This window comes from Antechinus flavipes, chromosome 3, assembly GCF_016432865.1.
Source record: "Antechinus flavipes isolate AdamAnt ecotype Samford, QLD, Australia chromosome 3, AdamAnt_v2, whole genome shotgun sequence".
Lineage (NCBI taxonomy): Eukaryota > Metazoa > Chordata > Mammalia > Dasyuromorphia > Dasyuridae > Antechinus > Antechinus flavipes.
This window is the reverse complement of record NC_067400.1, coordinates 339,707,462-339,769,067: the sequence shown is the minus strand read 5'-3', so window position 1 is coordinate 339,769,067 and position 61,606 is coordinate 339,707,462. Positions and strand designations below refer to the sequence as shown.

The following is a 61,606-nucleotide window of genomic DNA, read 5'->3' as shown; positions in this document are numbered from 1 at the left end:
TCTGGATTCTTACTCTACCAATGTCAGGCAATTAATAGGCACTTATGGAACATTTACTATTTGTCAGAAACTAGGCTAAGTGAAAGAGAAATAAAAAAAAAAAAGATGGTTCCTGCTCTCAAAGAGCTTACAATCTAATGGGAAACAACATTCAAACAACTATGTACAAAAATCATACATATAGGACAAAATGGAGATATTAAGGAAGATCAGAAAAAGCTTCTCATATAAGTTGGAATTTTAGCACAATTTTGGTGAGACTTGAAAGGCAGAGATGAGGGAAGAAAAAAGCATTCTAGGTATGGGGGCTGAGCAGTGAAAACAAACTTTTTATATTGATTCTGTATATACTTATATTGGTCCTTACTGCCATCTCCTTAGAACAAACCTTCTTTTTACTAGGGATTGTTTCATTTATTGTATCTGTATCCTCAGAAACTAATATGGTGCTCGGTAGGTAGGGGCTTAAAAATGCTTGTTGCTTTATGTAGTTGTACACTGTTAGGTTTTTTTTTTTTTTTTTTAAGTTGCCAGGAATTAGAAAAGGCCAGGGAAAAACCAACATATATTCTATTTATAAAAATTTCATTGAACTAAACATTAATGGACTTTTTGGAGACAAGTTTGATAGTACATGATAAAAGCTACAAAGGTAATCATACTCTTTCATTCAAAGATCTTATTAAGACTATGCCCCAGAGAATGTTATCAAAAAATTTAAAAACAGATATTTTGTTCAAATATATTTAGTCACCTTATTTGTAATTGCAAAAACCTAGAAACCAAAATGTCCAATAAATGAGCGCTAGCTTGGTAAATTGAAGTATACTAAAGTAACAACACTATATAGTGCAATTTCAAAAAGATTTTTATGAAAAGAATATGAAGCAAGAAAGCAAAACAAGAAAAAAGTATACAGTGTAACTATTTTTAAAATGTAATTAAGGTGAAGGAGGATTGTAGTAATTGGCAAGTTGTTTTGGATAGTTTATATGATGAAATTCATCTGTTCAAATGTAAATAATGGAAAAGCAAATTGGTGGATGTTTCAAGTTTTTACAAAACACTCTCTCCGCCCCCCTCATCCTACCAAAAAAAAAAGGCTTCAGATGATTTTTGTAGCAATATTATTTCCCTACCACCATGTTTTGAGATTACAATAAATTTAAGCAGGATACTTTCCAGATCACCCTTGGGAGGAAAAGAAAATGTAACTATAGAATTTCAGAATTTCTCTGTTGAAATCACTTAGATTTTTTTCCCTGACTTGGTTTGTCTTTATGTCCTTTTGAGCAATCTATATTCTAACTCCATTAGAATAAGGGGTATGTGGGAGGCAGGGGCAAAACATGGATATAAATACTAGTAATCTAAGAAGGAGAGAACTTTAAAATCAGAGATGTTAGTGATTAAGAAAAACTTTTGAGTATGAGTTGTGACCTGAGTTGAGACCTTACTAAGGACCATGCAAGGAATCGAATGGAAGGAATGTGCGCCAGGCCCAGGAGGCAGCTTGTCTGTAGACACATGAGGTAGAAGCCTCATGCTTGGGTCTAGTTCAGTTTAGCTGGAAAATAAAGTGTGAAGAAATGGTAGGTGGAGATGACCTCCAATGCAGGGGAGAAGCTTGGCTTGAGAGTCAGCCTGGATTCATTATCCCTGCCCTGTTTACTGTCTGACCTAGGCAAGGCATTTTGGAGCCTTAAACTTTCTCATTGGTATAAAAAAGACAGGCACTTTGTGACCTCTCGAGGGGCCTTTCAACTTCCTATCTACAACAGAATGAAAAGAACTTCAATGTCTTCTTGTTTACACAAGAGGAGCAGAACTGTTTTTTTTTTTTTTTAAAACAGCATAACTCCCTCAAAATAACAAGAACATTCCTTTGCTCTGTCCCCATTCTTCTCTTGGGAACCAGACATTTACTATATGTAGGTGCTTCTCTATCTCCTAGGGAAGCTTCTAAAAATGTCCATAGTTTTATCTGCTTGGCTTACTGGCTCAGGTTGAAAGTAAAATGACTCCACAATGACTATGAACTTTTTTGGGGGGTGGAATTAGGAGCTAAAATTTCCCCCAATCTAAACCATACCCCTTCCATTTATACTCACAAATAAAACCAGTCCTGACACATCTTCAACAATCATCTACAACATTATCCACAATTCATTGTATGGTATTACTACATTCTGTTTCTCCAGACCCATTACAATAAACGAACAAATAGAAGTCTTTCCTCTTGCTTGACCCTCCATCAAATAAATTCACTCAGCTATCTCCTGGGGACTTGAAAACCCAATTCTCTTGTTCTGACCTATTAACATGAGTCATTAAAGTTGTAGTTTCTAGAATAGTAGTACTCCTTAAAAATGCTGTGCAAATTAGGATTTTATACATCAGATCCTATTTTAAATGCCCTACACTACAAGCTTGGTATTAAAAGGGATCCCATGGTGACTTTTTACAAAACCTATTATGTTGAAAGTGAAACAAACCAAAGGAATAATTTTTGAATGAGTGTAATATCCCTATCTCTTTTCAGCATTGACTACTTTAAGAATCTTAGTGTCAAACAAGTCTTGCAATGGATACATGTGTTACAGACTATGGTGTATGTTTGTATCTCAAGAAAGGACAAGATCGGTCTAAGAGATTTCGATCTCGAGTCAGTTTTTTTGAACCCACATTTCTATTGTAATAATTTTTGCCTATCATCCCATCACGAAGGATTTGTGCCAACTATCCCTCAGGACTTCCTATATCTCACTTTTCACATAGCAAAATATCTCTAGTCTACTTTGGCTCTCACCTACCCTTCTGATCAGCCTCCTTGACTCGTATTCAATCAGTTGTCAAAATTGATCTTCCCAAAGTACATCTAATTTTGCTGCTTCTATCCAATAAATTCCAGTGTTATCTTGGGAATCAAATATAATGTCCTTTTTGGTTTTTAAAGCTCTTCATCAGCTGGATATTACTTTTCCATGTATTTTGTGACCCAATGACTCTGGTTTCCTTGCTGTTCCTTGTGCACAGCACTCCACCTGGCCATATGCATTTTCACTGGCTATCTTCTGTACCTAGGTTCTTCCCTACCTAGGTTCTTCCCTCTTCATTTCACCTCTGCCTCCTGGAATTCTACAAGTCCAACCAAGATTCCACTTACTGCAAGAGGACTTTCCTAGTGCTCTTTAATGCTAGTTGTCCTCTCTCAAAGTATCTCTATTTAGCAAAATGCCTAGTAAGCCTTAACACTTGCTACTAGCCACTGTCCTCACAGTACTAGTTTGGGGCATGCCCTACTGTTACCTGGCTATGCACAACAAAGGTATTCAGGAGAGCCTGCTGCATCTCAGGATAATGAGAGGATTAAGAAATGGCAACATGTTTAGGATGACACTTTTTGCCGTTTTGGAAGAGAGCAGGAAGGAAGGAATGACTAATGTAAACCAGGAAACAGTGGGTGCCCTTCTCCTACAAACATGGAAGGTTAAGTTTCCTTTAAAACTTTCCTCGATCCCTCAGGAACAGAAATGCTAAGAAATACAAACCTGGCCCATATTCCTTAGATCTCTTATTCAAAGATTAGTGATGGTTGAACATGGTCAAAGTTAATCTTTATTATTTTCTGAGAGGTACCCTGAACATATCTGATACCGTCAAGGAATATTTCATTGTTTATCAATTTTCTAAGGAGATTCATATAACCATTTTTGATGGAAGTATATTCCTTCTTTCTTGAAATGGAATTTTTTTTCCTTACTGATTTGAGGTTATCTTAAGGGGCATCAATTCTTGTCTTGTATTATATACTGCACTGATGAAATTCAAAGGTCAATGGGTTTTTAGTGTCTTTTTGTCCCAATGCTAAAATTTGTTTTTTTGTCTTCTTGTGAGTTAATTTTAAGGCCATACTGGTATCCATACAGTGTTTGAAAATACAACACAACAACAACCCTAAAGGAAAACGTCAGGCACAATCCTTTGTAGAGAATTTATGGGAGGACAAAGACAAGAATTGTTCACAAAATGAGAAGCTAGAATGGATTTCAAATTGTACTGTTATGGTCCAGTGAAATATCAAAGAAGTCTTCCTTAGTTTCTTAGCATGCCTGTCTCAGCGGTATTCCTTGCCCACTTTACTGTGTCATTTGCTATATCCTATGAAACCAAATAAATAAATTTGTCATTGTGTCTAGAATAAAGAATAATGCCTTGTATGTGTTACAGTTCAGGAGACTTTCCTATGAGAAAAATATAGCTCTTTTGTTCTTATATAGTTGGTCTTTGAGGAACAGGGAGAAGATAGTTCCTATGTAGGTCTCTTGGATGTGCTCTGGGATAATGAAGACTATTGCCTTTCTAGTTAATTATTATAGTTCTATTGCCATAAATTGGAGAATGAATTGCTGCTGAACAGGTTCATCTTTCTGGGACTTAGAACTCTAGGTTACAGCAAAAAATATCCCTAGACATATAATCTTACATAAAATCAAATAGGGGAGGTAACCTAGCTCCCTAAAGAGTATGGAAGAAATACAAGAATTTAAAAAGTCTTCCAAAATAACTAAATTCTTACCCACAAACCACTTCTCTAATTGATAAAACATGCAATATGGTTTTCTATTATATACACATTTCTTCTGAAACAATGAAGAGACAGCTTCCCAAAACCAGATGGGCATTTATTGTCTAAAGTCTGAAGCAGTACAACGAGTATTCATCTGTACAAAGTACACAACAGAACGGTTTAAATACAATTGGGAGAAATGCCCTTAGAGTCTCAGTCCAAGGACATGATACAGAAGTTGAACCAACAATTTACAGATACACTAAAAAAAAGTTAAAATGTCATCCTTTCCCAAAAGTCCAATGGTGCATTTCTCACAGTAGAGCTGAGGGAAGATCAGCAAGGTCACAACGGCATTTTATTGCCTTCAATGCTGATTTTCACTGCATGAGCAGACCTGCTCTTTTTCCGTATATCTGTGAATTTCCGCATCTGTTTATCCAATCGACTGATTCCTTTCTTAGAAGTTCCCTGAAACTAAGAGATTAAAAAAAAAAAGTTAAGAAAAGAGATCAGAAATGAAACACACCCAGTTCTGTCTTCTGGCAATGGAAATACAGCAATCAAATTAATTAGATCTATAATATCAACAAGAGGCTTTGGTGGGCTAAGGACTAGGACAACAAATATGCACAGCAAGTGATAATAACAATTCACGTACATATGCTATTGCATTAGAGTTAAAGGAATGTTTAGTACTGATGCCTAATTATTGTTACTTAGTATAGGAAAAATTTTCTAAGATAAAAAATCATGTAAAAAGAGGGGAAAAAAAAGAGTAATCCTGTCCTATTCTTTTTGAATAAAATTAAGCTACATACTAAAACCACTTCAAACTTATAATTCCACAGGAAATTGAGCATGAAAGGATCTTACAAGATAATGGGGGCATATTATACCTAAGGGGGTAGAAAATAGCAACAAGCTGACAGAATCTGAAAAAGAAATGAATAATAATTATTCTAACTTGCTTTAGATGCAAGAATATTTTCAAAGAAAAAGGAAAAAAGAAACTTCTTAATTGAAGGGACTTAAGACTCCTGAAGTAGTCTGACATAATGGACAAATCCAGATTTACCACTACAAATTATGAAATTTTAACTTTTATTATCAATCTTTAATTGTCCTTTATCCAAAGAGATATTGTGTGCCTGCTCAAATATCTTTTGGCCTACAGCACTAACTTGCACATGACTTTTAGCAAGTCTCATAACCTTTCTGAACTCATCTATAAATTTAGGAACATAGATTAGTTAGAGGTTCTTATTGTGAATTGGCTTTTAAAATTTTTTTTATGACTACTTCAAATCAACAGAACTGATTTTCCTTCATAATTTTATATATTTATAGAATGTGACCTATGAAAGGGTCATAGTTTTCACCAGCATAACAAAGGAGGTCCATAACACAAAAAAGTTAACCCCCAGACTAAGATTATCCAAGGTCCAACTCTAAAGTTCTATGATCCTTCCTATACAGTAAATTTTTTAAAGGCACAGACTATATAGCAATTCATCTTAATCTAATGAAATTGAAACATTAAATGCATCTTGACCAACAAAAGAAGATAAACTTCATGTAGGCTGAATGAATAAAATGGATTTCTTCCTCTTCAGGCATATTATAGTTCTCAAATTTGACACTAGATGGCAGCAACCGAGAGAGCTAATAACAGTAGAACAAAAATTCAGAAGTAGAAGATTTTGGATTTTAAGAGCGGGGAAAAAATGGGATGAGGGAGACAGAAAGAAATCAGAGGAAGGTAGAAAGAAACAAGGATAAGGGAGTTAGGAAAAGGCTGCAGGGAAGGAGAAATGAAAAGATGCAGAGAAAGGGAGATGAAGTAAAGAGGGGGAGGGAAGAAGAGTTTTAGGTCCTATTAGGTATGCTTTTATGTTTATAGAAAAAGACTGGGTGACATCTCAATAAGACATAACAGAAGTTTTTTAAAAGTAGTTTCTGAGCTTATGATTTTGAATGAGTTACTTCTCTTGTTACCACTCAAGAGACTCAAAAAGCATGATTTGAACAAAATCATTCTGAATGGCACTTGCAATCTATAGTCTAAGATGACAAATTCAAAGATATTTGAATTTCATAAAATATATGTTAAGATCATAATCACAAATGACAAAGTTTGGCATTCCTGGTTAAGATGTGAATGCGATCTTCACTCCATAAATGCTATTAGCTAAAGCACATGCAGAGATTCACACTTCCTCAAAGATACCTCTTTGATTACAAGGGCATCCTGTTGCCTTCAATGCTGAACTTGACAGCTCGATGCATTTTGCTGAGTCGTTTCTGCTCTGCAAATCGCCTCTTGTGTTTTTCCAAGCGGCTTAGACCTTTTCTAAGAATACCAGGCTAGAAACAGTATTTCAATTACTGTATAAAACCAAAATTACTAAAGAAATAAAGGACCACTTGGCTAATTTTGTCTTAACATTTTACTTTTATCTTAAAGACTCAGATCACACAATTTCAACCCTTTATTTCCCCTAACAGATTTAATGAAAATAGTGAAGATCATGTGAAAGCAGTTTCATTCAGATATAGTGATAATTTCTCAGATATCCTAGGATACTAAGTTTATATAAGGTGAGGTTTACAATAAAAGATTTCTCTCTTAGAGAGAGACTAAAAGAGAGACTTGTTCTTAGAGAGCAAGACTGTAGTTGAAAATGCAACCATACACATCTTCATAAAAGGTCGTGTTCATATTCTTGACAATCTTTGTATTGCTTCTGAATACTTGGTTTGGCTGGAGAAGAAAACACTAAGCCTCTCTCAACACACATACAGATGACAGGGAGGGGAGATGAGGCAATAAGAGAGATCTTTTTTCCCTTTCCATTGTCACTTACCCTTGATGATTCTACTTCTACATTCCACTTAGGTCTGACAACATAGTCCTTGTTGGAGGGCATTGGTACCCTGGCACGAGCACAGAAGCCAGGGTCTCCAGGTCTAAGAGCTCTGGGATAGCAAAAAGGAAAGTGTTTCTTTTTAAAAGGCTGTCTTAGAAAAGTAAACTTTAAGAGTCAGTTTTATTTATTTTGTTACAATACAAAGTGCTAAAATCCAAAACAATCTTTCCAATAAAATTAGGCCTTTAAAAGTTTTCTTCTTAACCAAAAGAATGAACATTCCAAAGAAAAGAAGCAAAGGAATAGATCTAAAACACTTTGCTACTTTAAGGTACAATATTGAAGAAAGACAAACTGAGTTTCTAATTTAAAAAAAGAAAAATATCAGGGCAGTAAAGCAATAGTATGTATCCATTCATTTATACAAAAACTTATTGATATAGATCTAGAAAAATGTTAGTTAAGGAATAATATGAGAAAAAGAAATTTAAAAATTAAGTATAAGCAAAGCAGCAGCAAAATTGTCTTTACTTGCATATGACAGATATGGTTTAGAGAAAAGCCTAGAAATTCATTGGAAAAAAAAATTGAAATTAGTATATTTAGTAAAGTAATAGGATATGAAATGGACTCACAAAAGTATAAGCCCTTTTGTCTATCTTTAAAACCCAGCAAGAGAAAGAAAAAAATTCCATTCAAAATAACTACAAAATGCATAAAATACTTGAGCATTTTATAAAGGCACACTCTAGATTTATATGAGTATGACTAAAAAATATCCTTTACAGAAATAAAGGAAGAATTAATAATTTGAGAAATACTCATTGTGTATGGTTAGGCTTTGCCAATAAAAATGGCTGTAGTAACTAAATTAATATACAGATTTACCAAAGAATCACTTCAGAGAGTCAGACAAAATAATAACAAAAATTCATTTAGAAAAATGATAAATATTTAAGGGCCAACATTTGTGGGAAAAACTGTATATTGATGCACTACTGGTAGAACTGTAAACTGGTTTAGCAATTTAGCAATAAATTAGCAAATTTATTAGGTGGCCAAAGGAGTCTTTAACACAAAGTCTGTGTCAAAATCCAATAGCATAATCCTGGGAGCAGCATAATGACTTAGAAAACCACAAATTAACTTACTGATGATGTTTTGAATTGTTATTTATATTGTTAAACAATGGCCAGGAGCTGTGAGTTTGAAACCTCTGATGCAGAGAAATAACCTAAAAAGATAGCTTTGTAATCAATGGAAGATTAGGTAAGCAAGATCCAAATAAAATCTGGAACATGAATAATATTCAATAAACTCAAGGAGACTAACTATTGGGGCAATAAAGTCCTTTTGACCCCAACTCCCCCTCTCCCCCCAAAAAAAAGAGTGAGAGAAAGAAAAAAAAAAAAAGCTGGGAATATTAGAAATCAGTTTGAAAGAATTAAGTTTAGATGTCAAAAATACAGATGAAATACATAATCTAGATAACCTAAATATAAAAGGCTATATTATTTTAAAATATTACAGGTGATTAGAAGGAAGAATGCTTTTTTGTCTACTACAACTATCCTAAATAAGAGATAGAAATCATTCTAAAAAATAAAAGATTATTTTGATCAGATTAAATTAAAAAGCTTTGTTAAAACAAAAGGACTGATGCCAGAATTAGAAGAAAATCTCAATAAGTTTTTTTTCCTAATATCCAAGAATTGATACAAATATATAAAAACAAAAGACATTCTTCTGTATTTAAGGAGTGAAATGGCATGAACAAACATCTTTTGAAAGAAATAAAAACTGTTAATACATAAGACAGAATGTCTCAAAACATTACTGGCAGAAGAAATGCACATTAAGACTGAGGAATTAACAAGGGGAAAAAAAAAGAAGATAGCTAGAATCTAAGGTGCTTATCAAGTGGGGAATAGCTGAACAAACTGTGGCAGTCAATGTGTTGGGACATAATTACATAATGAGGAACAATAAAAGATAATTTAGGGAAATGTGCATAGTCCTCAACTGATGCAAAGTAAAGTGAGCATAGCCAGAATACTTTATATAAGAACACTGTAAAGAAAAAGAACCCTGAAAGAATTAAAACTCTGTTAAAAGCAATGATCAATCATGTCTCCAGATGACCAATTCCTGACAGACTTAAAGGAACAAAAAGAAACATATACTTTGTATTTAGCTCCTGTATGGATTTATTTTGCTTGACTATTAGTTGTAATATATATATATATACATACATACACACACACACACACACACACACATATATATATATGTATGTATGTATGTATTTTTAAAATAAGTGATATGAAATAAGATTTATGATTTTATATGGAATTTCTGTTCTGCTATGTATGTGAAAATATTCTTTTTAGGTTTTTAAGTTTGGGATAAAATAAATTTTAAATGGGCAAAAAATTAGGGTTTCACTTTACTACCATAATATCGGTCAGGATGATATAATATGAAAATGATAAACATTAAAGGGGCTGAAGGAATCCATCAACATATTCTTGGTGGAGTTGTGAATTAGTCCGATCATCCTTGTCAATAATTTGGAATCATACTAATGAAAAGTGCCTAAACTACATGTAGCTTTGGTCCACTGATACCACAACCAGAAATATCACCAAAGGAGGTTAAAGAGAGAAGAAAAGGTTCCATTCACAATTTTGGTGCCTTCTCTGAGATTACTTGTTAAGTTAGCCTGAGATTATGTTCTTTGTACATAGTTATTTACATATTGTATGCCACATTAGCTTGTAAATTCTCTGAGAGTGAAGACTGTTTTTGTCTTTGTATTTTCCAATAGGACCACAGGGCCAGGCAGAAGTTAGATGCTTAATAAATACCCAGTAACTTATTGACAGCACTTTCTATAGAATGGTGAAGAATTTTTTTGTTTTTTTTTGGGGGGGTGGTGGTGATGGTAGTGAGGAATTGGGAAGTGACAGAAACAAACAAAAATCAGTTAAACATCTAAAAATAAAGAAGAGGAACCCTAGCAAAATTTTTAAACACTAAATGGCGTTATTCTAACTTTTTTGGTATCTTCCCATCAAACACAGAAGGCAGAAAAATTAAGTTATACTGAATCTATTGTAGACAAAAGAAAAAGCTTACTTTTCTTCTCCTGTCAACACCTTTTCCAGATCTCTTCGTGGTGTCTGACCACCAGAACTATACAGAAAAAAAAAAAAAATCAAAGCGTTAATACTTTCTTTTATTTTTAATTATGAAGAAAATCAAATTGAAATGCTAAGCTTTTCCAACCTATCAATGTAGATAACATCCTTTATTTATACTATAGTATCAAGAAATGCTTTCAGAGCTGAATCTTGAGGGAAAAAAAATCTTTATGACTACATTTCACAACAGTATTAAGTTCTACTGCCTAAGTAGGTAAATGGAGAGGACAATCATGTTGGGGTAAACTTTCAGACTTTATAATGTATGAATAATCACTAACAAGGCAATGGAGAGAGAAACCCAAAGGTGGCAATGTATGCAATCAGAGCTTGATGACCTTCTCTCTCACCTGTTCATTCGTCTACGCTGAGGCATTTGTTCCAGATCTCTCTGTTCCCTCTCCTCTCTGGTCATCCCTTTGTAATTAGAGGTGAGGCCAAAGATGGGTCGAGACCACTCATCTACAATTTGAACAAAAGGGCCAACTGTTATGGACATGTCTGCTTACAATCATAAAAATACTCTCCCCCATTTTCAAACTGATTATTCTCAAAGCCCTTACAACACCCTACCTTTGAAAGTTAAATACTTTTAGCATCTTTTCACAATTGAGCATGACTGATAATTTCTGAATTAGAAGATGCAAAAAGTTGTGGCTACATTAATTCACAACCTGCCCCAACCCACAATTTCCTGTCACTTCAGTGATACACAATCAGGCTAAAAATAACTCAACTCATAAACCATTGTAAGGTTTGCAAACTGTTTTCTACACAACAAATATATTAAATAAGTAAAACACGTTTTACAAATTTTTGGAGATGAAATGAGGCTCAAATTAACTAAGCAATTTGGTCATGGTCAAGAAGCAAACAAAGTGACAAAAAATAAATTCAAACCATGCTACCTGATTCTATAGAGGCTCTAAGATCTTATTGAACTATGGTTGTCTTTGTAAATACACACAAATAATAGTTAACTCAATGTTCTCCTTTCAATTAGTTGTACAAGTATTATATAAACACAGCTTAAGGAAACAATGAGTTGAGAAAGAAGCCTTTATATACAAGTAAAAGGAATTTTTTATTTTTCTTGCCCCACTTACAAAAGTATTCATTATCATGTTGCTAAAAAAAATTTGAATATGACTGAAATAATGAGTAAAATAAATTCCACATTTTTAGATGAGGAACTATTAAGCATAAGAGAGTTATTCCTCAGGTGACTAAGTTAGGTGGAGAGAAAGTTTTTATGTATTTGCTGTTCAGTTATCATTGTGCTTCTCTTTTTGCAACATGAGGAGACTAATAGTTAACATATTACAGAAATTAATCATGAATCTATGGAGATAGAAACAAAAATTCTGCACATGAAACACAATAAGGATTTTCCCCTCATTTTTTTTAGATAGATGGCTATATATTAGACAGAAGCTAATATAGAAAAAAAGGTGCTACTATGAAAAGATTTACATACTGATCAATTTCCCTGCCATGTCTTTGTTGGGTCTGGATTCCTTGGGATGCTTATAAAGATACATCACTGCCCGTCCAATACCACTGTGCTTCAGGGTCTCCTGGCTCACACTAGGTAGCTGGAAATCAGACATGAACATTCATTAATATTAGAGAAACAAAAAGCTTGTTGACCAAATTTGGTGGAACTAAAAGGTGTACTTCAAGTCTCTAGGTACACAATTCCACCTCTAGAGTTAGGATACTCCAGGCCAAAGTTCTTAAACTGTGGGTCACTAACCCACGTGGGACTGTATAATTGAACTGTCAGGATCGTGAAAAATTTGGCAACAGTAAAAAGTTTCTAAATGCTCTACATTCTACGTATAAAATTTAAGATTTAATTCTTTATGTAAAAATAAGCAAGCATATATATATATCTCATTAGTATGCAAATTTGCTTTCACCTTTAATAAAGGGTAAAATTATATCTATCAAAGAGTTTTTTAAAAATAATTTTCTTTGTGATTTATTATCAGTAAATGTTTAATTTATATCCTTATTTTATATATCAATGTTCCTGGAGTCACATAAAAATTTCTCAGATGAAAAGGGGTTGAGAGCAGAAAAAGTTTAAAACTTGTTCTAGATAAGAGGGAAGATAAAAAACTTGTTCTAGATAAGAAGGGTTGCTGAGGGGTGGGGAGAAAAAAAAGAGCATTAACTGTGAAAAATTATTCAACTCTGAATCCAGGTGTATAACAACATTCAAAACATATACTACATTTACAGGTAATATGTATTTTCTGGATGTCAAAGAAGGGACAGATACAAAAAAATGTGCATTTCTCTAGAATAAAGGGAAAATTAAGAATGGCAAAGTAAAGTTTATCGGGTACTTAAAATTTCAACTTTTCAATTCAGTTGTACAAATTAACCCAGGTCTATTAGCATATTTTTAAAAATAAAAATACAAAATATGTCTTTTTAGGCTTCAATGTTCTCATATAGTGATGTGATCAACAGCCTCATCATCCTATATTCACTACTACTACTTAGAAGAAATATACCACTATGTCATTTCTGCTAAAAATAAAAAATAAAAAGATTTGGGCTTATGTCTTTATGCTTATGGCCATAAAAAAATCTGAAAGTTCTCAGTCTACTATTCAAACTCAAGAAAATAAATACAAATTCCCTAATAACCATTTTTAATATTTTTATTTACTTAATTTACTTAAATAATTGTAAAAAGAATATAGACAATATCTAGGGATCAAGTCATTAGAAATAATGCTCCAACCTCTTGTAGGATCTTTAACAGTTCCTCCCGAATCTTCAGCGCTGGCAAACTCCTATCTGGTAGAGGTGAAAGCCACTCTTTGATGGCAGACATTACACCACTATCAATAAAAGTTTCTTTAAGGTCCTGCCTGCAAAGGAAAATTCAAAGAGAAATGATTGTGAATTTTAACAATTTTTAAAAATAGATATACATGAAACACTTAAAAAAAAAAACAATTCAAGATTTTATATAATCATATCCAGATGAATAGTAGACAGTTAAGTTTTGTAGGAATTAAATTTCAGAGCACTTAAAGAAATTTTGATATTCATCCCAAGATTTATGATTTTGTCCCTGCATTGACATAGATTGTATTGTTATGACTAAGCAGGTTGATCTGAAAGCTACTTAGTCAAAAAATTCATCACTTTGTAGCCAATCTAGTAATAAGCCATTCAAAACTTAGCCAGGATGGTCCTAGGAGAGATACATGGTTCTTCACTGTACCCGCAATCTTCATAAAGCAGAAAAACAATCAAGTTGTATGATATGATCCTAATACTATGAAAAATATTTTTATTTGTAAGACAATAAAAATAACAAGATACTTACTTTTTAAGATGCATAACAACAGTAGGTAGCAAAGTTAGCTTCTTCAGTGCTGGCTTTTTTTGATTGTTCAACTGCCTATCTTCCTATAAAAGTGAGGCAGACAGAATATATATGTTGTAAATAGGTACTAGGTAATTAAAAAAATTAAAACAACTTCTAGTTCTAAGTTTCACAATAAAAGACACAAAATTGTCCCTTTTGATGTATTTACTGCTCTTTGTGCAGATCAGAATGGCAAAAAAAAAAGAACTATTTTTATTGAAGCCCAAATTATGAGATTCATAGCTTTCTGAATGTGGGTCAAAAACACACAACTATTACTATGTAATAAAAATAGCCATCATAAGGTGAGAGCCAAAGAAAGAATAAATTATTTTAACTAAAATATTAATTGCTTTCATTAACTTTTCAGACAATTCATACAAGAATACAAGCTTTAACAGAAAAAGCTAGAGAGATCTCTTTTAAATGTTAGGAAGAATTTTGTAACCCTAAGAATTGGATGATACTGAAATGAGTGGGACAAATAAGAATTGCGGGTTCTACTTAGAAGGTCCAAAGGGAGTGGATAGAGTACCAGCCCTGAAGTCAGGAGGACCTGAGTTCAAATCTGGCCTCACCCCCTCAACACTTCCCAGCTGTATGACCCTGGGCAAATCACTTAACCCCAATTGCCTTAGCCAAAATAAAAACAAAAAACAAACAGCTCCAAAGGAAAATAAGGCAGCTGTATTCACATCAACAGATTAGTATTCCACTGATGTAGGGAAGTAAACTAGCTTCCATGCTTGTAGCTATAAAAATGATTCTTATATAAAAATATCTGGAAGTTTTCAGTATACTATTCAAACCCAAGAAAGTAAATACAAATTCCCTAATAACCATTTTGATATTTTTATTTACTTAGTGAAAAAGTTCCCATAATTTTATCAAGACAAATAAAGAAAAATATTTGCATTCTCAAAATTTAGGCCAAAATGACAGATTTATCTGAATAGCTGTTAAATGGAAGATTCAAAAGCTTTTTTTAACACAGAGTTCAAAAATGCCACCAATTCAGTTAGAAGTATGAGGGAAAAAAAGATTTATGCTAGAATATGACCAATCTCACCTCAGCTGCTTCGTTCATCTTAACAATCATGGCACTAACTACATCATCTGCATCACTAATAAAAGTTCCACCATCACGATTTCGCCTGCGCTTTCCACTCATGCTCTTCTTACGCTGCAGCATCATCTCAAAATCTGACATGAAGTCCATACTAGAGTCCAAGGAAGACAAAATTAGGTATAGGGAAAATGTTAAGAAAGGCTTTCTCCCTACCACCATTTTTAAAAATCTACAAACTTACATAAGCATTTTAAATTTTAATTCTGGAATATGCTGCTGGACTTGCAGGTACTTAAAAAAAAAAAAAATCCACAACCCTTTAATGATACTTTCATCTCTAATAATTTACCACCTGAAAACAAAGATATTTCTTAAACTGATACCCACTGTTGAGTATATAGTAATTCCTGAATTATGAGATTATCTGTATGTTTTAAACTAGTCACAAAAACAATAAAAAACATGTTAGGGTTTTTTGGGGATAATTAATATTTCACAGTAGATGCTTTTAGAAATGCTTGCTATATTGAACTGATATTAAGTGCTTTAAGAGTACAGAAATAAACCAGATAAGGTCACGCTGTACTCAAGAAACTTATAGTATAGCACAGTGGTTTTAAATGAAGTATAACCAAATATTGGATGTTACAATATGCAGATAAATGAAAATTTATAATAATGTTTTTTAAGATGAATTTACTTACTTAGCATATATAGTATGCTAAGTACAGTATTTGTAAGTTAAACAACTTGCTTATTACATGTGGGCACTAATCTCAAAGCAGAACAGGCCTTGAACTCACAAAAAAATCCCAAAGAGTTGCTCTTAATGAAGGAAAATTGTACATTTGTGAATCTCCAGACTCTTCTATAATGGCTTAAAGTTTCTGGTAAGCATTTATTATCTCTTTCTCCTGCTACCTGCCTCCCTCAACACTGAATAATAAAAGAAACAAAAACCCCATAACATGTATTACATAGACAGAAAAAACAAATCGCTACATCTAAAAACCTGGGTCTCATTCTGCATTTTAAGTCTCATTACTTTTCCGGCAGGCGAACAAAATGTTTCATCTTCAGACTTTTAGACTTATGCATTATCATTGCAATGACTGATATTCTAAAGTCTTACCAAAAATTTTAAGCCATTACAGAAAAGCCTAGATATTCACAAATGTACAATTTCCCTTCTAGCTCTATGCTAAAATATGACAAATCTCACCTCAGCTGCTTCATTCAACTCTTTTTAAATTTTTTGCAAGTTCAAGGTCTGTCCTGTCTTGAAGCTAGCATCCACATGTAATAAACAAGCTGTTTATCTTACAAATACTATATTTTCATCAAATGCATTTGTAATAGGCCTTATTACAAAATAAAGAGAAAATAATTCTGCAAGAGAGGCAGTATAAATATTAAGATTTTACACACGAAAGAATAAAGGAGGTCCAGGCTTTAAAACCCAATAGTTAGTAAGTTTCCAAACTTTAGACTCCAACTCCAGTCCTTCTACTACACCAAGCTGCTCAAGAGCACTGCACTATGGACTCTGTAGTCTTGAAATTAAGTCTCACTTTTTCTACTAACTTGTGGCCAATATGGTCTTAGACAAATCAATTAATTATTAGGTGCCTTAGCTTCTATTAGCATAATAGGGTGATACTATTTGCTTCCCCCATCTCCTTCACAGGGTTCTTGGGAAAATGGAATGAGATCACAGATGGTGAAAGTGCTTTGCAAAATCAAGTGTGATTCAAATATAAAGTAATAATATTTTGCAAACTAATTTAAAATGAGACGAGATGACATTACAAAGCCAACCAAGAATATGTACATATTTAGAGGCAGCTAAGTGGCTCATTGGATAGAGTGCTGAGCCCAGAGTCAGGAAGACTCAAGTTCAAATCTAGTCCCAAATACTTACTAGCTGTATGATCCTGGGCAAGTCCTTAACCTCTCTTTACCTTAGGTTTCCTCATCTATAAAATGAAGATAATAATAGCACCCACCCTACAGGATTGCTGTGAAGATCAAAAAAAAATTATAAAAAGTGCTTAGCATAATGCCTGGCACACAAAATGCTATCTGTTATTATTATTATGAGTTCAAATCTGTTTCAGTTAAAAAAGTAATATAAAGAAAACGGTCTGGGATCATATTAATCCATATTAAAAAACCTTGTTAGTAAGACTAATACTTTTCCCTTTGGCTTCATGAGTAAGCTTAGGGTAGAATAAATTGGGATCAAAAAAAGATTTTTTTTTTTTTAAATGTGGCACTGATTTATCCTTTGTATTGCAGTTAGGAATCTAGATTTTAAATTCCAGATATATGAACAATGTAAAGACTATGTTGACCAAAGCAACTATGGTCAAATAAAATTACAATCATTATCTCAAACAGATAACAAACTGGATAAACATTTGTCCTCAATTATAAATTCTTTAAAAAAAACACATTTTGCCCACATATGGACTCACTGTTTTCCTCTTTTTATGTTATCATCAGAATCTGAATCATCTGCTGCCTCTTTAACTTGTGTTTCATTTTTTTCTTCTTCCAAATCTTCTTGGTTAAAACCCTAAATTAGAGGCAGTACAGATTAGTTAATAGCAATCCTATTTTTTCTTGCTTGGTATTCTGTACATTCTTCCCTCCCCCCAATCCTTTTAACCCTCAATGTAAGAGAATTTTAACAAAGTGAAAATCACATGTCCATCCTAACTGATGAGGCCTGATGTTAGATTTATTGCTCTTTATCCCAATTTGGATGATGCCAATTGGTCCATAAGCACTGATTACATACCTATTACGTGCTAAGCACTAGGGATCTGAAGATAGGAAAAAATGGGTCCTTGCCTTCAAGAATTTCACAGATAACATCTAACTCTATCTATATAGACAGGATAAATTGGAGATAGTCAATAGAGAAAAGACACTAATATTAAGGGGAATAAAGAATGGCTTTCTCATAGAATACGAGATTTTGGTTGGAACTTGAAGGAAGCCAGGAGACAGAGATAAGGAGGGAGAATATTCTAAGTGTGAAGGACAGTCAAAGAGAATAGAATGTCTGCAGTCTGGAGATAGAGTCTTGTGGGTGGAAAGGCTAAGTCATCACTGACACTACATTATGACTGATCTAGTGGCTTAGAAAGGATGTTAGGTGCAAAAAGCCTGGAAAGGTAGGAGAGGCCAAATTATGACGTGATTTAAAATTCAAACAAGGGATTTCGTATTTTATTCTAGAGATGACAACCACCAGAGTTTAGTGAATATGAGAGTAACATAGTCAAAACTTTTCCTTTAGGAAAATTATGATGACAGTTTAATGGAGGATGGATTTTAGTGGGAAGAGATTTGAGGCAGAAAAACCAATCTTTCTGCTGTGAACTAGTGAGGGCCTACACCAGCATGGTGGCAGGAAGTGTCAGCGGAAAAAAGTCACGTACAAGAGATGCTGTAAAAGTAAAAAATAAAAAAGCCGTAGCAATAGCTTAAATGTGGAGTGAGGAGTCAACACTGACAATGAGGTTGTGCACTTGGATGACTGAAGAGAGAGTGGTACCTTAGACAATGATAGGAAAATTCAGAAGAGGGGAGGGTCTGGGGGAAAAGATACTGAGTTTAATTTTAGAAATGTTGAGTTTAAGGTATCAACAAAACTTCCAGTGTGAGATGTCTAATTAGTAGCAGGACATGTGAATTTAGAGGTTAAGAGAGAGATTAGGGCTAGATAAACTGATCTGAGAATTTAAAAAAAAAAAAAATATATATATATATATATATATGTGTGTGTGTGTGTGTGTGTGTGTGTGTGTATATAATCTGATGTGTTTTAAAAGTAAATGCTTCATATATTTACAGTAAATTCTTCTTCCTCTTCATCACCAGATTCTCCAAATATATCTGCTATCAAGTTCCTGTAACAGATATAGAGGAAGAGTTATTTTTGTTTCCTCATTTTCCTTCCTTCCTTTTTTTTTTTTTGGCTGGGACATTGGGATGAGAATTGTGTCTCCTTTTCCTGCCCAAACTCTTCACAGGCCTAATCTCATTATTGATGAGTACCAGAGATTTGACTTGGTTTATTTCCGTTCCTCCATAGATAACTTGGTATCTTCTACCTACTTTAGGGAGGCTTTTACCAAATTGATGTTGGACTCAAAGGAGACACCTGATCAACTTGTCCCACTATAATTCAGAACTTTCAAGCTCAGATGATCCACCAACCTCAGATTCTCTGCTAACAGGAGTTACAGGTGTGTACCACCATATTGGGCTGCTTCCTCATTTCCAAAGTATCCAAAAAATCCAGATCCCAAATAGATCATTAAAAAGTCAGGAGACTGTCATAACATTATGAGCTTAATAGGCAATCTGAATGTATATGAAACATACAAAGTTTTCCTAAACCTTATTTGTAAGAATCCTCTGAAAATTCAAACACATTTAAATTGTCACTTACTCCTCTTCATTTCCTGAATCACTGTCACTCCCAAACAGATCTTTCTCTTCACTTTTCTTGCCAATCTCTTCCTTCCCTGCTTCTTCTTCTTCACTCTCTGATGCTACAGCCTTTTTCTGTCTTTTAGCAGATTTTTCTGATGCAGCATCACTGTCAGAGTCTTCTGCATCAGAGACAATGCGCCCTTTCTTTGCAGCTGTTAACAAGCAAAGTAATGTTAATAATAAATCTCTACAGTTACTTTATATTGTCAAGTTTTCATATGCTTCATCAGTTCAGTGTCACAAAAATTTATTAAGCACCAACTGTGTACAGCAATATATTAGTCTATGGGGCTTATTATTGTTCCTGTCATCATGGAATTATATAGTAAGGAAATATGACACAAAAATTATTTCATATCTGTTTTAAAAAACACATTAGATAGATATTATGTAAAAGCCCATTGTAAGTATAAACATTATCAACTCCAGAAATCAAATAAAAGTTTATGGAAAATGGCAATTCAAATGGGCCTTAAAAGACTGGCTGGAATTCAACTATAAAGAGTAAAGAGAAAAGGGGAAGCATTCTAGGAACAGAGGATAGTGTAAACAAAACCAAGAGGGTATGTTCAGGATACCCAATAGTTCAATACAGAATATTTCTTTTCTTCTTTTTTTTAAAATTATAGCTTTTTATTTACAAACCATATGCATGGATAATTTTTCAACACTGACTCTTGCAAAACTTTGTGTTCCAACTTTTCCCCTCCTTTCCCCCACCCTCTCCCTTAGATGGCAGGTAGTCCAATACATGTTAAATATTATACAGAATATTTCAAGGGATGAGGTAAGTCTGAAAAGGTAAAGTAGTACTACATGGTGGATGGTTCCCTGAATGCCTAGCAAAGAATAATTACTTGCTACATAAAAAAAGTAATAATTACTTGCTATATAAGATTTCTGAGCACAAGTATGATATGATCAGCTTATTATTCCTGCTGTCATGAAATTTACAATCTACAGTAAGGGAATATAAAGACTAGATAGACTGGAGAGCAGAGAATGCAAGTAGCATAACTTGCTATGTGCTATTGTAATTGTCTAGATAGATGCTCATGAGTGAAATTTCTACTAAATGAGAGGAAGTGGAGATGAGGAGAAAGATTTTTCAGAGCTAAGAATAAGGGTGTAAAAAGAACCACCAAAAGAGAGCATGTAAGCCAAGGACAGACCCTCAGGAAACTCATCTTATGGATGAGGAAGTAGTGAAGGAGGCAGAAACAGAATAACAGAGAAGTAGGAAGTGAACCAAAAGAACTTGGCATCTGAGTATTGAGAGAATACTCAGTGTAATATGCTGAAATCGATCTCTATAATTGTATCATAGTAACTAAGTATAACCAACCTTCTGAAATATAGTCAGTAAGAATGGGAGAAGGGGGATGAGGTAAGGGAAGAATTCTAGAATGTTTAAAATAAATGTTCTCTAAGATTTAAAAGAAACAGATCCTGAAAGTGCACCAGCATAGCCGTCAGACTGATTTACTTTATAAGTGTTTTTTTTTCATGCTGGTATTCTGCTTTATAGCTAGCAAATAACTATTCTTTTCCTGTAATCCCATTCAAAATTACTACTTGATTTAGTAGAAATTTTTTCCTTCAATTATCTCCCAGTCTCTAGCCTATTCTACTTGTACTTGTACTTGCACAGTTCCCCAAACTCCTAAATTCCTATTACAACATTAACAAATCTCTTTGTTGTCTTAGACTTTCAATTTTTTATTAAATGCCCTTAACATACCTAATTTCTTCAGAATAAACTATATCCCTTGCTTCCCTCTGGAATAGTGGGAGAATACTTTTTGCATGTTCTCATGCACTCAGGGTCAGGAAAAAGAGGACACTACCTTTTTCTTTTTTTTTTTAGTTAAAAAAAATTTTTTTAAACATTTTGTTTTTACCTTTTTATTTCCAAAATATATGCACAGATAATTTTCAACATTCATCCTTGCAAAACCCTGTGTTCCAAATTTTTTCTCCCTTCCTTCCCTTCACCCCTTTCCCTCTTCCTTAGCAAGAAATCCAATATATGTTAAACACATACAATTCTTCTATACATATTTCCACATTTATCATGCTGCATAAAAAAAATTACATCAAAAAGGAAAGAAAAATGAGGGCACTCCTGGTCATTCCCACTCCCCTCTAGGGAGAGAAGCCTGAAGCTTAAGAAAAATTCAGATTAGTTTGTATCAAGATGCCTTACAAACGCTTTTAAATCCCAAAATGTCCTCACTTTTTTTCCTTTTGTAACTCAGTTGACTGAAATACAGCAGACAAACACCCTCCCTCCCCCCAACACAAACTACTTTTAAATTCCTTTTCTTTCCATCTAGTACAGAGTTGTTTCTTCCTTACTACCTGGAAAACCTCTTCTCTTCCAGAATCCCACTTCTTTCTTTACTAATTTCTCTTTCCCAATTCTAGATTTCCTGACATCCCCTCTCTTCCAAGATTATATGAGAGGAAGGTCCCAGCAGTTCCTACTCCCTGGAGCCATTAAATTCCCCATGCCTGGCTGCTGCAGAGCCTACTCTGGCTCCCTTCTTACATTCACCGGTGGCCTCACTTACCAATGTCTGGGATCTTGGACAGTCTATAAGGGGGAGATGCTAGAACCAAACCACGAGGCCAGTGAAATCAACAGGACTCATCTTTTTGTGCTTCAACAGGCATCGCCCTGAACTCATAATGTCTGGATCCCAGACCATTTGTAAGAAACAAAGTATCTTTATCCAAATGGTAAACCTCACCATAATTACTTCATCTCTCAGGTTCAGAACTCTGAAGTTCTCAACACTCAAAACTCTTCTGTTTTTCTACTTCTCTCCTGCTTCACTTTTTCTTAAAGTGCTTTCTGGCTTCATGCCATCTAGTATTTCAAGACCTTCCTGTCTGCCCAGTTATGATTTTATTTCCCTCACTTTAGTCAAGCCTTTATAGTCAGTCACTTCAACAAGGTATCCTCTACTCTTGAATCCCTTTCCTTGTTCTTCCACTTCCCATCCTGCTCATCTCCAATACTGGCTTTCATTATCTGATTTTTTTCAATACTACTGCCAGAGCCACATGGCACAGCAGGAAATCAATAAAAAAAATCTAGGTTAACTACACATTGATGCAATACAACATCAACTGAGTTTTCACTGACCTATGACAATTCTTTTATTCATCTGATAGATACTTTTTAAATATTCTTCCTTGCAACTGCTCCAAAGCTCTCCCCTCAATCATACCTCCTTCTCCAGTTTTTAATAAAAAATTGAGTAAAGCTCTTTTGAGTTCCTTCATATGTCCTCTCTCCCCCGCAAAATTCAAAAGCTCTACCATCATTCACTTTACCCTCCTTTGTTTCAGTTCCTTCTGAAGATGAGGTAACCTTTCTCCAAGCCAAAGCTTGTGCCCTTGATGCCAACCTCTTTGTTCTTTAAGGCCTTCTATTACCAATCAGACTTCTGTTATGGGTCAGAACTCTGAACTTGAAACAAAGGATTCTTACGAGGTGCTAAGTTAGTGGAATTGATAGAGACAATAGTTATCTAATTTAGCATGGTTCAGTATGACTGATTTAATCCTACAAGGAGCTGTTATGGGCCAGAATTTAAAACAAGGTACTAAGTGGAACTGAGGAGACAGTGGTTAAATCTAGCTTAGCATTGATTTAATCCTACAACAAATTTCTTAGTGATATAATGATTGGTTTGTACTCAGTGTGGAGCTTATAAGCAAGAAGCTCTCAGCTAGGGAGATTCAGAGATAAGTAGACAGAAGGCTGGAGGCTGAAGGCTGGAGCACAAGCCCAAGCCCCTGGACTCAGACAGATTCATCCCATCTCACACCGCCTTGTGGCAGGCTCTTCTCCTTCACTTCTTCACTGAAACCAAGAATCTGAAAGGCCTCCAGAAAACTAGCTGAGACCCAAGTGAAGGAGACTTTGAAGGAGACAATAAAGGATTTGTCTTTTAAACATCTGGCTGCACTTGTGGTGATTACTGAACTGAAACAAAGGTTGCTTCCAGAGACCCCCAAGAAAACCTCAACAGAGAACATTATTTTAGAGAGAATATTACAGACTTCCATCTCACAGGCTACTTCTTTGATGCTACAAATAGATTGCTATTCTCCATTCCCAATTAAGAAAATAAAACTTCCCCTGACATACAAGTTTTCTTCATCCCCGCTTCTACAAACCTCTGAGAAGCGTCTACTTGTTACTTCCACACATCCTTAGCACTCATTGAACTACTCAATTCACTGAAATTTGTCTCCTGTTTCCATCAAGAGACTGAAACTTCTTCTGAAACTGTTCTCTCACAGGTCACACTCCTTAATCTCTCTGCAGCATCTGACCCTGCTGAAACACTCTTGTCTAGATTTCCCTTGACTTCTACATTTCTTTCTTGATTTGCTTTTTGAATCCCTTTTGTCTTTCCACTAATACCATTGCTGATTCATCCTCTTCCTGCCACCTAGGAATGAATTTCTCTCTCTTATTTATTTTCAATCTCTCTGTGTACTATCTACTTCTCTACTGTCTACAAACAGTCTCTTGCATCCTCAAAAATCCCCATTTGTTCTTTCTATCCCTGACAGCAATCTTGACAATGTATCTCTTATCTCGTTCATTGTTAAACTCCTTGAAAAGGTCATCTACAACTGGCACCTCCACTTCCTTCCCTCTCATTCTCTTATTAATCCTCTGCAGTCAAGCTTCTAACCTCATCATTTACTTGAAATGGCTCTCTTCAAAATTACCAATGATTTCTTAATTACCATCTTACCTCTTTGTGGCCTGGCAATGATGATCTCTCTCTTCTTGATACCCATTTGCTTTCTATGACACACTATTCTCTCCTAGTTCAGCTACCTCAGTTCTACATCCCTTCTCTGGTTCCTTTGATGGAGCTTCATCCAGGTTAAATCTGTTAATGGGAGTATTCCCCAAAGCGCTGTCCTGAACTTTCTTCTTTCTCTAAATTATTTTACTGGTGATCTTAGCAGCACTCATGGATTCCATTATCACCACCAAGCTAATGATTCTCAGATCCCTTTCTCCAACCCTAATTTTACTTTTCTCACATTTCCAACTGCTTTTTGACATCTCCAATTGGATGTCCTGTAGACACCAACACATCTAAACTTGTGACATGTCTCAAACTGAATTTACTTTCTTCGCAAACCCTCTTCTCTTCCTAACTTCCTTTAAAAATTACTGTGGGGGTTTTACCATCTTCTCAATCACCCAGGCTTTGCAATCTATGAGTCATTCTTGACTCTTCTTCATCTCATACCCTCTTCATGTTCAATCAATTGCTTAGTGCTGCCAATTTTACCTTTATAACATTTTCTCTGCTCTGATACTTCCATCATAATGGTGCAGGCTCTGGTCCCCTCACATCAGTTGTCCTTCCCCTAGAAGGCACCGTTTAACTAACTATTTATGGAGAATATATACTTCTGTTCTGATGTCCAAAGAAAGTCAACTTCTTTTGGAGAAGTTCTAAAATCAGAATTGACAACTGTGCTAACAAGGTAGCTGTAAAAAAGTTAAGTTGTTTACAATTTTTACCAAGGTGAGAGACATAAATAGTGGCAAATAGCTTAGCTGTCATTTGGTTCTGTCTCCATTGTTTCAAACTCAAATTATTATTGAAGTACCACTCAATTTTTTGAGTATGATAATTATCCTACATATATTTATCTCAGTGAACCCTCTTTAAAAACAATACAAGCCAATTACATTCCTATTACTCATAGACATCTTTTAACTTTTCCTTTAGCTATAATTTTTAATTCATAGTAGGCTAAATTCAAAGATAAGCTTTTATAAATTTCATTGAGACACTTTAAACAGTGGATACAAACTAGAAAAATAAAGAGAAATTGTAATAGGGTCTATTGACAGATATGATAGTAAACAAAAGTAACAAAAAAGGATCTTACGTGCTTTCTCTTCATCTTCACTATCAGAAAGGATAGCAGCTTTCCTCTTTACTACTTTCTCTTCCTCCTTCTCTTCATCCTCATCGCTATCCATTTTCTGTCTTTTAGGTGCTTCATCTTCACTGTCGGAACTGTGAAATATTTTTTCCTCTGGATGGTTACCTGAATGAAAAGAGTCATTCTGTAATTTCCCTTTATCCCGTCTGTTCTCTCTGTCACTATCATCTGATTCAATCTTCTGTTTTTGTTTAGAGGAATTTTCATTTTCAGAATCACTGGCATGGGCTTTCTGAAGCCCCTCACTTTCAGAGTCACTTGGCTGGCGCTTTGGGACCTCCTCATTTTCAGAGTCACTAGCAACTTTAGGAGCCTCCTCAGCTTCTGAGTCACTGGCACGACCCTTTTGGGGCTCATCAGCTTCCGAATCACTGGCAGGGCCTTTTTGGGGCTCTTCAGCTTCTGAGTCGCTAGCAGGATCTTTCCTGGGCTCATCAACTTCCGAGTCACTGGCTGGACCTTTCCTGGGCTCATCAGCATCGGAATCACTGATGGGACCTTTCCTGGGTTCATCAACTTCTGAGTCACTAGCAAGAACTTTCCTGGGCTCATCAGCTTCAGAGTCACTGGCACCACCTTTTCGGGATTCATCAGCTTCAGAGTCACTGGCAAGACCTTTCCTGGGTTCATCAGCTTCAGAGTCACTGGCACCACCTTTTCGGGATTCATCAGCTTCAGAGTCACTGGCAAGACCTTTCCTGGGTTCATCAGCTTCAGAGTCGCTAGGAGGACCTTTCCTGGGCTCATCAACTTCTGAGTCGCTGGCAGGACCTTTCCGGGATTCATCAGCTTCTGAGTCACTGGCAGGACCTTTCTGGGACTCATCAGCCTCCGAGTCACTAGCAGGATCTTTATGGGGCTCTTCAACATCTGAATCGCTATCAATGCCTTTCTGAAATTCCTCGTTCTCAGAGTCACTAGCAGGAATCTTAGGGGCATACTCATTCTCTGAGTCACTTGCATGCCCATTGAGAGGTTCTTCATTTTCAGAGTCACTAGCAGGCAGCTTCTGGGGCTCGTCATTTTCAGAGTCACTTGAGGGATGATTCAGGTCCTCATTTTCAGAGTCACTTACTGGAGGATCTGGCTGGTCTTCGGTGTCAGAGTCACTATACTTATTTCTATGAAGCTCCTCATTTTCAGAGTCACTAACATTGTGATTTGTAAGATCCTCATTTTCTGAATCTGTCATATGATGTCTTTTAATACGTCCATCATCTTCTCTATCACTATGATCATTCTGTAAGAGAAAAAAAAAACCAGGAAAATTAATAACATTTAAAAGGATTATGAATTTTCAAAATGAATTGAAATGCATTTCTGAAAATGTCCAACACTTATGAATTAAAATGCTTATTTCATAGCTATATATCAGGAGTGAAGGACCTGTTTCGGACAAGGGTCATTTGTATATTTATAACATCACTCACGGGACCATACAAAACTGTCAACTTAAAAAATTCAAATAGTGGGAGGCTGTTGTCACCTGCAACTGCCTTGGCAGGGAGGGCCAGACTAAATGATTTTGTGGGCCTTATATGGCCCAAAGGCCTGTTGATCCTTACATGAGCTATAAATACAAAAAGGAAAACTCCATCTGGCAATGTGCAATGATGAACAAACAAAAGAACATTATGGTAACATCATCTGATGGATCTCCCAAAAGGTGAATGATAAACCAGCTTTTACCAAATGAAATCTAAAAAGCATTATATCAAAATTATTTAAAGGCATATACTGAATTTAAAGGATCAGACACAAGGTATAGCTCTCTAGTATGTGAGACAGCCTCCAAAGTCCCAACTAGCCAAACAATTAAGAGATATCATGCAAGAGGAACAAAAAAGTCACCCCAAAACTGATTTTAAAAAGCAACATACAAATGGTTGGGCTTTTTTATAAGTGACTTTAGATCCAATGATGATATTAAAAGAGCAAATGAAATGAAAATGTACTTTCTCAAAAATCCATCCTACTGTTAAAATTTTCCATTTATTCTTACTCATGTGAAGAACTATAAACTGCATCAATTACTCCCCAAGAATATACTAATTGTTTTCCTAATTTAATATAACATATAAAAATCACCTGTTTCAGAAATACATTTTCAAATTTCATTCAGAGCTTCACATCACTAAAAATCTCCAAATGCTAATAGAAAAGATATCCTCCCAATATACTAAGATAAAAAGTAATTTAGTCTTTACTTTTTCAAATATGATTGTTTATTCCTTAGTCAGAATCAATTTTTCCAAGTATTTATTTAAAAAGCTATTACTAGTTTCGTGTTCTACTAGAACCAACTGTTCTACTAGATTTATTTAGTTACAGAAAGCTTTAGTGCCCTTAACCTCCACTCCCTAGTGAAATCTGGTACTTACTAAATGATATGACATAAGGAGATGGGAATATAACTAAGAATCAAGTATGATGTTTAAGTGAAAAAATATAATTAATCTTTGAGGTTTAATATTATTATATTTCATGTTTTCATAGTTTAGAGATAGAAGGGATCCTTAGAAGTCATATAAAATCCATCTTTTCTTTTTAAATAAGAATTAAGGCCCAAAGAAGTTAAATTATTTGCCCAAATCACATAGAAAAAAATCAGGACAGGGATGGAATTCATAGGCCCTGACACTTAATCCTATACTGTTTCCAGTATCTCCCTACAATCTGGCTCCAATAACCTTTTCAGAATTATTTCCTATTATTTCCCAACTTCCCACATTATATGTTCTAGTCAAAAGTGATCTCTTGCTATACACCAAACAAAATAGATCTCTCTTCACAAAATTCCTGAACTCTCCATCCCTATTTCTCTTGTCTCATTTCTAGTCTACCTTCAAAGTCTACTTCAAAAGCTTTATTTTCTATGTAAACTTTTGGGATCCCACATCTCCCACTCTCGATGTAATCACTCCTTCCCCTTTGAATTATAATATCTAAAATTTCTTATTACAAGCTCGCATTATTGTGGTGATCTTCTTCTTTTAAAATAAGTAGAATAGTTCTCTCTAAGGGAGAGGGTAGGTTTTTCAGGGGAGGTTTTCTTGGAGGCAGCCTTAGTATCAGTTCAGATCAATAATTACCCCAAATGCAGCCAGCTGGTAAAAAAACAAACGTTGATTTCTCATTCCAAGTCTTGTCTCTTTCCTTGGGTCCGGATAGCTAGATTCTTAGAAGCCTATCTCTCTGCTTGGTTCCAAGAGCTCCCTCCGAATGTCTCCAAATCCAAAGGTTTTGTCCTTCAGCCTCTGCCTTCTTCAGCCTCCAGCCAGCACAAAGATGGAATGAATCTCTTGTCTCCTTCACTTGGGGCTCGGCTAGCTTTCTGGTGAGTCTTTCAGACCAGCTTGGTCTCAGTAGGGGAAGTGCAGGAGCCCAGCCACCACAGAGAGCCTTCTCCCACTCAACTCTCACTTGTAGCTTCTTCCTCTCAAAACTCTTCTTCCACCACCAGCCAGCCAAGTGGAAAAAATAATCTGGAATGAATCACTCTTCACTGGCTTATATATCACTTGTCTGAGAGAAGGGATTATGGGTTTTCTCCCATAGTGCTCTCTGGCCCTAAGAGCTTCAAGGGAGGTGTGAATTCAGGTATTTCATACTAAACCCTGAAATTTCCCAAACGTGTGAACTCCAATGAGTAAAGGTGTGAACACAAGCATTGTATCAATTAGTTCTACTTAGTACCTTGTTTCAGGTTCTGGCCCAAAACATCTTCTTGTAAGATCAGAACAATAATCTATCAACTCTAATAAGTTAGCAGTTTTGTAAAGATTCCAACACATTGTATCTTTCATTTTATGTCTTGTGTTGCTTAATTCAATGTGAATAGGGAACCCTTGTCTTTTCCTTAATTTAACGCAGATGGGGACCTTTATTTGTAGTAATTACATCACACATAACAACGTCCAGGTCCAGGTGTGGGTGGCACAATTAAGAGGCTTAGAGTCAGGAAGCCCTGAATTCAAACACAGCCTCTACTTAGGTGTCAATTCACCCTGTTTGCCTCAATTTCCTCATCTGTATAATGAGTTGGAGTCGGAAATGACAAACCACTCCAGTATCTTTATCAAGAAAACCCCAGAAAGGCTCATAAAGAAATGGACACAACTGACAGGACTGAACCACAGGATCATTTTACTATTATGAACTCTACCAAATACTGAAATAGATACCAAAAAAGACCCAAAATACAGTTACTCTACCAGTTCTGAAACAATAATTACAGTGAAAATTTTATTCCAAATGGCCAGCTATCAAGCTATAAATGATAACAATCATATGGCAACACCATTTATTAAGTGTGGGAATGGCTGAACAAATTCTGCCATGTGAATGTAGTAGAATATTGCCGAATCACCAAAAAAGATACTTGTTCATACATGTGGTCTCCTTTGAAAGAATGCAATCTCCTTGAAGGCTGGGACTATCCTGAGCAGTCAGCATATTGTAGGTACTTGATACATGCTTAATGATTGAACAATTTAATAAGCAGGTCCTTACTATCTTCTCTATTTTTTATTTCTTTTGCAGGACAGTTATTTTTTCAAACTGGAAACTTTTTAGAAGCCCATTACTTCACAAATTATTATTTACAGTTTGAACAATTTTTTTGATAAATGCAAACACTTTATGTTTCTGGATCAAAATGCAAACATCTATCTATAATGATTTACTCAGAGTAATCAATTTTTCAAAAATTTCTGCCAAATATGAAAGTTTTGTATTATCACAAAATTTTGCAAAGATTCTTCCTCACAAATGACTATTTTTAAAAAATTGATTATTCTTATAAGAATTGTTATACAGATCAATTTTAAACATTCCTATCTTGATTTCTTCCTATCTTTCCATTTTCTTATACCTTATTCCCCTCTCCCCCCTTCAGATAGGTTACAATATAGTGACATGGGCCTCTCCCTTTTGTTCTTTTCACAAGACACTTCATTTTCTGATTTTCTGCATCATCAGCTGTCCTGCAGTTTAGAATTCTCTCCCTTCTCACCTCTTTCTCTTTGTTTCCCAGTTTCACTTAAAATCCTAGCTTCTATAAGAAGCTTTTTCCATTCCACTTTAATATTAGTAACTTCCCTTTGAGATTTTCCAATTTGTATGCATCTTTTTTACTCACAATTATTTTTCTGTTTTCTTATTAGATTGTGAGCTCCTTGAAGGAAGACTCATTTTGCCTTTCTCTGTATCCACAGAGCTTAGCAGAGACTGACACACAGCAGGTTCTTAATAAATTCTTGCTGACTAGACATAATCGAAGTGATTGTGAAGCAAGAAACATGTCAAAATTATACAGGGAATTAGATTTTCATCTTATAGACCTGAATGATATACTGATATCTACATCAGTTGACGATCATTTTCAATCCAACGGTACTATTTAAAATTTATTTCAATATAGCATTTCCATTAACAGGCTTTTAAAGTAACATATATTCTCCAAGTTTCAACAAAATATCACATATGTTATCAATGAGTAACTATCTGTTGCTTTATTCATTTATAATGCAAAATAGAAAGATTTTAGTTTTTCAATTAATTTATCAGAAAGGAGTCCAAACATGTGGATGATTATTTTTCCATGTACAAGTAGAATCCTTTTAAGTTGCTTTGCATGACTTGGGAAGAATCAATCCCACCATAATAGTAGTTATTGGCTGAATAAGGCATTTTTACACTTAAGTCTGTAAGCAGCCTTACATAATAAGCGACTCTTCTGATAACAAAAAGATGATTTCTGAAAAGGTTCTTTTTGTTTTCTAAAAGAATCTAATTTTCTCCCTGCTCAACATTTTCTAGAGGACCCCTTTCAACACCATTGAGTTTTATATGATCCGCAGCTAACAAAGATGGCAACAGTCTTTCTTTCCCATCAATAACATAACTTTGTTGGTAAAACATGGTAAAGTAGTGGAAAGAAGTACATCAACCCTTCGCAATATCACTCTTCCAAGCACATCTAGAAAAGATACCAGAATAAATTCTGATTGGGAAAAATAGCGAGTCATTTCTCTAGCTCAGGTGTGCATAGGGGTGCATAGGGGTATGAAACCTAGCCAGGGGCATACAAATAGAGCATTCCAGTGGTAAGAGAAGGTGTATATGAAGAGCAAAAATAAGTCTTAGATACAAAAAGGATGGGCTCTGACTTTGTGCAGGATTCACAAACAGGTGCCAACTGAAAGCTCTGTTACTCACTATTCAATTCCAAATCACACATCCAGGGTAAAATGAGGAAAGGATCTGTGCTAATATTACAAGGTAAACTATGGTTACAGGTCCTATTCTGTATACCAAGCAAAAAAGGAAATTCAGAAGCTAGAAGCTTAATTTGGACTCCAATAGTATGGTTTAGGCTACAGGACTGATCAGGATCCAGCTTCTAGTTTTTAAGCCTGCAGAGGAAAAACAGGGCACAAATCCCTACGAAGAGAAATTCCAGTTCTGTCATTTTGTCCCAACAAAGCTTTCTAGCTGGTTGATGATGGCAGATTCGGAAGCAATCTACTGAAACTTGAAACAGGAAAGACCTTGAGGAGCTCAGAAAACGAGGCAGTAATCATTTACTTTGAATCACACTATTGTGGGAACACTGAATACTTATAGGTCCTCAGCCAAAGATGTCTCTAGGATCTCAGAGTAACAAAACAGTTAATATTCCCAAGGGGGGAAAAACAGAATGAAGAGAAAAAAAACATAAGAATCATCAAACTACCTGAAAGCCAAGAACAAACCAAACCATGCATACAAACAAACAAACAAAAAAGTCTAGGTATCATAGTTCCAGATTTTTTTTTTAGGCTCTGAAGGTAAAAGTAAAAAATAGAAAGAATCCATTTGTCATCTCCTGAAAGAAACTCTAAAACAAAAACTCTCAGGAACATAATGTCAAAACAAAAGAAACAAACAGCCAGAAAAAATTCAAGAATCCAGGAGCCACAGTCAGACATAGACACAATTTAGCAGTCAACCATTATAAAAGAGCAGAGAGTTGGAATGTTACATTACAGAAGGCTAAGGATAAAGGGGAAAATCCTTTAATAAAATAGAGGATATCCAAGCATTCCAGATGAAAAAAACAGAACTACCTAGAAATTCTTAAGTGTAAATTGAAAAGTACAGGAAAACATAAAGAGGTAAACAGGAATGAACAATGATAAGGGATCAAAGAAAGATACACCACTTGCATTCAAATATCAGGAGATGACGAACCTTTTCTCTCACAGAGGGAGTCTAATTAGAAAAGACCTGGAAGTAGTTTTGTTGTGTCTTGATGATCTCAAAAGAATAATGAATAAAGAAGGAAAGATGAATAAACTAGAGGGAGAAAGAAAGGCAAGAGCCAGGGAAAATCATCCCACATTATGAGGAAAGGCAATAATCATTGATTCAAACAAGGATGAAGGAGTGAAAGGATACTTGAACCTCTCATCTGAACTAGTTAAAGGAAAGAAGAATACATATTAATAGTTTGGTACAGAAATACATTTCACTCAATAGGGAAAAAGGAGGCAAATAGAAGGGAAAGTAAATAACACGAGGATTAAGTATCAGCAGAACTGTAAGGATGTATAAAAATGTCTATAACAGCTCTTTGGAGAATGGCAAAGAATTGAAAATTGAAAGGATGTCCATCAACTGGTGAATGGCTAAACATGTGAATGTAAATGCTATGTCAATGTGATAAATTACTGAGTTGTAAGAAATGATGAAAGGAACAGTTTCAGAAAAACCTGAGAAAACTTGTATGCAGTGAAGTGAGCAGAACAATTTATATAATGAAAACAATATTGTAAAAACAATTTTAGAGTATTCGTGATGAAACAAGTCACCAACTTTCTGTTAGAGGAGACAGATTAAGAGTACTGAATATGACATTTTTGAAAAAAGACACCAGCAACACAGAAATTTGTTTTGACCATGTATTTTTAACAGGAGTTTTGTTTTTCATTATTTTTCAAGGATGGAGGCAGACTTTTGCTTATAAACATAAGTAATTAAAAAATAACAATACTCCGTGAATCTCACAAAACCCTACTTTCTAGATTTGTGCCTTTTGTTTTGTATTCCATCTTTCCTTATTTCCTGTCTCTATTGACATATACTAGTTTCAGCTACTGCAATGGATTTTTCTTTCAAACCAGTTATATATTTATCACAAATGTACATTAATTTCCTGAAAAATTAGATTTCATTCTTGAAAATGTCAAAAAATCATAAATATCTTGAATTATTTCTAATTATAAAAAAACTGCATTTTTTGGGGAAACCTAATCATTCTATTTTATTCATAAAAGGAACAATGTAGAGAAATATAACAGATATGGTATTTTAGCCCAGAAATTTTAAATCCACAGACTTCTTCAAATGAAGCAATAAGATTTCAATCAGGCAGAAATGGAGATGTTTCTGGAAAAATCATCATGATGGCTGCTCACGGAGAACCCTAATTGCATTTCAAACTTTTATTACTTAGTGATCAAGGTCTTGGAAAAACCACATTTACAAATTATCACTTGACTGGTGAATTTGAGAAGTACGTAGCCAAGGTATTTGGGATCATTCCTCTGTGTTCTATAGTCAAATGGGATACAGAGAAATTTAGTGATCTGAGAGGTGATCATTAATAATAACCAAGCTCAATATACCATTATAAATCTTGATGTAACATTAAAAATTACTTCCAAGAATGTACCTACCTGGCAGAGATCGGGTAAAAGCATGATAAAAACTCCCTAAAGTGTTATGTAGTAACAAAGTAGATATTATGTACAGAAAAGTCAAGGTGAAATTTGGTGTCTTCCATAGAAAGAAGAATCTATAGCATTGACATTTCAGTCAAATATAACTACATCTTTGAGAAGTCCTTCTTTTAGCTTGCTATAAACTTAATTTAGAAGTCATTGGCCATGGCTGCTCTTGTACTTCCCGAGGTTGTCATGAACCCGTAGCATAGGCAGCACAGTATAAACAGGGCTTATGAAACTACTTGTTTACCAGAGTTCCCTAAAATTAATGACCTGTAAGGAAATGAAGCTACAGCCCCACATCAGAGGTCTAATTTCATAGGCAGTGTCTTATCATGTTAGTGGTATAGTGTTTGCCACTTGATTACATAGCTAGTCAGAATATGGGTTTAATCTTTCTGATGCTGAAGGAAATGAACTTTGGAGGGAATGTAGCAGTTTTAAAAATCTATAATTCATATTTTAGACTCATATATCTGTTTTAAACTGAAATTATGTCCTCCTTGACATTGTTGCAATCCCACTGCAATATTAAGTGATAAATCTTGTTCAAGATTGCCTTTCCCATTTGTTTTTCATTTATCAGAGCTTTTTAAACTGTTTTCACTTACCCCAGGAAAAATTGTGACATATTCTTGGGTATATTGATATATAAAATAGGTATATCAATCAAATATTTACTGATAATAAATAACTCTATGAATCCTATTCAATTATTAGACCCTACATGGGATCATGACCAACAATTTAAGAAGTTGGGATTTAGATCATAACAAATTTGTATTTTAGACATTTAAAACCTACTTTGTTTGGTCTATGATAGACATATGTCATGTTACAATTTGGCCATCATATTTTTATGACAATTTTAAACATAAAAGACAATAATAAAGTCTCCAAAGGAGCTGGTTATAATGTATTCTCAGGAAAATGTATAATTTTGGTTAAAACAAGATGGGAGCAATACTTTTTTGAAAAGCTTGAGGATATACAGGGCACCACTAAAAAAGCTAGGCAAAAGGTGGAAGAAATATTTTGGAATGGGTTTAATAATGAATAGAATAGTCAGGTTCAGTAGAAAGTATCCTGTTCTAAAATGGGTCAATGTTCTCCAAAGCATAAGAATTTTAGGATAAAAATTTTATACATTTCCATTATAAACCATGAGTTTGTCTATAAATAAATATAAAACAAATAAATAAGTTAAATACTATAGCAACCGTGCCAAGTAATTTTTTAAAATCTCCATTTCTTTACCACCTACAAAATTTTCACTTGAGCATTTCTTAAAGATGATATATAATGGAAACCTCAGAAGTCTCAAGAAATATAGTTTTTGCCTACAGAATAAATTACTTTTAGAGGGCAAAAATATGCAGAATAAAATTATGTTCTAAAGCTGCAGAATTCTCCATGAACTCAAGCAAAATGAAAATGTTCAAAGTAATAGCAATGTTGTGGAATGAGCAATTGTGAATGATTTTCTCTTTTCAGCAATACAATGATCCAAGACTACTTTGAAGGACTTATGAAAAATGCTATCCAGAGCCAGAGAAAGAACTGATTTGTGTATGAATACAGATTGAAGCATATATTTTTTTAAATTTTATTTTTCTTGAGGGTTTTTTTGGGAGTGGAAGGGGAGATAAATGTTTTGCATATTTTCACAAATGCCTTCTTTCATTGGTGGGAGGGAGAGAACCTAGAAAGTTTTAAAAACAAAATGTTTTACATGTTACTGGAAAAAATATTAATTAGGAAAAAAGTTATGTTCCTTTTAAATATTAGTCTTTAAAGAAAAATAATGAGTAAACTGAAGCAAAAAGGCAGTTTAATGATCAGTTTATAAAAACAGATATCTAGCTAGACAATCTCATTGCTGGGTCTCATTTTCTTTTTCTGGCTTTCATGGGACTAAGCACAGAAGATTTGGTTTTTGAAGATACTTGGACATTTGAACTCAAGAAGGACCATTAATTAGAAATCAGTTCATCTTTGGAATTTCATATTCACTCCTAAAGATTAAATGATTTTAAAAGAACAAGTTAATCATCCAAATCACTCAATGTTAACTCTGAAATCACTCATTAACAATTCTGATTTAATAGGGTTTTTTTTAGAAGAGGGACATGTTTAGATATCAGTTAAAAGTCCTACTTATTGGTAGTAATAATATTTTTGAGGAAGGAAAATGCAGTGGAATTAAGAAATTAATGGCAGATGGAGGTAAGTGTAAAGACACTCTTTGTTATTCCTTAGTCCATTAAAGTGGAATATCCCAAGGTAGTTCTTCTCTCACAGGCATTTCCAAAGTGAGGCTGTGTCATGGACTGATTGATGCCAATGAATTGCATGAAGGACTAATCAGAGAATGTAAAGATGGATTTCATTACACTCTTCCCAGAACATTCAATCACGATGTTCATCTATGAAGCAATCATACACAGTCATCCCTCAACTCTCGCTCTCCCAAGCTGTACAAGAATTCCTCCTCCCCACATACCTACCCCATTTCACCTCACTCTGGATGGACCTAGTGTCTGGGGGCGATAACTACTGAGGAAGATGAGGAAGACCATTGCCTCTTCCTCTTCTCACTGGGGAGAACAGAATGAATCCACAGACTGAACAGACCTAGTGTAATTTGGTTCTAAGATTTCATTACACCATTATAATGCCTTCCCAAATTCTCCTCCTTCTCTATTAATGTCAATTACAAACTCCATCATCTGTCCAGGTTTGAAACTTCAGTGCTTTTTACACTCTCCATCCCATTTACCCAATTGGTTGGCAAACCCTGTCTTCAACTTCTCTTAATACCCATATCCTCTTCATTCACCATCCACTCCCTGGACTACTATAACACTCTTTTAATTGGTCTGCCTGCCTCAAGTTTCCCTCCAATCCATCCTCCATTCAACTGCCAAAGTAATTTCCCTGAAATGCATATCCGACCATGTCATTCCCTTATTATTCAAATTCTAATAACTACTAATTGACTCTAGAATCAAAAACTTATTTTTGCATTTTATTGTATAAAATTTTTATTTCTGTGTAAATTTTATAATGTACACAAGCATAAGAACAGTAGTACATGTATGTCATTTATAAATAAGTAAATATATACATATCTACACACAGAGCAGTGCATATTAATTTTTTTAAACTGACGGAGTATGCAAAAAAAAAAAAGAATAAGAAGAAATCAAAACAACAACAACAACAACAAAAACCTCTGGAAATCACTGTTCTATATAAACAAATCATCATTTCTGGCCCTGCCATTTTAACTTTTCTTCTGTGCCACATCTCCATTTTTTTTTTTATTAAGTAGAAAAAAATAACAGGATAAATTGAGGCATAGCAGGTTAAATGGTTTAAAATTTAAAAATCAAGTAACAACAAAATAAAATGTTTTCTGATACAGCACCAGTAGAACCAAAAAAAAAAAAAAAAAAAAACCCAAAAAAACACCCCAGCATAAACTATTTGGATAATGCACTGCTTGTAATCATGCATATGTTGACTATCCATGAAGAATTATTATTATTACTACACAGTTCAACATCATAGTGATAACTTCTAAATAAAACTATTTCTTATAAAGGAAGAAATAAAGGGAAGGGAAGAGGAAGGCATATCTCAGATGAACTCTCATTTAAGTGAACTCCATCTCAAAGTTCTTATACAAAAGGACTTAGCTATCAGTAACTAAACTAGTGTATCACATGCAAGGCCTTATTTGATTAATTTTCCAAAATAAAATTTCAGAACTGATGGCAAGATAAAAAAAAAAAAAAAGACAATGAAGAATAAAGGCCTAATTACTTCTAATACATGCATGTACTTTTGACAATAAAGGGTTTCCCCAAAAAGGATTTCTTTTACAGAAAAACTATAAAGAAAAAGCAAATAAACTTTGTACAAGAAATTTAGCATCCTCTGTACAATTGTCTTTATTTGCTGTCACTGTTTGTACAAAGTCTTCATAATTTACTTGACCATCATTATAACTATCTACTTCCCTGATCATTGTACACAGACAATTGATACAAAATATTAAAACAAGAAAGGCAGTGTGTTACAAAGGACAGAAGGTTAGTCTTGGAGTCAAGAAAATTTGGGCTGAAGACTAATCTTTTCACACCTATTTAGTTATGTGAACATGGGCAAGTTACTTAACTTCTCAATGCTCAGGAAGTTCTTATATACAGTATGTCAAAGTCTCATACCTGGAAATTATTCTAGAGAAACTGCAAGTCTCTTCCCACCTCCCATCCACAAAATGAAAAGTCATTCTCTAATGGAGAAATAAAGGTCTAGTTAGACTAGTAAAAAGAATGCCAGGCCTGGACTTAGGGAGGTCTATCTTCTTGAGTTCAAATCTGGCCTGAGACTTTTGGAGAAAGAAATTACAAACCAATTCAGGATCTTTGCCAAGAAAACCCCAACAGAGCAAAAGTCAGACACAATCAAAGAAAACTAAAAGAGAAGTGACCAATGGACATTAAAGAGACATTTTCCATTTGCTTTGCTGCAGCCCCTTAAGAATCATGGAACCTTTTATCTAACTTCCCATATATGTTGTATGTCCCATTTGAATGCAAACTGAGAGCAAGGTACTATTTTTAAATGAGTATTTCCAGCACTTAGCAAAGTATACTTTGCATACAGTAAGCTCTTAATAAATGACTGATTGAATGATTGATTTATTCATCTGATAGATGTCATTCACAACAATACTAGGAATTAGATCTTCAACTTAAAAATATTTAAATATTTTTCTATGCAATATTTGTTGGTGGAGTCGGTTTCACTTTGTATTCAAAGTGCCAGAAGAAGTCTTAGAGATTTTCTTATTCAACTACCTCATTTACAAATGAGGAAACTGAGGCCCTGAGAAGATTTGCTTCTCTGCACCCTCACCCCTACCCCAAACTCACTTTCTAATAAGCTCAGCATACTGCCTGTGGGACCCTTTGGTAAATGGCTTGACCTTGATGGTAAAATAAAGGGTTGGACTAGAAGGCTTCTAAGAATTTTTTCAGCTCCAGATGTATTCTCTTAGGGATTCTTTGTTTATATTAGTTACTACAGTGAATACCAAATATAATTTTAAAATAACTTTTAGTAGATGAGAATACTGATATGACTATCAGTATATAGTTGAACCATTGACTAAATAGAAGTCAAACACAACATATTAGATGCATTAACGATAAGAAGACAACAACGTACAGTACTCAGTCAAGTCAATGATGCTGAAAAACAGGGGAAAAGATTAAAGCTATTGATTGATTACCATTAAATTCCTGATGAATGTTACCTGACTTAGCCAGAAAAGATGTCTTTCCAAGCATAAAAACTTGATTACAAAGGGAAACCATTTGGAATACAAACTCGCTGGTAAATCACTATGGTAGATGAGCATCATTGTCTCATGAAACAGAAGCAAAAACAAATCTGTAGAAGCTCTGGAGACAGACTTAACTAATATTATCCCAAGAGCATTTCATATGAAATTGGCAGTAGGGCAACAAATCAAAGGAAAATAGGACAGGTTAGGGTTTCCAATGTCATAGGTACAATTTAAAGTTCAATTCTTAATGCATTATTATTTGTTAAAAGAAAAATGACATTTAAGATAATGAAGTTTTAGTAAGAGAGACTGAGTCAGATAAAGGATACATGAGAGTTGAAAGCCTTGAAACTACTGAGAGATTCTTTTAAAATTTAAACATCTTAAATGTCATGTCAGGGAGAAAATTACAAAAAAAAAAAAAAAAAAAGGGATAAAAATCATTGACACCTGAAAATGGCAGTTGACAGAGCACTGATAATATCAACTTATACATTTACTTTGTCATCTTTATTAAAAAAAATGTAATGATCTATACAAAAATGTGTGTGCTGTTATGTGAAAGGAATAGGCAAACTTACAGAAAGTTTTCTGCAACTGATGGAAAAAATACACATAGTAAAAGATGCAAATATAGTTTCTGGTCCAGGCCTATCATATCCCAATGGAGAATTTCTGTTTTGAAATAACTTAAACAGTTGCCTCAAACACTGAAAAGTTAAGTCACTTGCCTACACTTTTAGGACTTTCATGATTAAAAAAAAGAATTGGACTCATTAAAGCAAAATACAGCCTTAAAGTGCTCACATAATGTCCATCACACTTTTAAAATTATGCCTGTTATGGTGATTTGTAATCAAGTGATCTTTGATGTTATTATAGTAATCGTTTTGGAGTACCATGAACCTTGCCCATATAAGACATGAAACTTTTATAACTGCTCCACCCACTGGCTTCTCCATAGTCCCTCTCTCCCTCTCCCACAGGTCCCCTATTTCCTGAAACACAAAAATGTTAGAAAATATTACATAAACTTAGTTGATAAAGCTGCAGCAGAGTCTGAGAAGACTGTTTACAATTCTGAAAGAAGTTCTATTGTAGGTAAAAATGAGATCAAACAGCATGGTATGTATCCGAAAAATCTTTCACGAAAGTAGGAGTCAATATATAAAGTAAATTTCATGGTTGTCTTATTTTAAGAAACTGTTGTTTTTTTTTCCTTTTTTATCTGATTTTTTCTTGTGCAGCATGATAAATGTGGAAATACGTACAGAAGAATTGCATGTGTTTATCATATACTGGTTTACTTGTTGTATAAGAGAGGCGGGAGATAGGGAAGAAGGGAAAAAAATTTGAACACACAAGATTTTGCAAGGGTGAGTGTTGAAAACTATCTTTGCATGTATTTTGAAAATAAAAAATTATTTCATTGTTAAAAAAAAGAAAGAAAAGAGAAACTGCCACAGCCACTCCAACTTTCAACAATCACCACCCTGATCAATCAAGCAGCCATTACCATTGAGGCATGTCTCTCCACCAAAAAAAAGATTTCAACCCACTGACGGCTCAGGTGATGGTAGTTTTTAAAGCAATAAAATATTTTTAATTAAGGTAAATACATTGGGCTTTTTTAGATGTGACATTACTGTACACTTAACAGACTACAACACACTGTAAACATAACTTTTTATGCTCTGGAAAAATAAAAAAAATTATATGACTTGCTTTATTGAGATATTTGGTTTATTTCAATGGTCTGGAACCGAACGCACAATATCTCCGAGGTATGCCTATACATATAAAGAAGGAAATTAGTAATAAAGATACAGTGGAGATAGATTTTACAAGATTTGTGAACTGATTAGATATAGTGGGTAAAGGAAATTAGGCAAACAGTTAATAAGCATTTTATTAAGCCCAAGCTACATGGCAAGGTCTGTGCTAAGTATCAGATGAACTTGTGTGACTGGAAGGATGGTGATAATTCTCTTAACAGAAATGTGGAAATTTGGCAGAAAATTGTATTTGGGAAGAAATACATTACAGTCTTGATGAAATTTGAAAGTGAATGAATTTGAGATGTGGATGGAACACCCTAGTCTAGGAGGCAAATTGGTAATGTGGGACTGGAATTCAGGAGAAAGATCAAGAGTGAATCAAAGACAACAAATTTAGAATTTTGTAAAAGTTAATGAGCTGTTTAAATTTCATCATTTGGATCAGCCAACCAAAAAGTATTTATTATGTGCCTAATGTATTCCAACACTTACAAACAGTAAGAGGTGTCATATATGTAAATGAAGATGCCGTTGTGAAAAACAAAAGATAAAAATCTTCTGAGGATTAGAGACTGAAAAACAAAGTATAGGGAGAAGAGACTCTAGGACAGACCCTTAGAGAATGTCCACATTAAAAAACTGGGAAGAGAATGAGAAGCCAAAAGAATCATTAAAGAAATTGGAAAAGTAATAATTTTTTGTAAAGTTTTTACTTTTGAAAACTATTAAATTTTCACAATTCAATTTACATATAACTATATTTGTGAAAATAAATATTTTAAGAGTTATTAACATTTTAAAATGTGCAACTAAATAAGAATCCTTAACTTATAAATTGTTTCATGACAATGTCGATTATTTGTTCAGCATTTACCTTTCACTGAAGCTAAGTATTACAAACTGTAATACCCAGGCCACAGTTATCCCTGCCTCTACATCACTTTTTTTATCTGGCATGTCCACCTTGCTTCTCTTTGTTCTCCGGGCTCAAGCTAATGTACCTAGGTTGGTAACATGATCCTTTGAAAAAAGGAAGGAGCTGGATCAGAAGTTCTGAGGTCCCTTCCAGCTCTAATTCTAAGATTTCATGACTCTCATTAGGAGTCTTTTGATTGATTGTTCCAGTTCTTTCCTGATCTTTTCTTGGGAGTTTTCCTAACTTTACTGTATCAAACTTGATCGCAGTGTCCTGAATACTTCTCTTTATATATTTGTCAATCAGTTTTCCCAGCTATACTATGATATATACCAGTGAAGGAACTGTTAACTTGTTTTCTGCTCCAGTTCCTAATAAAAGACTAGACATTCTATACAGATCAGAATGGGACAACCAGAATGGTAAAGGACCCTGAGTTCATGTTCTTGGGGGTCAGCTGCAAAAAAGTGGGGATGTTTAGTTTGAAGAAATCTAAGAGAGAACATGAAAGTTGTGTTCAAGTCTCTTAATGGCAGTCATGTGCAAGAGGAGTTAGGCTTGTTCTTTTTTGGCCCATTAGAACAATAGATAGGGAGAATTTAAGGCATAAGGCCAGGAAAACTTTCTAATAATTATAAGATCTCATTGGAGTCTTAAAAACAAAAGCTAAAAAAACTTCTTTGGAGCCTCTCAGAGTGAGGATTCCTTTTTTAGATTTAGGTACTGAATGGCCCTTCTAAATCTTATATTCTACAAACACCACAAGCTCTGAAGAATTAGTTACAGGTGACACAAGGGGTAATGGAGTGATGTATGGTGGGTATAAATAAAAATAGTCCCAATGATGAATTATACAAAAGAAATGATTTAAGGGATATCATACAAGAAATGATTAGAAAAGGGGAATTGACATATGAGATACAACAGAACCAAGAGATAGCTTGATTGCTGCATTAATACAGTTCTTTAAAAGGTAGAGATCTTCTGTAAAGGATTTCTAGAACACCAAAAAGATTGGGAAGGAATAAAAGGAATGCATATGTGCTGCTGGAGGGAATAAACATATTGAGAACATATTCATTGTATTACTGAAGAAGAGTGTGGTTCATTTTCACATGTGAACATATATCCTCTTCCTAATTCAATGATGTATTACTTAGGCAAAAAATGTCTTTATTATTCCTATTTCCTTATGCTTCAAATCTTGCATATGACAACTTGTAGTAAAGTAATAAATGTTAGTTTTATTTTGTTTTGCTGAGGCAATTGGAGTTAAATGACTTGCCCAGGGTCACACAGCTAGAAAGTGTTAAGTGTTTAAGGGCAGATTTGAACTCAGGTCCTCCTGACTTCAGGGCTGGTGCTCTATCCACTGTGTCACCTAGCCGCTTTGGCAATATGATTTTTAAGTTATCTTTACACATGTGAAGTTGGAAAAAGATAAGACCTTAGAAACCAACTAGTCTGAATACTAGACTGAAGACTCTAAAATGTTTTCAGGCAGAACTTACCTACAGCTTGAGTGCTTGAATCTCCATAGCTTTTTAAGCTGAATTTTGCTTTGATCATCAATAAATACATAATTAAACAATTTAATCCTGGAACTTCATGTTGACCTCACAGTAAAAACAGACATCTTAGTTCAACTTTTAAATTCTCATTTACTGTTCTGTAAGGATCAGATCTTTAAGTAAGATTTTAGCAGATAGTAATTTAGTATGAAAATTTATAATACACTCCACAACTTGTAACTGATACTTCTGCAAGCGGTTGATACTTACTGCCATCATATGGCACCAGTAAATTTGCTTAGGCCTGGAAGCCACCATTAAGCTAAATCTATTTTTATAGCTACCTTCAAGGCTAAAATTATCTAATATTTGAAATGAAAAGAATAAAAATTTCAAAGCAACCAAAACTATTTTCACCAACAATTTATAAATAATAACCAACTCTACTTTTACTTCCAAAAAAACTTTTAAATTAACTTCCCCACCCTCCCCAGCTCGCTCCCCTACAAATCACTAGGTTTTGTTGACAAGTTCTAACACAATAGCCAAGATCTAGTCTAAAGGAAGCAATTCTAATCAAATACAACAATGAATCCTCCCCAAAGATGCTGTTCAGCCAATACCTCTGAATGATGCTCTAAACTTCCATTGTCTGATCCAGAGTGCTGCTCAATTACATCATCTTCAACTTCTGACCCTGAATCCCGTTCATCCTGTACTGGGGTAGCTCCACCATCATCTGCTCAAAAACAAAACAATAAAAATCCCACTTAAAGAGTAGGATGGATGATGTCTCGGGCTACAACTAGCATTAAGTTTAAAGTATGGCCAAAGGTTGCCACTAGCAATAGTGTAACTAAGGACATTACGTTTCTACATTAGCTTTGTATTTAAAGTGGGGTGTGTGTGTGTGTGTGTGTGTGTGTGTGTGTGTGTGTGTGTGTGTGTGTGTAATGACAAGTATAATGATGACTAGTACCTACATCAATACAATAGAGATATGCAGAACTTAGCAAACATCAATACAGAAGCCAGGGAACAAGCGAAAGATCTCTAAACAACACTTCTATTTGGCCAACTAGATCATACTATTTTCACTTCATGTTGAAAATCATATCTCTAAAATACTGCATGGCAAAGGAATTCACAAATATGAAAGCTCATAAAAGGATCAAGAGATAATATATATAAAACACCTCCAAATATTAATTTCGCACATAAGAGATGTGAAGTAATCACTTAAAAAGTAAATCAATCTACACAAGTATTTGGTTATCAGGTGAAATGGGTCACAAAAGTTAACATTTATGTTAACTCCCAATCATAATATAGATATGCTGGCTTGAAAAGGATTCTTTATTTTCAATACCTATTTTACATCTGACCTCCAATCAACCTTTTTTTTTTTAGTGGTCAAAGATCCATGGGCAAATACAATAAGCATCTTTTAGAGAATTTAAGACCATCCAACTCAGTCATTGATCCTAACTGTGATATTTACAACATAAATAATGCTGGTAAAAATAGATTAAAATATTTAAGTAATCAAAGTTGTAGTTTGAACATTAGAAAGCATTAAAGAAAACAATATTTAAGCATTCCTTAGGATTTTATGCTGACAAAGCATTTTGTCAACTATTTGTTCCTAAGAGTTACTCTATAGAAAGCAGGAATTTAAACTGTAATTCTAAAGTAATAATTTGTCACATCTGGGGCAAAGAACTCCCAGTTAATCTAACCAATAACATCGGATATCACTGGTAGACTAAAGACAGAGTGATTCAGCAAGAGAGTTAGAAAGAGGAAGAATAAAAAAATACAAGCACTATGTATGAAGAGAGTCTGGCACTCTCTCTTTTGGGTGGAAGAGTTGGTCTTTGAATCTTCAGTGCCCAGCACTAAGTCAACGATATTTTGCAGGTTTGTTTAATTAATGACAAAAATTAAAATTACACAGTGTGTAGAGCAAAATGTCACTTAACAACTAAATGTCATTTGGGAGCCACCTTTGATCTAGAACATTTACTGAATCCATATAGCAACAGAATCATTTCCATTATGTTCACTTGGCTAAAATACAAAAATCTTCTTGAATGGTAAAAGAAACTCAGAGAGTTTATAACTACTTAAAAGTTAATTTAAATATCCGAATCAACTAGTACTACCTAATAATTTTTACAGTGAAGAAACTGAGGTACAAGAAATATGACTTATCCAGAGGGTCAAAAGTAAGAAGCATCAAGGGTACTATATACCAAGTCTCCTGATCTAGACCATCGATTTTCTAACACATCAAACAACTTGACCAAAGTCCTGAAACTCAGTTTAGAGTTTTTGTCACTGTAGCCATAAGTTTCCTCATTTCTCCAAATTTTAATTTCTTCATCTGTAAAATGGGCTTAATTCTGTTACACTATTTAACTCACAGGACTTTTGTGAGGAAAACACTAAATAAAGGCCAAATCCTACATGGAGGTGAAGTGGTTTTGGTAGATGCTTTGGTTATGGTATCCGCAGGCCATTTGAGGGTTTCGGTAGCAAGAAAGATTGTAAACGTGGTCAGCAGCAGGCCCGGGACAGTGCCTCAGAAAAGATACACCAAGTTCGGATTTCCCCGGACGAGCAACTCTGTAGCCAAAGAGAAACTGACTCTGAAACTGACGAGGACTCCTCGGATACCTAGTGTCTCCCCTTCCCGGGCTTCCTCCTACCCCGGACAACAATCTTACTCCCGGTGGCCAAACAACGGTCGGTCACTCGGTCAGCAAATATCCATTAGGCGCCGACCTCCACCTGCTCTGTCAGAATCACGTCTTTTCCCTCAGGGACGTTCAGAGACCCCGAAGATGGATCCAAACTTGAATGAAAACCCTCCCGGACAAAACAAGGGGTTTCCCGGGGAACCTGCCCTTCGTTCTCTTTCCAGTCCCTACTACCACCGGGGAGCTCCTCACCTGACTGGTCGCCGCTGTAATATTCCATCTCCATGGCGGTCCCGGGCCCGAGGTGGGCGCCTGGACCGGGAGGCTCCGGGCCTCCCGCGGTGCGCCCCCAGCCTTCTCTCCGCTATCAACCCCCTCCCCTCCCCTCCTGGCTCGACCCGCCCTTGCCTGGGGCTCGGGAAGCCTCCTACCGGACCCCGAATGGGGGTGGGTGGATGGATCCCAGCGGCCAGCAGCAAGGAGGGACGGTGAGGGGGCGGGGAGGCGGCCGGGAGCCTCGGGGAGGAAGAGCCGACCGTAGTACCTAGGCCCGGCCTAGCGTGATTTGTCCCCCAGCCGGCGGGAGAGAGGCTTCCCAGCAGCACCTCCGTGACCAAAATGGCGCCTGCCCAAGACCCTCAAAGGGATCCACTGCGCAGGCGTCAAGACAACTCAAGGGGCCAATGAGCGGCGGGAGACGGTGGCTGCAGAGGGTTTTCGAGAACGGGCGGTGGAGAGCGTTGAAAGGGTTGATTTGATTGTGTTCCTGGAGGGTAAAGCTTCTCCACTTCCCGATCCAACCTGACTGCGTAATCCTGGAATGGAAGTTCGGTCCCCACTTCCGACAATCTTTAGCCTCATCCTCGTGCGTTTCTAAGCCACTCCATTCAAGGACTAGGTGGCCAGCTGCTGAGACTACAGTTCCCAGTATGCGAGAGTATGCCTCAGAACTACTACTCCCAAGCATGCCTCAGGAAACGAGGAGAATTCTGCTCTTTACAAGCGTAGTCGGTGTGGTGATGCTCGCTAGGTTTCCGAGTTGGCTGTGAACGGTTCCCACCATTATTCTTTTCCAAAAGAACAAATTGGTCTTCATATTTGGAATATTTTTATTCCAAATAATTAATAAAGAATGTTTTTAGGGCGGCAAACTGTTTCTTTTTCTTCGGGTATGAGATCTGAAATAGAGAAGGACTATCTAGTCTCTTTTCTAGCTAGGCCTAAGTTCAGGTCTTCGCCGGACAATCATCTTTCTGCCCCCTTAATTGGTAGAGCTGGATAGGAGTAGAGACTTCTGGTAAATGTAGTCTAGCTGAATCCGGGTAAGAAGAGCTGGCGCGCTTCAGACAAAGCTTGCATGGATCTTCTGAACTTAATCCTTTTTCTAATCGCTCTTTGCAAGTGAGAAACTAATGATCTGTTGAATAAAAAAAAAAAAAAAAATCCATTGAAAGAGGAAAAAACAATCCGATTTTTAAAAAGTGAAAAAAGCCCAACGACCTTATTTAACTTAAATCAGAATTTCTGTTCTTTTCACAGCAATTTATAGTTCACACCTTGGTCCACATTTTTTTTTTTTTCACTCAAGCCGAAACTGAATCCCCACCTTGTGGAAGGCAGACATATGGCTTGTTGAAGTAGATAAGTGCGTTGAAGTCAGGAAAATATTAAATTCTAGCAGACCTCTGATACTGGGTTAGATTTCGGGGAGTCACAGTCTCTTAAGAGTCCTAGGTTACTCTAAGAGTATAAATTACATTTTCGGATCTGCAAGGGTAGAGTTTCTCTGCAGGAATTCCAAAGGCAAATGAAAATCACAGGTCCAAATGAAATGAAAAGAGCTCTGGGGAAATAAAGAAATGATAAAAATACTATTTTCTAAGGGGATAGTTAGTAGTTGATAAGCATTTATTAAGGGGAAAGAGAATAAATATTCATATAGTGTTTACTATTTTCCAGGAACTGTGCTAAATCCTGGTGATATGACAAAAGCAAAAGATAATCTGCGCTTTCAAGAAGCTCACAATAGAAGAGAAGAGAAAAAATAGATACTTCTTGCACAGCCTGCTTTTGGGCACTCGGGTATCAAAAGAGTAAGCTGGAGGTAGGAATGTGCCTGATAAATGTATAACAACTAGCTCAAACAAACAAACTACACAAACTTAAGTTTAATCACATTTTCTCTATTATTTTACTTAAACTATACAATTCATAAAATAAATCAAGCCCTAATGTGTAGCATTTTAAAATTTACTAGATGTAAATGCTTTAAAAAATTTAAGGAATATTTTTGAAATCAGGTTTGAGATGGTTCTAGAGTAAATAGCATTTTTAATGAAAGAAGTTAAGATTTGGAGAAGGGGACCTGGGTTCTAATTCTGCCATCAGAGCTGTCATATAACTTCTAAACTTGTTTCTTTCTTTGTAAAATGGAAATTATCTAAAAATATTTACCTCATATTGGTTATTATTGGCATCAAATGAGATCACAGAATTATACATCTAGTTCTAATGTTTGAAGATATCATAGAGGCCATTTAGTTCACCCACTTGTCTCCCACCTCCCCATTTTAAAAAGAAACTGAGTCCCATAAAGATTAAGTGAATTTCATAAGGTCACACAGGGTGTGAACATCAGTGGCATGGAAAACCTTAGAGGTTGTCATTGTAGAAAAAAGCCTAAAAAGACTTACATGAACTCATGCTTAGTGAAGTGAAAAGAACATCGTACACAACAACAAGATTATGTGATGATCAACTGTAATCGACTTGGCTTTTCTCAACAATGAGGTGATTCAAGGCAATTCCAATAGACTTGTGATGGAAAGTGCCATCTGCATTCAGAGGAAGAACTACAGAAATTGAATGTGGGTAATAAAAGCATAGTATTTTCAATTTTTTTGTTTGTCTTTTATGTTTCTTTCCTTTGGGTCTGATTTTTCTTCCACAACATGAAAAATATGCAAACCTGTTAAAAAGAATTGTAACTGTGAGGGATGTGAAAGACCCTTACCCAAATGACTACTCAGAGATCACTCAGTAGAAAGCAGAAAAGTTATTTATTAATAAATTCTCATGAGAATGAGCAATTCCACTGCAAGGAGGGAAAGAGAGAAAGCTCGCATAGAAGGGCTAAAGATATAGGAAAGATACACAGTTTTTGTAGATTTGGTTACAAAGGATTACATCATAGGTTGGGGAGCATTGAGAAATAGATGCCTTCTCCCCAATTGAATGTTAAACCTTGGTGCCAAAGGCAGATTAGAATGGAATGCTTTGTTTCCCTGATTCTGAGAGGAATCATCTGTCAGACCTTCAAACTTCAGATTACTGAGCTGACTTGGCATTTAATAATCTAAATATTGATAACATTGAATAAGGATAAATGTCATTTCTGGTTAAGTAAATATATCTAAAGTTTTAAGTAAATATTGTCTTGCACATGCCGTACTTCTGCAGGTCACAGAGACATAGAAATAATAAAAAATACAGAAAAAGAATTTAAACATTCCTGTAAGTTCTTAACTTTATTTCTCCATTTCACACATAGCCATTTCCTATATCAGATTGCTTGTTGTCTTACAAAAGGTCAGGGAGGGAGAGGAAAAAAAAATGGAACACAAAGTGTTACAAAAATGAATGTTAATGTGCATATCCTTTGATCCAGCAGTGTCTACTAGGACTGTATCTTAAAAGAGATCATAAAAAAGGGGAAAGGACAAGGGTGCAAAAATGTTTTTAGTAGCCCTTTTTGTAGTGGCTAGGAACTGAAAACAGTGGATGCCCATAGTTGGAGAATGGCTGAACAAGTTGTGGTATATGAATGTAATGAAATATTATTGTTCTATAAGAAATGATGAGCAAGATTGTAATGTTCTCTCTAAAATGTAATGTTCTCTGTTGAGGTTTTCCTCGGGGCTCTGGGAGCAGACTTCGTTTCAGTTCAGTAATCGCCACAAGTGCAGCCAGATGTTTAAAATCCAAATCCTTTATTGTCTCTTTTAAAGTCCTATCTCCTTCACTTGGGGCTCGGCTTGTTTTCTGGAGGCATTCCTCTCTCCTTGGTTTTGTGAGCTTGAGCTCCTGCCTCCTGCTCTGCCCTCTGAATCTCTCCAAACAAAGGTTTGTGCTTCAGCCTCCAGCTACCACAAAGTGTGGACAATGGAGTGAATCTGTCTCAGCCTCCGAAAGAAAGCTTCTAGTGCTCTTGTCCTTTCCTGGCCCTGAGCTTCTTCCTTATATGCTCCACAGTGAGACTACACCAATCATTATTATATCACTAAGAAACCATTATTTGTTGTAGGATTAAATTAGTGCTAAACTAGATTTAACCATTGTCTCCTCAATTCCACTTAGTACCTTGTTTCAAGTTCTGGCCCATAACATCTCCTTGTAGGATTAAATCAATCATACTGAACCATCCTAAATTAGATAACTATTGCCTCTATCAATTCCACTGGCTTAGTACCTTACAAGAATCCTTTGTTTCAAGTTTAGAGTTGTGTTATGACACAAGATGATTTCAGAAAGGCCTTACATCAACTGATGCTAAGTCAAATGAGTAGAAACTAGAGAACATGGTACACAGCAACAACAAGATTATGATACAATTAATTCTAACAGACATATGGATCTTTTCAACAAAGTGATTCAGTCCAGTTCCAATAGACTTGTGATGAAGAGAACCATCTATACTCAGAGAGAGGACTGTGGGAACTGAGTGTATATCACAACATAGCATTTTTACTCTTTAAAAAAAGAGTGAACAATGCAAATTGTTTACTTGCATTTTGTTTTCTTTCTCATTTTTTTCCTTTTTGATCTGATTTTTCTTGTGCAACATGAGAATTATGGAACTATTGTACATGTTTAACATATCGGATTATATATATATTGTTCTAAGGAAGGGGTGGGAGTAAGGGAGGGAGAAAAAAATTTGGAACACAAGGTTTTACAAGAATGAATGTTGAAAACTATGCATATATTTTAAAAATGAAAAGCTAAAAATGAATGTTGTAAACTATCTTTACATGTATTTGAAAAAAATAAAATATCATTGAGAAAAAATCCAACTTTTAAAAAATACTAAAAAAAAAAAAAAGATAAGCTCTTTTTGTTCTATAGTGAAAGAAAACAATATCTAGGATTTGGAGACTTATGGTCTAGACAGAAACTTGCTCTGTAATGTGGGGTAATTCAGTTTTTGGGGGCTTGTTTCTTCATTTTAAGAATGATTTTATTTTAGATGATTGCTAAGCTCTACAATAGATACATCTATGATAAGAAGAGGCAACATTGCATAAGGGGACAGGGAGCTGACCTTGGAGTCAGAAAAACTAGGTTTTTATCCTGCCCCTGCCTTGTACTCTATGATCCTGGGCTAGCAATTAACTCCCTTGTGCTTGAGGCGATTATGTAAAGCTGTTATTTGTGGATAAAGTATCTGCATTGATTAAGGAAGTTTCCTGCACTTTTATCAGTCCCCTATTCCAATGAAATTGCAAGTTTCCTCTCTCTATCCCTAATAATAAACAAAATATAGTTCTCTAGCCCCAAATTCTCATTTAGTGCTTAAGCCACTAGATGTCCCTATTTATGAAGAAATGTGGAATATTTCTTTTTCTTAAGTATTTCTCTACATCAATTTATATAGGCAATATTTGCCTCTTTACCTCCACGTGAATCCATAAGAGCTGTGTAGTGAAAGGAAGCACAAGAGGAAGTGTGTGTGTGTGTGTGTGTGTGTGTGTGTGTGTGTATGTGTGTGTGTCTGCTTGCCATGCTGTCCCAATAGAATGCCAAAGGATACCAGCAAATATCCTAATCAACACCAGAATGAAAGAGAAGTGGGGATGGGGAAGATGACCTATTTGGCAACTCAGAGTTAGAGTTCACTCTTTAAATCGAAAGACAAGCCTGGCAGATAGGATGCTGATGCTAGAGAAAAGCAGAGTTTTGATAATTAAACAATTAACCAATTAAGAGACTAATGCAGTCAGGTATTAAACTAGGTTCTGAGGATAAAAATAGAAAAGTGGTGGCACTGTGAACATGCAATCATTTTGGAGAACCATCTGAACTATGTCAAAAGAGTTATTAAACTGCTTACCCTTTGACCCAGCAATACCACTACTAGATCTGTTTCCTGAGGTGATCAAGGGAAAAGGGGGAAAAACCCCTATATGTTCTAAAATATTTATAGCAACCCACTTTCTAGTAGCAAAGAACTAGAAACTGAGGGAATGTCTATCAATTGGAGAATGGCTAAACAAGTTGTGAGATATGATTGTGATGTAAGAAATGATGAGGGGGCTGATTTTAGAAAAACACGAGAAAAGTTGCATGAAATAATGAATGAAATGAGCTAAATCTGTTTAAAGAATATCTGTAAACAACTAAGTTTTTATGTTCTAAACACTCCAACTACAAAGAGTAGTTGTTTGCCCACCTCCAGAGAAAACTGATTAACAGAAGTATGTATATAGTAAGGTATAGATAGATAAATATAGATATATGTACATATGTGGTTTTGCATATACACATATATACATATTACATATGTATACATACATATAAACACATTGTGTCTAATAGGTAGCTTTTTGTAGGGTGAAGTGGAGAAAGGGGGAGAAAAATAAGTTCACAGAAGGGAAGAAAACTCAGAAGGGAACATAGAAAAGCAGAGTAGATATGAAAATGAGTGTATTATTTATTTCATAGGTTTTTTTTTTAAAGTAAACTGTGAAATGGAGAGTGATAGTTTACTCTTTTTATTGTGTTGTATAAATGGAAAAAAAAATTTTGTCTTTGTATTTAAGTTCAGAATGAATTTTTTAAAAACAAGACAACAATCCATCAAACTGCCAAAAACTATTTTTTAGAACTAGAAAATATAACAAAATTCATCTGTAAAAACAAAAGGTCAAGAATATCAAGGGAATTAATGAAAAAAATACAGTGGACGCTAGTCTAGCAGTACTAGATCTAAAACTATTATAAAGCAGCAGTCATCAAAAACATGGTACTGGCTAAGAAATAGAGTGGTGGATTAGTAGAATAGGTTAAATACACAGGACATAATAATGACTATAGCAGTCTAATATTTGATAAACCACCAAACTTCAGCTTCTGGAATAAGAACTCATTATTTCACAAAAATTGCTAGGAAAATTGGAAAATATGTCAGAAACTTGGCATAGACCTATATCTCACACACCGTACCAAAATAAAGTCAAAATGGGTACATGATTTAGGTGTAAAGGGAGAGCAAGGGATTATGATAAGTAATCTTATTACAAGTAATAAGATTACTTATTATAAGATAAGTAATTTTAACCTATCAGATCTTTGGTGAAGGGAGAAACTGGGCTAAAGAAGAATCAGAGAAGATTATAAAATGCAAAATGGACTCCTTTGATTACATTAAATTAAAAAGGTTTTATACAAACAAACCCAAAACAGCCAAGATTAGAAGGGAAGCAGAAAGCTGGAAAATTCATTTATAGCCAGTGTTTCTGATAAAGGCCTCCTTTCTAAAAGATATACAAGAACTATGTCAAATTTTTAAGAATACAAGTCATTCTCCAATTGATAAATAAAGGATATGAACAATTTTCAGAAGAAATTAAGTCATCTATATATGAAAAAATGCTCTAAATCACCATTGACTAGAGAAATTCAAATTAAAACAACTCTGACATACCACCTTACACTTCTTAGATTGGCTAACATGACAGGAAAAGATAATGTGGGAAAATCGGGATACTAATACATTGTTAGTAGAGTTGTGAAATGATCCAACCATTCTGGAGAGAAATTTGGAACTATGTCCTAAGGGCTATCAAACTGTGCATTCTCTTTGAACCAGCAGTGTCTCTACTGAGTCTATAATCTAAAGAGACCATGTAGGGAAAGGACCTACATGTATAAAAATATAGCAGCTCTTTTTGTGGTGGGAAAGAATTGGAAAATGAATAGATGCCCATCAGATGGGGAATAGTTGAATAAATTATGGCATATTAAAGTAATGGAATATTATGTTGTATAAAAAATGATGAACAAGTTGATTTTAGAAAAGCCTGGAAAGATTTATATGAACTGATGCTGAGTAAAACAAACAGAACCTGGAATACATTGTACACAGGAACAGCAAGATTGTGTGATAATCAACTATGACAGTCTTCTTAGCAGTTCAGTATTCCAAAGTAATACCAATAAACTTTAAATGGAAAATGCTATTTGAATGTAAACTGAATGTAAATCATCACATGCTATGTTCACTTTTTTTTTGTTTTTTCTTCTGTTTTATTTTTCTTTCATGGTTTTTGCTTTTGTTCTGTTTTTCTCTCCCAATATGATTCATAAAGAAATATGTAAAAATATGCACATGTATAATCAAAAAGAAAATATTGTTTTTTATGTGTAACTGAGGAAAATAAAAATTAATTAATTTAAAAATAGTGCAACATTCTCTACTGTCAAATAATTTACTTTTTAGGACTTTTGTAAGATTTCTTGTATTATTGGTATATGGAGGCTTTCTGATAATCTATCCCTGTTATAATCAACAATACACATAATAACTTAGGGCTATTAATCATCTTAATCTCTCATGTGTTCCTAATAAAAAATCACTGAGGAAAGCAGTTTTAGTTCTTACTGGCTTAAGGGGAATCTGACTAAGTAACACAACTATTTAGTAACAGAAGTTAAATACAAAAATATAGATACAAGAGAAGGTCTTTTTACAATTTTATCATTAGAGACAGTTGGATGGCACAGTGAATAGAGTGCTGAACTTGGATTCCAGAAGAGATGAGGTCAAATCTGGCATTAACTATTTACTAACCATGTGACTTTGGGGCAGTCATTTAACCTTTGTCTGCCTCAGTTTCCTTATGTGTTAATGGGAATCAAAATAATGCTGACTTCATAAGGTTGCTGTTGCAAACCTTAAGGTGCTATATAAATGCTAATTATCATAACCTTGCGGTGTTAGAGACATCACGCAGTCTGTGTTAGGAAGTCTATGTTAGAAGAGATATGTGATCAGAATTATATCTATCTGCTTCTTTAGATACTGGTAATCTAAAGCAAATAATGTTTGGGTTCAAACTGCACCTAGGGGATGAAGTCCCCAGGGGATGTGTGTGTGTGTAAATCTATGTATCTCCAAAATTTGACTTGTTCTCATGCATATGGGGACATGAATGAGGTTGACAACTCCTTTACATGTTGACTTCTTCCCAGAGTCTTTCTTTCCCTTCAAGAACCTGAAGAAAGCATGGAACTTCATATTTTCTCTCTCAAAATTTAGAAGCCAGAAGTCTGAAATTTCTCTTCCCCCAGTTCTCATCAATTCTATCCCTTACACAAGCTTAAAGAATTGAATAATCATTCTTTATCAAGAATCCCTTGAAATGGGCTTTGAGATTCAGGTTACAGTTGTAAAATTGTTTATAATTACCACAAAATGACTTAGACTTATAGAATATTAGAAAATGCCCAGGGCAGTCATGTAGTCCAATTTCCTTCCTAATAGAGAAATTTTAAAAAAATTCATTCAGTTGATAGGCAATCTCTATTTGGAAACTTTCATATGGGCAGTCCAATGAATTATTGATGAAATAAAATAATGTGACAATTCTTCCTCTATTGACTTGAAATTTGCTTCTGGACAATGTTTAAGTTTGTCAATAATCCTCTTAATGTCTGATGCCTGGAAGTGAACACAATATGATAATTGTGTGACTTTTCCTTTAACCTAAGAACAGGTTTTCATTGAGAAAGGGAAATTTTCAGTGACTTTGACTAAATTCCCCCCAACTATACTCATAATAAGAATTTGTCTCCCTCTGGTTCCAATTATGAAATAAATTTACCTAAGAATTCTGAGCAGATGAGTTTTTGTTTTTGATTTTTTTTAATGAACAAATAGTCAGCTTAACTATAATTGGATGATTTCCTAAAATGAAAAAAATAGATGTTGAAATTAGTTGAGTCTAGAAATCATGATCTTGATGCAGGTTATAATTACACATAATCTTCATTTGGAGATGCCAGAATGGAAGTCTGCTCCTCTCCCAAGTACTTATATATTTGTATTTCTCATTAATAAACATTTATTAAATGGCAATTATGTGTCAGGTATTGTGTAAAGTACTTTATGAATACTATCTCTTTGGATTGTTGTAACAGTCCTTGGAAGTAGGTACTATTATGATCCCCATTTTACAGATGAGGAAACTGAAGCAGACTTGCCTAGGGTCATTAATAAATGTCTGAAGCTATATTTGAATCCCGATCTTCCTGACTCCAGGCCCAACACTCTATCCACTGTGTTATGTAGCTGCCTAAAAAACAAAACCAGAGATTACTGTTGAGATACTGATGTAATAGCCATTTCAGTTCCATAGATTTAGAGTTAGAAGGGACTTGAAATGTGATGTAATCCAATCAGCACATGGATGAGGAAACTGAAGCTAAAAGATGTTAGCTGGCTTGCCCAGGTTACACAAATGGTATGTCACAAAGCCAAATCTGTAATTGGGAGACCTACCTATCTTCCAGAGAGTTAAAATTCAATCTTCCCTTTCCCTACTCCCAGAGTTAATGTGGCTGGAAAAACTATTTTCCTTTCAAGCTAACCATAACTTTAATTTAAAAAAATTAAATTGAGTCTAATATTCAATACAAATCTTATGACACTATTTTATGAAAAAAATTGGCCATTTTGAAGGAACATTTAATTGAAACCATCATAGTAAAAGGAAAAGTGTGATGGATTTGGAGCAAGAATGAGGTTTGAATCCTGACTTTGATTTATTACATGTATGACTGGACAAGTCACATTTTTTCTGAGCCTCAGTTTCCTAATCTGTAAAAAAGGGGCTATTTGACTTTATCTCAAGTAGAACTTTTTGGCTTCCTGTGAGACGACCAAGAGCTATCAAGAGATTCCTGCAGAGATAGGAGGATTATTATCAGGATCATTAATCAGATGATGTAACTTTCTCCTACCCCCTCCCCACTCCACATTCCCTACCTAACATAGGATAAACCCAGATCCTTCCTCTTTCCCTCCTCCATTGGGCATTAACTTTTCTCCAAAAGAGACCTGATTGTCCCTGAGATCTAATTAGTCCCAGCTTCCCAGATGCAGCTTCTTGAAGGGTATACAAAGTTCTAGCTAGCTAGAATCTAGTCCTCTCACGATTGATAAGTGCTTGAGTACACAAATTGATGTGCTGACCTGCTCACCCAACAAGTTTCTGTGTCTACAAAAGCTGAAAAAAAAAAATGCTACAGTGTCCTTGTTGCATATCCTTGATGCTTTTGGGCAAAGAACATCTCCTTTTTGTTAAGTTGTAAGATCCTTTATATCCTCAACGTGGACCTTGAACTAAGAGAATGCTTATTTTAGATAGAGCTGCCTTTCACACCTGTACCTCCCACAATACCAATTAGGCTAATTTTCCTCTAAAAGATAAAAAAAATCCGTAGAACTTGATTGGCTCCACTCACTGACTTATTAATCGAATAGATGCAAAAAATGCTCACCCATATGAAATCAGGACTTTTCAGAAAGGATGTGCTGAGACTGTGAGTCACCATATCCTGCCCCTGCCAATCATACTAGTTTCCATATGGAGATGGGGGGTGGGTGAAAGGGATATCCAGGTCTATCTAACCTAAGTACTAGAGTACCTTTGTTGTTTATTCTATCTATGCTATGGATAGTAAGCTTTTTGTTAATTCTTGAATGACCAATGAAATATCACATTTCATCTCTACATTAAACTTGGACTAACAGGATATTATCATTGGCCTAAGTCACACTATCCCCTATCCCTCCCCAATACTTGCCCAAGCTAACTCTTCACCATTAGTAACATGTACCGTGGGCATAGTACATAGTTTATGGCTTGATAACTCACCCCATCTGTATGACTTTGGGCAACATAATTGTTTCATGAGTTTCATTTTCTATACAAATAATAATAATGGGTTGGGCAAGATTACCTTTGAAATTTCTTCCAAATTTAAATATACAATATCATGAGAAGACTGAATGAGATATTCTCTAGGATCTTTTCCAACTCTCAATGAACATAATTTTCAATCTGTTTAGAACAGAGTAGATAATTCTTTGAGTTGCCTCCAAAGAATTAAGCGACTTGTTCATAGTCACATAGCCAGGTTACCTTCTCTACTCTCCCTTTCAAGTTCTTATTTCTAAATCTGTTATCCTAAAAATAAGGTCTAGGTACAAAGATTTAAAAGGCCAGCAATAAGCAGAAATCAAATATCCCTCAAATATGAATATCTGAATTCTGCAGAGCAGGGCTTTTTAATGTATTTTAATGTATTGGTCAACAATTCATGGAAATAATGTTTTTGCTGTGTGATTTGTTTACTGGTCATCTTTCATGTTATGATTAGCCTATTGCCATAATGGAACTATACTCTTGGTTTCAGTAATATAGTCCTATTTTTTTTTTTTTAAAGAAGCATAGGATGGCAACTTTAATTTACATTCAATTTTACATAAATTTGCATACAGAGTGGCTCCTTGCTCCAAGTACATAAAATTGATTAATGGAGTCTACTGCTGCAATCGTGTTCAAACCTAACATTCTGGACTTGTCATATATGAAATACAGAAATGATTTTTAAGAACAATTAGTGCACAGTAATGGCTTTTCGGGTTTGCAGAAATGGTAACCCAGTTATTTGTTGTAGTAAGTCAAGGAGTTCCTAAGAAGAATTTCTGATCCTGGCATCCTGGGCCTCTAAAATCTGGTTCTAACCTACTTATTAATTTAAAAAAATTCTAATCAAAGTTAATTTTTGTTGACAAAATCACTTAACAAAAAATAGCAAACGTTTATTAACTGCTAACATTTATCAACAAGTCTAAATAAGCTATGGTAAGCCTAGGGGATATAAAAGTGTAAAGTTACATAGAACTTTACAGTTTATGAGGGAAATAAGAATAAGGATTGGATCTGTAATTTCAGGCATATAGGGAATCTTTAATTAAGGAACTACCTTGACCAATGCAGAGTGGTACCTTCTCTACAACTCAAAGTCTTAGAGAGTTGCCTAGAGCCCTAGAGCTTAAGTCCAAATATGTTTCAGAGGCTACACTTGATTCCAGATCTTCTAGGCTCTGGGGTCAGCTCTATTCCCTATGCTATCTATTTGATTCCATATTGCAAATAGACATAACCAAGACAAATTGTGATAGGGACAAAGGAGAGAGATAGGCAAAGTGTCTATGAAAACTTAAGGAAGACTAGAATTCTGTTAATCAAGGGAATCAGAGAAGGCTTGATAAAGAAAGTGGCTATTGAGTTGATCCTCAAAGGGAGAGAAGGATTTCAATAATTAGAAGTAAGGAAGCATTATAATCCAAGACTTTTTTCTCTTTCATTCACTTTCTGTTCCAGTTAGTCTACACTTACCTTCTTATCCTTTCCTTTCTGATTTCTATCCTATTTCCTGGGTCTATAATCATGGAAATTCAGAATGAAAAGGGATCTCACAGTCAATCCAGACTAAGCCACCACTGACAAAGAGGTAAATCACTAAACCATCACTAATGTGTTTTCATCCTGCCTCTGCTTAAAACCTTCCAAAGATGCTGCTAGGTGATAAAGGAGTGAGTTTAGAGTCAGAAAGAGCAAGTCACAATTTTTGTCTCAATTTTTTTACTGATAAAATGGAGATGATAATAACACTTACCTTGCAGGGTTGGTGTGATGATCAAGTGAAATGATATTTTGGTTTTTAAAATAATGGATTTTATTTTCAAAATACGTGCAAAGGTAGTTTTCAACATTCACCCTTGCAAAACCTTGTGTTCCAAAATTTTCTCCTTTTTCCTTCACCCTTCTCTCCTAGACAGCAAGTAATTCAATATATGTTAAACATTTGCAATTCTTCTAAACATATTTCCACAATTATCAAGCTGCACAAGAAAAATCAGATCAAAAAGGGAAAAAATGAGAAGAAAAAGCAAGTAAACAACAATAAAAATGTGAAAATACTATATTGTGATCCACATTAAATCTCCATAGTTCTCTTTCTAGATGCAAATGGCACATAATCTTGTTATTGCTGTGTACAATGTTCTCTCGATTCTACTCACTTCATTTAGCATCAGTTCGTGTAAAAACCAGGTCTTTCTGAAATCATCTTGCTTGAACCTCTCATCAGAACTGATTCAAAGAAGAAAGAATATATATGCATATGTATATATATATATATATATATATATATATATATATATATATGCTCATTTGTGTATAGAAATGTAATTTACTCAGAAGGAAAATAGGAGAGGAAGGGTATAAAAGAGAGTGACAGGGATAATAAAGGGAAAGGCAGATTAAGGGAGACTACAGTTAAAAGAAAAAAAGACTGTGAAGAGAGATAGGATAAAAAGAGAGAGGAAGAAACAGAAGATAATGAGATGGAGGGAATTGGACAAAGAGTTATCATAATTGTGAATATGAATGAGATAAATTCACCAATAAAATGGAAGCAGAAAGCAAAATGGAATAGAAAGTAGAACTCAACAATATATTATTTACAAGAGATACAATTAAAACAAAGACACACAGAGAGTTAAAATAAAAGGTTCGAGCAGAATTTAATATGCTTAACCTGAAGTAAATAAAGGTAGGGGTAGTAAAAAACAGACAAAGCAAAAACAGAAATGAACCTAAGTAAAAGAGATAATCAGGGAAATTACATTGCAATGAAAATATATCCTAGACAATTAAGTCACATCTAAAAATTGTATAGCAATTTTCTCTAATAAATGTTGGAATCTTTACAAACTGCTAACTCATTAGAGTTGATAGATTATTGATCTGCTCTTACAAGAAGATGTTTTGGGCCAGAACCTGAAACAAGGTACTAAGTAGAACTAATTGATACAATGCTTGTGT

At 34.9% G+C, this 61,606-nt stretch overlaps 1 protein-coding gene and 1 long non-coding RNA gene across 4 annotated transcripts; one reads left to right on the top strand and one right to left on the bottom strand.

Annotated features, from left to right (window-relative positions):
* Positions 1 to 4,664: 4,664 nt before the first annotated feature.
* IWS1 (interacts with SUPT6H, CTD assembly factor 1) lies at positions 4,665 to 47,021 on the bottom strand. 3 transcript variants are annotated; one of them, XM_051985692.1, is made up of 15 exons: positions 46,902 to 47,021; positions 44,571 to 44,686; positions 26,309 to 26,855; positions 25,559 to 26,230; positions 19,572 to 19,767; positions 18,969 to 19,026; positions 17,584 to 17,684; positions 15,107 to 15,257; positions 13,996 to 14,078; positions 13,402 to 13,531; positions 12,121 to 12,238; positions 10,994 to 11,105; positions 10,579 to 10,635; positions 7,438 to 7,549; positions 4,665 to 5,047 (listed from the first exon to the last, which is right to left on the bottom strand). In XM_051985692.1, the coding sequence occupies exons 1-15, from the start codon at positions 46,933 to 46,935 to the stop codon at positions 4,916 to 4,918; spliced, it is 2,619 nt and encodes an 872-aa protein (XP_051841652.1). In that variant the 5' UTR covers positions 46,936 to 47,021; the 3' UTR covers positions 4,665 to 4,915. The 3 variants fall into 3 exon arrangements, with proteins under 3 accessions (XP_051841652.1, XP_051841649.1, XP_051841650.1); XM_051985690.1 differs by adding an exon at positions 6,801 to 6,937 and having other exon boundaries at positions 4,950 to 5,047; positions 25,559 to 26,855; XM_051985689.1 differs by having other exon boundaries at positions 25,559 to 26,855.
* An 861-nt stretch (positions 47,022 to 47,882) lies between these two features.
* Positions 47,883 to 49,544, top strand: LOC127554293 (uncharacterized). Its single transcript, XR_007951939.1, has 2 exons — positions 47,883 to 47,971; positions 48,609 to 49,544. It is a non-coding gene; the product is annotated as an uncharacterized LOC127554293 (long non-coding RNA).
* Positions 49,545 to 61,606: the final 12,062 nt, after the last annotated feature.

Bases quoted from the DNA above. Each gene is read 5' to 3' on its own strand.
- IWS1 (XM_051985689.1), bottom strand. From the start codon at position 46,935: ATGGAGATGGAATATTACAGCGGCGACCAGTCAG. The intron at 19,027-19,571 runs GTAAGTGACAAT...TATCTGTTACAG, and splicing joins GATTCAGGAAATGAAGAGGA to GAACTTGATAGCAGATATAT. The intron at 13,532-13,995 runs GTAAGTATCTTG...TTTCCTTTGCAG, and splicing joins GTTGTTATGCATCTTAAAAA to GCAGGACCTTAAAGAAACTT.